Genomic DNA, 72,089 nt, shown 5'->3' with positions numbered 1-72,089 from the left:
GGAAAACATTCAATATTTTCCTGCTTGTGGATCTTGTTGTTATTTGCAACACATCTATAGTACTGACATATTCCAGGTGACCATATGATTTCATGCACAATACTTCATTTTTATGTGATCAACAATTTAACCCAACAACTTCAGAAATTAGATTACAGTGGCAGAATATGTCAGAGACACCTTGATTCAGAGTTCAGATAGCTTCAGAAAGCTTCAAATGATGGTCAACTGTAGTCAAACCCCTGGATGCTCCCTTAAGGTTAGCATGGGAGCATCTTTAGCTTCTTGGATGCTCTCTGGGCCTTAGCACGCATGCGTCCAGGGAAGAGATCTCCTAGTTGTATGTCTGCATCCAGAGCATAAACCCTAATTTATGTACAAGCTTCAAATATAAGACTCCATTGCAGATCAATAATGTCAGATGCACATAAATAATATTTCAACAGTACATAATGCAAATAGTGATTTGAAGATAGATTCTCCCTCCGACTAGGGATCTACTTTATTCATTTTCATTCATGTCATTAACCTGTCTCTCCTAGAGTCATGCAACAACAGATCTTTTAGATCATAAACATTTATCTATCATGGCTAAATACATCATGACAACAATATTTTATCAAATGTCAGCAAATAGATGCAACATCATATCTCAGAGAGTATGAATTCAATAACTCTTTCTATCAAGTCACTTCATCAAGTTAGGGCAACCATAGTTACCCATCTCATCAAGGCATGTCCATAGTTAGTAAGAGATCTAGATATCAATCTTACACTTATACTTCTAACATCAAGGTTACCATGCTCTTCATTATCAATAAGAACAAGTAAGGTCATTTGTCAAAACAACGAGAGTGGCAATCTCTCTTTCCATATGCTTTCATCATGCTTAGGGAAAATTTTAAGGATGAAAACTTATCTTGAAGTTTAAAAACATTGGCGAATATCACTAGTCCCTAGTATGCAAACTATAAAATGTTTATTGATGTATTTGTAAAAATTTTCAAATTTATAATGATTTTATATGTACTCTCTATATAATGTTGGCGATTTTTAAGCTAAAATAATTTTATATTGTATAATTTGGGCGAATCATTTTCATAAAAAAATGGAAATTGGTGAATCTTTTTTTTGGAAAAATCATGGAAAATTATCCCACCTGTGAATATTAGCCCTTAAAATTTTCCATGATCATGCTTATAGCAAGCATTACCAGCAGACTCATGTGTAGGAGTCAATGAGCTATCCTTCTATGTGAAATCCATCATGACAAATGCATGAAAAGAATCAAGAGTATCATCTACTAGAGCCAAGGTGCTAGCCTTCTTTATAAGATCAAGATATCCAACAGATAGATGTTATCCAAACATCAAGTATATCAATGTATCAACACTAGATAGCCTCTTAGAAGATCAAAATGTTCAACACTAGGTGCATCATTTCATCATAAGAAACATAGATCCAAGTTGCTTTCATATGCATGTATGGGACATCAAAGAAAGAGACATTCTCCTATTACCTTAGGTCTTACCAAGCCATCCAATGTTATAGTTGAAATACAACATATCATGCACACCTGTGGTATTCAAATACCTGTGCACCTTTCATAGGTAGATTGAAGTGCTTGTCACCTTTTCATCAAGTACCTCTTTACCTCTTTCCAGATCTAGCTTTTCTTTCCTGAATCTCAAATGATCCTCAAGAGGGATCCACTTATCACATCTCATCAAATAGGTTAGAAACATCCATATACTCAAATACATATGCAGGAAGTATAAGTAGTAAACATAATCATCATATCCATAAATGTAAGACGCATCATAAGTCAAGAAATAGTTATCTTCAATGAGAGGTGATCTTCTCCCTCTTGAACCAATATTCAAGAGCCATAAATGTCAATGGTCCATATACCAATGCTTCCTTCAGTTGTCCAAATAGGTCTGCTAGGGATTATCTCATCTAGGGCTTCATCAAATATTTGTCAAGTGCTCGAGCATCTTCACATTGACAAGCTGGGTTTTATATCTCATATTGTTTCCATAAACCAGAGTTTTCTCTCCAACCCTATCATCATAAAATCCATCAAACCCTAATAATCAAGTTTCCTAGGGTTTCCTTCAAACCCTAGAATTATTTTAGGTCTCCACCATCCTCTTCTTGCTTCCATCAAATATGTCATCATCAAGGTGATATCCATGGCTTTTATTCAGCCCAGCTTTGTTACCATGTTATTTTTTCATAGGGCTACATTGTTCTTTGATTTGATAATTGCATTTGTTCATAAACACATTAAGTTCACCCCATATAATCATTATATTATTCAAATCTACACCGTTATGCATCAGCATATGCAATTATATAGAAAGAACATCATCATCATCATCATCATCAATGTAGTGGAACATAAAGGGACAATAGAAGAAAAACATGCACACACATAGAGACACCAGGATTGATCTGAGACAAGGAAAAAACCCATTATGGGGAAAACCCTTGCAAATATTCTTCTTCTTAGATCATCATCAAATGATTCAACAAAAGAGATTACAGTGATCCATAACTTTATCTATGCAACAAAACAACTATGATATCCATGAAACAATTCTAATCATGCTTATAATCAAAACCCTCATTTTGATGGTTGTAATGTGTTGTCACTGACTATGGTTAACTTCTAGATACTGATGTCTCTTTGTTGAACACTATTGAACATTGTTGTCACTGAGAAAATTCTTCGGAATACAGAAATATCATCCATGAGTCCTGGACGTAGATAGGAGGAGTAGTGCAAGCATATATAGCAAATTTGGATGCTCTTTGCAGTACTGGATGACTGCGTCCGTAATAGACCTGGATGCCCCTAGGTGAACTTGATGTGGGTATCCGGGATCAAACATACCCAGATCTGCCTCAACCCTTGGACGCTCACATAAGACTATTGTGTGAGCATTTATGGTGGCCTACACACTCTCAAGACCACTATGTGCAAGCACCCGGGGACTAATACAACTCAATCTATCTTTGAAACCCTGGACGCTCCCATATCTTATTGTGCCAGCATCTAAGGCTCCCTGGACACTGTTAGGACCAGTGTATGCCAATGTCCAGGGACTAAAATACCCAGTTATTTCCAATATCTAGGGACTAAAATACCTAGTTTTGTGCCAGCATCCAAGATCCAGAAAACCCTAGATCAATGTGAGCTTCACCCCTGAGATTTCAGACCCTTTTGCAAACTTTCCTTTGATAGACCTGTGCAAACCAATACAATAAGAGAAGAGAATATTGCTTGATAAATGTGTCAAAATTAGCTTGAGGTATCTTATATTTATAGGCTTTCCTGAGGGTCCACATGGGGTTGAGACTGACCTCAGCAGTTACACATGTGGTTAAGGCAGACCCATTCTGTAATACATGTATGGATAAAATAATTCAAAACTCAACTTCCTCTTGACCAAATTGGGTGATCTTTAGGTTGATTTTGGTCCTCTCGAAAAGAGGAATATATTTCAATCATTATCTTTGTCATATGAGATTTCCAAATTGGAATTTGACAGCAATTGCAAAAATTAACACACCCTAGTAGCAAATTGGATATTGTCAGAATGATATTACCAAGAACAATAGAAAATGGAGTTGTCTTTAGTGCGACTTTTTGGACTTTCCGATGCTAGAATCCGGTGGAAAAAATTGAGGTGAAATCTTGATATGTGTTATTTAAACTAGTTTTTTTATTGTATATATGGATTCAGCACCCTGGAAAACCCTTAGGGCACTTCGATTGCACAGGATTACCCATCAAGCTTGTGATTTCAATAAATTCTTGTTGGATTTTAGAGAAATTTGACCAGAAAAACCCACTGTAAAAGCTTCCAAAAAGTCGCACTAAAGACAACTCCATAGAAAATCATTGGCTAATTTACTAAATGGATGTCAAATGAATATTTTTAAATGGGATCTTGAAGGAAAAATTTATGTCGATTATCCTCTAAGATATGAATTCAACGGTCAAAAGTTAAAAGTATACAAGTTAAAAAGGGCTTTGTGTGGTTTAAAACAACCCCCCAAAGGATGGTACAACAAAAACGATTCTTATTTTCTCAACATTGAATTCAAATGCAACATTAATGAACCATCTTTCTATACATAAACAATTTTGCAAGGTAGTATTTTGATTGTTTGCATTTATATTGATGATATGATTTACATAGAAAATTTGTGGCTTGAAGCTTTTCGAATAGCTTTGGAGAAGGAATTTGAGACGACCAATATTAGTCAAATGAAAAAGTTTCTTGGAATAGAATTTGAACAGTTTGAAAAGGGAATTCCCACCTATCAAAGAAAGTATGCAAGAGACATTGGACAAGGTTTAGGTTGAGTGAATGCAAGCCAACAAACACACTAGTTGTCCCAGGAACCAAACTAAGCAAAGATGACAATAGTCCAACAGTTTTCAATTCCACTCTATACAAGCAACTAGTAAGCAACCTAATGATTCTCATAGAAATAAGGCATGGCATAATGTATTTAGTTAGACTTATATCCATTTTTATGGATTCACCAAAAGAAACCCATTGGAAAGCAAGAATAAGGATTTTAAGGTATATTGTAGGAAGAATACAATATGGAATTGTGTACACAAATTCCAAAGATAACCATCTTGTTGGTTACATATATAGGGATTTTTCATAAAGTATTGATGACAAAAAAGTACCTTTGGGTATGCATTTCACCTAGGTACAAGACTAATTTCATGGGGATCCAAGAAGTAGCCCATGATTTCTGTTTCATTCACAGAAGCAGAGTATGTAATAGCAACAAGAGTAGCATGCCAAGCAAAGTTATCATCCTTTGCAATAGATACTCACCACCACCAAGTTAGCCTGCACAACTTGCTTCGAATAACTAGCTTCATCAAGGTATGCTACAACTAACAAAGATCTTTTTGGTTTACATGCTATCTAGTTAATATGTTTTCTGCTCTGATATAGATTTCATGGCTTTGATGACAATCTTTTGTAGTGAAAGCACTTTCTATGTCAAACATATCAACCTTACTTTGATGAACTCATGATTGAGCCCCAATTATTGCGTGTCATCCAAGCACATGTATTGTATATATTTTCTTGGTTAATATAAGATTTAGAGCTTTAAAAAAAATTACTTTAAATTATTAATTATAAAAATAATTAATATATGACTTAAACATAATTAATATATGCGTTAAACATATATACATTTAGAAAAACATGTAACAAAAAAATATACTAAAACAATTATAAGAATTCAATGATGTTTATGAATATGATTTTTTTTAATTAACTTGAAAAGTGAAAAAAAAAATACAACCTTCTTTCTTAATTTTCTTTATAGACTATTATTAAAAATATTTTATAAAAAAAATAAATCTCTACCATTTACCCAATAGTTATTATTGATAATAAAATTTAAAATATAAAAACCATATTCTAAAATAAATATACTTATCAGCAATTGCAATTTATATTAAAGAAGAATAAAACCAAATTTTAAATAATAATAAAAAAATTATATTCATTACAAGCTGTAACATAATCAACACTGTGTTTTAATTTTGTTAAATGAATGAAAATTAAAGAAGTTGTCTACCGAAATTATTTTTCACTAGAATCACGTATTTTTTTCTTCAAAAAATCCAACCATATGAGTGTTTAAATGGTTTTTTGATAATGGAAATGGATTTATCACCATTAAAAACCCCTAGGGAACCCAAATTCCTGAAGCTTGATAGTTGTAAGCCATATTTCCCAAAATTTCTACAGGATTTTTTATCAAAATCTTGCCTAAATATCTACTATTGTCCAAACAAAATTGAACTCATTAGACTACTCTAAAATAAAATAATATTCAAAAAAACAAAAATTAAAAATAATAACATCCAATTGGCTCACTATCTTTTTCATCTTTGCTCAATGCAATGTGCCTTCCATGCACGGGATTGTGAAAATACTAGGATCTTGTCTAAGATGCTTACTAGGTCGATATTATAAGAATTTGTCTGCACCACTCTTGTAAAAATTGTTGATCTAAAGATTATCTAAGGTTGTCATTGATGTCAACCGAAGCAGCACCAGGGGCTACCCTGATCTTGCAAGGAAATTTTGACTTGAAAACTTATTCTATTTTGAGTCGAAGATCTTCTAGATTGATTCTACTGGTCGAGATGTTTCCGTTGATATATGGCATGCCAAGTAATTCTTCACGGTTTGAGAGATATTCATGTTTGAAGTTAGTAACCCCAGTTAGTGGGCTAAAACCCTATGGGGTTGTGGCATGGCACTCATAATTGGTTTTGGTCATTGAATAGTCACTAATTAATAATTTTTTAAGATCCTAAAATCCCTCCAACATTCTCTATAGAAGCCCCCCTCAACTCTACAAAAAGAAATCTCATATATCCTCCAAATGTAGTTATCGTGGCATTTTCGCTATAGTTTCATTTCTGTGAAGTCTTAGATTCTGAAATTAAAACCCATTTGATTCACAATCCTGATGCACATCGTGACCAAATTTCAGATCTTGGTTCCCTATATTTTCAAAGATATGATATGTGGAAGTTAGGGTTTTTGCAGGCTGTCGAATTTCATCTCAAAGAAGTGACCTTGGTAAAATCGTCATAAATCTCTCTTCGTGAAGAGGATTGGAATTATGTAAAACGTGGCGGATAGTGCACAGACTATAGTTTTCTTTGTATCAGTTTCATATTTGAAGGATGAAATAGTGACAAGTGGCACGTTGTACAAGTTTGCTCTACTAAACTAGTCCATAATTAGGTCATTGTGAGAGATTGGGCATAACTTTGTCTTGAAGAGTCCAAATCCGGTCAGACCTGTGGCATGGGAAAGAAGACTTAGAGGGCTTCTACAGGACCAAATATCACATGTTATGGATCTAAAATCGCATAGATAAATCAGATTAAATATCCTGCTCCTAGAAGGCAAGAAAAACTAGATCAAGTGTTGTCAAGGGGTGCAAAGGACCAAACTTTCTAGGGCAGCAAAGAGCAAGGTGAGAAAAATGATGTAGCAGAGGTAAGCTACAAGTAAGTATCTTCTGTATATGCATGTTCATCTCTTAATTTCATTAGGTTCTTTGTATTCTAATTTGTTGCTTTTTTTTAGCACTGACATATGCTCTGCAGGATGAGGTAAGTTTTGCTATTATCATGTCATGGGTATTTCCTTGAAGACTTTTTGCAGGTATAATATATTCATCAAGAGAAGACTCAATGCATAATCTAATGTTCTGAAGAGTGAGAAAGGTTAGCATGACAAGAGTAGCAATCAATTTGCAGAACAACAACAAGAATTTCACCATATGAAGTCTTCAAATGGTAAGCACTGCATACAATCATTGTAAAAGTATCATTGTATGGAGTCATTGTAGAAGCATCATTGTAAAATTTGTACAAGTGTTCATCTACCAAGAGTTGAAGAGGCAGTGTTGGAAGGTCTAGGATCATCATTAGGTAGTTGTGTCATAGTTGGGGTTATGGTCTAGTGTGTCCTCTTCTTCTACATCATTCTATATCATTGTAAAGTGGACCATTTTCCCTGGTATGGGAGTCCATTCTTATTTTATTCTTCTATAGGGTGGTAGGGTGGTGCTAGGCTGGTGCATGAATTCACCAACAGGTTCAAGCCTGTGAAAACTTTAGGGTGGTAGGGTGGTGCTAGGGTGAGTTGTAGCTCATTGGGTGTTGGGGTATCCGTTCAGTTGACTACTGAAGAATCTCGAGTGTTGGAGCATCCATCCAGTGGGAGCTGGATAAGAATGCTTTTCTAAAATTCTAGGAAGTTGTTGCTTTCATTTCAGTTGGGGCTGAAGATTAAAGAATTTATTAGAAAAGCGTTCGGTGGTTTTTGACCCAGAGGGGGTTTTCCACCTAAACTCTTTGTGCCTCCTGGGTTCTTTTATTTACTGTTATTACTGCATAAGTTCTAATAATAATTGAAGATTAACTAATGCTCTGAAAATATATAAAAGTGTTAATTGCTAAGGAATATTGATTCACCCACCCCCCCCCCCCTCTCAGTATTTTCCATCAATTGGTATTGAAGCTTGGTTCCTTCAATAGCAGTTTAGCAACTAGAAGGAGATCATGGAGCATACCAAGAATGGTGTACCTCTATTCAATGAAAATAATTATGCACACTGTAAAGGAACAATGGAGGTCTATCTCTTGGCACAAGGTTACAAAGTATGGGACACTGTTCAAAATGGATTTACACCAACCGCGGATGAACAAGGTAAGAACAATTTGGTAAATGATGCAAAAGCAAAGAATATTATTATCAGTGGACTTATCGAATCTGATTAGCGTAAGGTGTTGGGTTGTAAAACCACCAAAATGTATGGGACAAGCTTGAGAATATATATGCAGGTGACTCAAATGTCAAAGAAGCAAAGCTTCAAATATACAAAGAAAATTTGAGCAACTCAGAATGAAAGAAGATGACAACATTGTTGCATACTTCCAACATGTTGACGAAATAACCAACACTCTAGAAGGATTGGGAGAGCCTGTTGACGAGAAGACTATTATACGAAAGATTCTTAGAACATTACTAGGAAGATTCAACCCAAAGGTATCAGTCTTAGAATACAGTGAAAATCTGGACAAACTCAGCAAAGAGGAATTACATGGAGTTCTCATTATGAAATGAGACTTGATGAAGAAGAGGGTACTTCGCATCTAGAAACTGCGTTCGTTGCATCTAATAGAACCAATAAGGACAAACAACCTTCAAAGGCAAAGACCTACACCTGCACCTGCAAGTGTGAAGAAAAGGAATATGATGAAGAAGGTTTTTCAGATGGAGAATATGCTTACTTTATGAGAAAACAAAAAATTGGTAAGGGAAAAATTCAAAGGTAAACTTCCATTGATATGTTTCGGTTGTGGTGAGGTTGGTCATTTCACGGAAAAATGTCAGAACAGAAGTGATGGAAACTCAAAAGGAAAGAAAGGCTTTAAGAAATTCAATAGGCAAGGCAAGAAGAAAGGATTCAAAAGGAACTTTCTCTCTAAAGAATATAGCTCATCATCCGATGAAGACAGTGACAATGAAGAAGAAGCCAATGAGAGAGTATTGTTTATGGCCAAGCACAATAAACAAGAAGTATCAAACAACGAAGAAGAAGGGTTGACCATAGAATAATTTTCTAAGGAGGCAATCAAGCTTATAAAAGAGCTCAAGGCTAAGAAGATCATTTCCAATACTCTTGAAGAACAAGTTCAAGGTCTCAAAATTGAAGTTGAAGAACACAAATATATTGAAGAGTCACTTCAAAAGAAGTTGGAATAAAGCAACCGAGAAAGGGAAGCATTAGAAGCTAAAGTAGTCTTGCTGCGTAAGGAAGTGAAGAAGGGAAAAACTATCCAAAAATATGCCAACAGCTCAAAGGCATTGGAAGAACTCATCAACAATCAATGATATTACAATGACATAACTGGCCTCGATTACAAAGAAGAAGAAGTAGGACCTTCTACAATAAAATACAATGGAACTATGAGATCTGATAGGCATGTGGACTTCATTGAACAAGATTCGCAAGAACAGCCTTGGAAGACAATTCCCCGACAAAGATTTCCATCCAGGTACCAACTTATTTTTCATGGCTATTGTTATTCATGTGGAAAATTTGGTCATAACGCTGTAGAATGTTGCACGTACCCTAAGAACCAATACAATTCCAGGAGATTTGTCAAATATGAACCTCCCAGGGCTCAATGAAACATCAATAGATTTGAACATTTAATAAGTAATATTGAATGTTACAAATGTCGAAACTTTGGACACATAGCCAGAGACTGCAGACTTGAAAATCCTCCAGAAGAATCTTCGAAGCCACAGAACGAACGAACATGGAAGAAGAAGAACACTGATAATTGTGCTCTCGCTCTCAAGGCTCAAAACAACAAAGATGTGTGGTATGTTGATAGTGGTTGCTCAATGCATATGACTGGAGATAGAAAGAAATTTGTATCTCTGAAAGAGAAGAAGGATGGAACCGTGTCCTTTGGAAATGATGGATCTTCAAATGTTATAGGATCAAGTACCATCAGTCTCAGAAGCGAAGATCCTTTAGCCAAAAATGTTCTATTGGTTGAAAACATGAATCACAATCTGCTCAGTGTTGGACAAATGTGTGATCAAGGACACACAATGATATTCAACTCCACAGCAAGTCGAGCTCCAAACGAAATATATGTTTTGGATGAAGTAACTAAAGCATGTCTACTAGCTAAAGAAGATGAAAACTGGTTATGGCACTAACGAATGGGTCACATAAAATTTGACAATCTTGTCAGGATAAGAAAAAAGGAAGCAGTACGAGAAATGCCAAAAATCTCAAACCTTCCAACACACTATGTGAGGCTTGTCGGCATGGCAAGTAGAAAAAAATGCAGATTTAAAACAAAAGAACACTTTTCATCACATCCATTGGAATTGATACATACTGATCTATGTGGTCCTATGGGAACAAAAGGCTTAGATGGAGAATTGTATTTCATGTTAATGATAGATGACTATACCAGGATGACAACGTCAGTTTCCTAAAGAAAAAATCTGAAGCATTTGAGTGCTTTAAGATCTACAAGGATTTGGTCAAAAATGAATCTGATTTAAAAATAAAGTGACTAAGATCAGATAATGGCGAAGAATTCACTTCCAAATTATTTCAGCAATACTGTGACGAAAATGGAATAAAAAGACAATTTTCAACAGCACAAACACCTCAACAAAATGGAGTTGATGAAAGAAAGAACAGAGCCGTACAGGAAATGGGTAGAACAATGTTGAAGGACTCAAAATTAGATAAAAAATTCTAGGTTCAAGCAATTGATATGACATTCTTCATTATCAACAGAAGTCTTCTCAGAAATAATTGCAATAAGACCCCATATGAATTATGGAAAGGAAAATTGGCTAATGTAAAATATTTCAGAATCTTCGGAAGAAAATGTTATATCAAAAGAGACGATCAAAAGTTGGGTAAGTTTGAATCGCGTGTTGATGAAGGTATCTTTGTTGGTTACTCACACAAAAGAAAGGCCCATAAATGCTATAATCTAATATGAAAATAGATAGTGGAGAGCATAAATGTTACATTTGACGAAGATAGTGTTCTAACAAATAATAATGAGGATCTAGAATCTTTGAAACTTGAGACAAAGCTTGAAAAAGGTACGGAGAAAATTCTAGAACAAGAAGCAATTGTCAACCAGGAAGAAGTAAATAATGATCAGCAAGATATACAGGAACAACAACAAGAAGCTCCTCCACAGAGAACAAAATAATGGATTCAAATGAACCATCCATCAAATCAAATCATTGGTGACATAAATGAAGTAATTGGAACAAGAAAAAGTCGACAACTTCATTCATCACAACAAGCTCACATTGTTTTTCTAGCAACCTTTGAGCCTAGTAGTTTTGAGGAAGCCAGCCAAAATGAACATTGGGTAGAAGCTATGAATGAAGAATTGGATAAAATCGAGAAGAATAACACCCGGGAATTAGTTTCGTGACCAAAAGATAAAAATGTCATTGGGACTAAATGGGTGTTCAGGAACAAATTGAATGAAGATGGACAGGTTACCAGAAACAAAGCAAGATTGGTTTGCAAAGGTTATGCACAAGTGGAAGGAATTGATTTCGACGAAACATTTGCACCAGTTGCCAGAATGGAAGCTATTCAGATGTTTCTTGCCTATGCATGTTCAAGAAAAATAAAAGTTTACCAAATGGATGTTAATTCAACTTTTCTGAATGGAGAATTAGAAGAAGAAGTTTACATCGAACAACCTGAAGGTTTTATACTATCAGAAAAAGAAGACTATGTTTGCAAGTTAAAGAAGGCTCTATATGGTCTCAAGCAAGCTCCTAGAGCATGGTATGCTCGTCTTGACGGATATCTATGTCAACAAGGGTTCAAGAAAGGTACTGTTGATAGCAATATTTACGTACAAATAGATAAGGATAATTTAACAATTATTGAGGTATATGTGGATGATATAATCTTTGGTAGAAATGATGATAGACTAAGTAAGAACCTTGCTACAAAGATGCAAAGTGAGTTTGAGATGTCTTTATTTGGTGAGTTTACATACTTCTTAGGGCTTCAAATATCTCAACAAGAGAAAGGAATATTTATATGTCAAGCCAAGTACATCAAGGAAATGCTCAAGAAATTCAAAATGGAAGATTGAAAACCTGTCCTTACTCCAATGGTAACAGGTTGCAAGTTGAGCATAGACAACTCATCTAAGGATGTGGATAAGAGGTTGTATATATCTATGATTGGTAGTCTTCTATATGTAATAGCCTCCTAACCAGATGTTATGCAAGCAGTTGGACAAGTAACAAGATTCCAAGCAGCACCAAAAGAATCACATATTATTGTCGTCAAAAGAATTCTTTGATATCTAAAGGGCACAACAGAATATGGCTTGTGGTATCCCAAGGGAAACAATATCATTATTCAAGCCTTTACAGATGCAGATTGGGCATGAAGCATTGATGATCGTAAGAGTACTAGTGGAGCAGCATTCTATCTAGGTGGTTATCTCGTATCATGGTTGAGCAAAAAGCAAACCTCAATCTCGTTATCTACAGCGGAAGCAGAATACATTGCAGCGACGGCTTGTTGAACTCAAGTCCTTTGGATGAAACAAACTTTGTAAGATCTTCAAGTACAATTCAGTGAGCCTATTCCCATCTTCTGTGATAACACTAGTGCCATTAGCATCTCCAAGAATCTTGTCATGCATTCAAAAACAAAACACATTGTGATAAAATATCATTTTGTTAGAGAACAAGTCACTGAAAAGAATATCAAACTTCAATATGTTGGTACAAAAGAACAAATCGTTGATATCTTCAATAAACCTTTACCTCATGAAGCATTTGAATATCTTTGCCAGAAGCTTGGGATTCTCCCAAGTTCTCATTAGATTTTCCTTATTCAGAAAATAAAGCGGGAGTGGAAGTGTGTACAAGTATGCAGGATGGTTGTGTGTCAGAGGGAGTTACCCTTTGCCATTAATGTCAAAGGGGGAGAGAAGGCAGTAGGAAGAGGTGCCCTAATCACAGGGGGAGTAATTGTGTTGCCATCAATGCCAAAGGGGGTGATTGTCAATCTAAAGATGATCTAAGGTTGTCATTGATGTTAACCCAAGCATCACTAGGGGCTACCTTGATCTTGCAAGGGATTTTTGACTTGACAACTTACTCTATTTTGAGTCAAGGATCTTCTAGATTGATTCTACTCGTCGAGATGTTTCCGTTGATATATGGAGCGCCAAGTAATTCTTCACGGTTTGAGAGATATTCATGTTTGAAGTTAGTAACCCGAGTTAGTGGGCTAAAACCCTATGGGTTGTGACATGGCACTCATAATTGGTTTTGGTCATTGAATAGTCATTAATTAATACTTTTTTAAGCTCCTAAAATCCCTCCAACATTCTCTATAGAAGCCCCTCTCAACTCTATAAAAAGAAATCTCATATATCCTCCAAATGTAGTGATCGTGGCATTTTCACTATAACCTCATTTATGTGAAGTCTTAGATTCTGAAATTAAAACCCATTTGATTCGCAATCCTAACGAGCATTGTGACCGAATTTCAGATCTTGGTCCACTATATTTTCAGAGATATGACTTGTGGAAGTTAGGATTTTTGCAGGCTGCTGAATTTCATCTCAAAGAGTTGACCTTGGGAAAATCGTCATAACTCTCTCTGAGGAGGATTGGAATTATGTAAAATGTGGCAGATAGTGCATGGACTGTAGTTTTATGTGTATCAATTTGAAAGCCAAAGGAGGAAACAGTGACACATGGCATGTCGTACAAGTTCGCTCTACTGAACTAGTCCATAATTAGGTCATTGTGAGAGATTGGGCATAACTTTGTCTTGAAGAGTCCAAATCGGGTCAGACCTGTGGCATTGGAAAGAAGACTCAGAGGGCTTCTACAAGACCGAAGATCACATGTTGGGGATCTGAAATCGCAGAGATACATCAGATTAAATATCGTGCTCCTAGAAGGCAAGAAAAACTAGATCAAGTGTTGTCAAGGGGTGCAAAGGACCAGACTTTCTAGGGCAGCAAAGAGCAAGGTGCAACAAAATGATGCAGCAGAGGTAAGCTACAGGTAAGTATCTTCTATATATGCATGTTCATCTCTTAATTGCATTAGGTTCTTTGTATTCTAATTTGTTGTTTTTGTTTAGCACTAACATATGCTCTGTAGGATGAGGTAAGTTTTGCTATTATCATGTCATGGGTATTTCCTTGAAGACTTTTTGCAGGTATTATATATTCATCAAGAGAAGACTCAATGCATAATCTAATGTTCTGAAGAGTGAGAAAGGGTAGCATGACAAGAGAAACAATCAAGGTGCAGAACAGCAGCAAGAAGTTCACCATATGAAGTCTTTAAGTGGGAAGCAATCATTGTAAAAGTATTATCTGTACAGAGTCATTGTAAAAGTATCATTTGTATAAAGTCATTGTAAAAGCATCATTGTAAAATTTGTAGAAGTGTCTATCTGCCAAGAGTTGAAGAGGAAGTGTTGGGAGGTCTAGGATCATCATTAGGTGGTTGTGTCATAGTTGGGGTTATGGTCTAGTGTGTCCTCTTCTTCTACATCATTCTATATCATTGTAAAATGGACCATTTTCCGTGGTACGGGAGTCCATTCTTCTTTTATTCTTCTATAGGGTGGTAGGCTGGTGCTAGGTTGTTGCATGAAGTCACCAACAGGTTCAAGCTTGTGAAAACTTCAGGGTGGTAGGGTGGTGCTAAGGTGAGTTGTAGCTCATTGGGTGTTGGGCATCCGTTCAGTTGACTACTGAAGAATCTCGAGCATTGGAGCGTCCATCCAGTGGTTGGAGAAGAGTGCTTTTCTAGAATTCTAGGAAGTTGTTGCTTACATTTCATTTGAGGCTGAAGATTAAAGAATTTATTAGAAAAACGTTCGGTGGTTTTTGAACCGGAGGGGGTTTTCCACCTAAAATCTTTGTGCCTCTTAGGTTCTTTTATTCAATGTTATTACTGCATTAACGTTAATAATAATTGAAGATTAACTAATGCTCTAAAAAGATTTAAAAGTGCTAATTGCTAAGGAATATTGATTCACCTCCCCGGTCTCATTCCAACAAAAACAATTCTATATTATTCATAAAAAAAAAAATATATCTTGTCACAAGAAGGTCCAATAGACCTAAAGAAGCTTATTTTTTACACTCCTAGGCAGTGGAATCGGAAAAAAAACATTTCATTTTGAAATGCTTTCCTATACATTTTAGCATCAATTTCTTGGCATTGTCTTTTCAGTGCACTGTTAGAAGATTGGATTACCTCATCATCAATTTGGAAAAAAAATTGAATTACAAAAAACAAAAAACTCGAGTTGTAATACAACTATTTTTAATCTCATAAAAGTTAAAATATCATTCATTCTCAAATTTGATTGTGAGAGACAAGGAAAATTTAAGTCACTCCTCGTTATAGAAACGTAATAAAAACCAAATCAAGTGGATTCAACTCAACTAACCGAATTTGATTATGATGGAGGCCAGGAAAATTGAACTCACTCTTCGTTATAGAAACGTAAAAGAAACCCAAAACTTAACAAGAACCAACTAAACTACCACTACCCATAAGAACTATCCATAAAACTAGTATTGTGGGAACGTAATAATACAAAACTTTTTATATAATATATTAAAAACGTGGGATAAAGAGCATTCGCACATTCGTGCGAACTCAGAGAAATTCATTCATAAAAATCACCGTAGTCACGACTCACAGGAAAAAATTTCAACAATCTCATAATGTAAGAGGACTTTGAATCTACCCGGCTGCCCTTCATCATAAATAATAAGTGATTCGCCACTGAATATCGAAGGAGAATACCGAAAACAATGTAATTATGCAATAAGAGGAAGCAGCGGCAAGTACTGTAATTACTCTACAAAAGTTCGGTGAATTGAGACGGAAGCGGCTGCCTGTCACTCAATGAAGGCCGAGGCATTCACTTTGATAAAAATAAAAGCCAAACGTTGAGTGTGTCCCCCACCCATTTGGGCTGAAGAACGGCGCTGTATTACGTAAAGGGCAAGGCTCTCTCTCGTACTCACAATTTATGGCACATATTATTATTATTATTCCACCACCAGCTCCTACGCATGCGTAAACTTTGATGGAACAATTTAGCTGAAAATCAAATCAAGATTGACAATCAGAGTACTTCCAACTTTCCAAGAGTACTCATTTCCAAGAAACACTTGCAACAGGCGAGACTCTGGCCGACATGAAGTAGAGGAATATGAAATGTACTACCAAATCTACGAATTTAGCAGCAGAAACTACATCAATGGCGTCTCAGGTTGACGTACAAATGGCAGCTTACAACCGTGCTAATTGCCGAATTAGGCTTCCACCTACCATGCAGCATTTGCTCTTTTTTGGCTCTGCGGATTTCTGTCTGAACAAAATCCTGGGACTAGTTTCCGTTCGTAGGGGGTAGACCCTATGTAGACTCACTGCAACTGCAGTTTTTAAAATGTTGAGATTCCCGTGGATTCGGACAGATATTGTACTGAGAATCTTGAAAATGTTACGCTCCCCACCAACTTTCCCACAGGCCTCTGTCACTCTAGAGAATTAGCAGAAAATGTTACGCTCCCCACCAACTTTCCCACAGGCCTGTCACTCTAAAGAATTAGCGGAAAATGTGCATGATGTTTAGCAAAATAAACATGATTAAACATATATATATAATTAATATGTTTATAGTGGTTCGTTGCATGATGTTTAGCAAAATAAACGTGAATAAAAAATAAAAAATAAAATTAATAGGTTTATAGTGGTTCGTTTGGGGAGCAAACATTTTGCACCGCGCTCTAGAGTATGAGATTATAGTGACGATCAATTTTGTTTGGTAATTTTTTTTTGGTTAGTCAAGATGTTTTCATTAGAATATTAAGAAGATCTTGAATACAAAATTTATTTCAATGGTTTTTTTTTTTCATTTTTATTGGACTTGTCGAGATTGTCGAGATTGAGATCTAAAAGAAAACATCGACAAATTAAGACATTCTTTATTTCTAATAGGTTTATTAACCTTCACATAGACAAAATAGAAGAGAACCCTCAATAGGAGTCATCATATTAAGGAGATGGGTGGGGAGGAACAATAGGAGGAGTAGCAGAGTAGCCCAAGTGTTTATCCATGTGAAAATCAATATGCTCCACCTTCGCTTTGAAGCTGCGGAGGTGGTCATTGGTGCATTGACGCTGGTGTCGAAGACTGTCTATTTGTTCTAGAATTTCGTTATGACTATACTGGATGTCCTTGATGTAGGCTACAAGCTCGCTACAATTCTCATATCTATGCTCCCTCAAAATGTCCATGTTCACTTGGACGTTGTGAAACTGGGTTGCAATGGACTCGAGGGTGGCTGGAGTAATCACATGGCCTGGGGAATGAGCTAGAGAGACAGCAGTCGCCTCCTCTGTTTCTCGACTATCAGATGTGTCCGTGGGCGACTCATTACCTAAGTTCCTCCGCTCAGCATGGTAGTGATTGCCTCTCCCCAGCGAGGGCGTCCTCTTTGACGCGACATGATGTCGAGCTGATGCTGCCATAAAAAGGGAGAGGCTAGAAAACAGGAACCACAAGAACCATGTATGACCCAATAATCAAACCTGCAGAAAAACCACCGTCGAGATATATAACACCATGCAATACAACCAAACACAAGAATCTTGGTGGATGACATGAGATTGCAGTCCCAGGGCGTGCCTAAGCATGGGGCTTTCCTCCACACCCAAAATTGGCCGATAAAAACACCCCAACCCCTGGACACAAAAAATTCCCACCACTGGTGTAAGGACCTGCAGTCCTTGTGTGCACTCCGGCGTGAAGTGCGATGACAAATGGAGGAAGTGCGAGCTCGGGCCTACAACGCGGAGGTGTTATGTCATAATACAAGTGCGTAGAGGAGGAGCGAGGAGTTTATATATGCGTGGGAGCTTGGTTGAACACCCACGGGGCCGACCTACAAAAGTAGCAAGGCCGACTCATGTTTAGAGTGTATTTGCGATGGAGTGAGGGTGTGGGCAGGTCGGCTAGGCAGCTAAGACCTTGCCTTGCCACTTATATATATTGGTGATGCGTGGAGGTCATTTCCACCATCGCTCAATCACAACGACTTCGCTCATCATGTGAAGAAGTGCGCAGATTTAAGGTGTGGATGCAGCAAAGAAGGAAGGCGCAGTTTGGTGATGCGCTCATTCTTGGGCAAGGCCACACGGAGGTAAACGCACATCTTGGCTTTGGGTGAAGGGCGTGGGTAGAGGTCGCCCGCCGATTGGAGAAGGGCGTGCATGGGTGTGGCGCCCGGGTTGTGCGAAGGAGCGCCCAACGGTGAAACGAAGGCGTGGGCGCCTGGTTTGTGCAACGACTTGGCACGGGTTCTTGGGTGACTCGGGTGAGCCCGCTCGTCGTGCAAGTGTGCACGGTGTGACTTTTGGTGAAGTGTTGAGATTGTGAACGGAGGTGCGACTCGTGCAGAGGCACCCGTGTGTGGCGACTTGGTTACGATGAGGTGCACCCAAGTTGGGCAAACAACACGATCGTGCGACGAGGTGAATGAAGGGTTGGTGAGTCGTGCAGCGACCGTGCGGAGGCGCCGACGAGCTAGGCAACCGAGTTTGCCGAAGATTGTAAATTTGGCTAAGTATGAAACTTGGGGTTTCCAAGTATACTTGTAAAGCTTTGTAATATTGAAAGACTGTATAATATATTATCGGGCAGACTCATTGTTTAGAGAGTTGCCCCTCCCTTTATACTGCGCAATTGTGTTCTTCATGTATAATTGCTGATGATAATGAATGTGTATGGGTGTTCATTGGTATAAAGGAAACATTAATAATACTTGGTTGCGAAACACAAACTAAGTAGGATAAGTGGTTAGGCGTAGTCCACGAACATAAGTATTGGTGAAAAGAAAGTGTTCGGTGGTGCCGCACCTCGCCTAGAGCGGTTGAAAGACTACCGCCGGCTTGGGGGCATGACAACTGGTCTCACAACATGCTCGTAGACTCGCCTTCGTGATTTTCGAGGGGCGCAGTGTGACTATGGACTGCCCCTTCTCTTTGAGTGTCGAAAGCAGTAGCACCCCAACAAGCCCGCAACCCAAGACGAGCCCAATTGCATAGTTGGGCACTCCAACACTTGAAACGAAAATTGCAGGGGTAAAAACTAGCTTACCTCAAGGACTAGGCACCTCCTTCGTCACCGGCACTAACTCTTTATCCCTCGAGCAGAGGTTCCAGGTAGGAAGACAAAGAAATTCAACATTATCGCTCATGCTAGATTGTCGCCTCAATGTTGCGCCACCCCGGGCTATCCCATACAAATGTCCTTCTGTGCACCCACTACCTTGACCTCGGCAAGGCGTTCGAATATTGAGTACCACTACCCTCTGGACCCTCCCAATTCATCGCCCAAATCTGTGCCCGGGGTATTTTTCAACAATGCATTCGAGCAGGGTGTCCGCATATACACCCATCAAAAATTTGCTTAACAATTCTAATTATAAATACTACATAAAATTATTAAATATTTATACATATAAATGATCGTAAATTTTCAAAAAATTAAATTATTTAATATGTATATTTCTTAATGTTTTAAATTTTCAATAACGCTCAATTTATTTATGGATTTAAATATACATTTTATATAATCAAATTCTAACTCAAAAAACTATATTTTAGATTAATATACAAATCCTTCCCAAAAATATAAACATATTAATACTTCCGTCGTTAAACATTTGAAAGAAGTCAAAATTTCTTAATCAATAGCTTTAACCATAATAACAAATGTTTTATTACTTTCCTTTTATCTAATTAATAAAACTTATATATATTATCGATGAGTGTAAATATTTTTATATATTGTAAATTTTTAATAAAATTAAAATTATGTGTTAACCATATTAACAAAAGTTTTATTGCTTTCCTTTTATTTAATTAATAAAACTTATATAATCATTCATATATATATATATTCTATTTTTAGCGTAAATATTTTTATATATGGTAAATTTTTTATAAAATTAAAATTGTGTGTTATTTTTTTTTGTAAGCTAGTGCGGTACTCTATTTTCCATTACTAAAACCAGAAGAAAATTACAAAATTGGACAGGTCTCCACCCGCCCTTAAGGGAAACCGGGCTTCGTTACCATCTGAAATGTTTCAAAGCCATCCAAAAACAGTATGTCACCAACCTATCTATCCACGCTAAATATACATCTATCCTTACTAACAGTTTAAAGTTTTCTTTCTGAGACAGTATCATCGAAATATGTATAACAAAAAACAGTAAAACAGCTACATAGATAAAAACCTCGACGCCTCAACTGCAAACTTTTACTGCTTCGGTGCATCCTTTGGTTCTTTCTCTAACTTGATTCCCAATCCCCCCGCTTGGAGCAGCTGCACGATATCATCCATTTTTTTGTCTTGCATCATTAGAGTCACTTGAATGTTTTTCAGCTCCTTTTTCATAGTTGGAATACCTTGAAGCAATTCAGCCATCTCTAAAGCTACTTGTTCCATAGCCTTAGCTAATAAACGCTTCATACCCCAGTAGACATGTAAAGACTGTTTATATAATGACATTCTACCTCGCGTATGTCCAGGGTCAGGGAGATATTGTTCCCAATCCTCCATCTCTGGCTCTGAGTACCCCTGCAAAGCTTCTTCCTCCATCTGCTTAAATTTTATTAATTTTATGCTTTATTTGAATTGTATTTTTAATATATAGATTTAGTGTTATATAAATAATCATTCAAATTTGCATTACTTTTTAATAAAATTTGGAAAAAAAATAATTCAAGAAAATTTCAATAAACCATAATACTTTTAAACTAGTTTATTATTTTACTTATAATTAATAAATATTTTACTATGGGTTTAAATCCATTTTAATTTTACATTTGTATAATTTTCATACTACTTTATTTATTTTACTTGTAATTAATAAATATTTTAGTATGGGTTTAAATCCATTTTAATTTAACATTTGTGTTCATATTTTCAGAGATGCAATTTTTTTTAAATAATCATCAAATATTTATAAGCTTAAATGTTTTCTTAGTGCAAAATTAATGAAAGGTTTTTTTAAGCGACATGGTCTTTGGATGCTAAATACGTTGATCCAATCATTATATATATGTTTTAAATGAATTTAATTGGTTAGAATTTACTAAGTATCATTTATAATTTACAATAATATGATATGATGCATATAATTAATAAATAGCATATATTAAGTAATAACCAATTTCCATCTATTTTATTTTTTTTTGTGTTTATACTTGCAATTTTTTTAATCTTTTGCTTTCACCCTACAACAAAAGAAAATGATTTTAAAGATTATTCAATCTTTTAACTTAGAGATATTGCATTGAATGTCATACCTTGTCTATATTTATTTCAAATATTACTCTATTTTTTCTCCAATGTCATATGTTTATTATAGAATTGTTTATTATAAACAATAAGTTTTAATGGATTCTATATATCCAACTCACTTAATAATTTGCACTATCTAAATATTGAAATCAATGAAATGGATCTGTTTAGTTGGTTTAGTTTATGATTTTTTAATTTTATTAAGACTAAAATCAATGAACATTATTGTTTTGTATTATGTAACCATTGAAATCAATGTAATTATTTGATTGCTTTAAATTATTTTTCTCTTTATCATTATTAAAATCAATGCACCCTACCATTATTAAAATTAATGAAATTACATGATTACTTTAAATAATTATTAAGAGTGTCATTATTAAAATAAATACACCTTATTGTTTTGAGTTATATTGTTGTTGAAATCATTGCAATTACTTGCTTTAAATATGTTTTTATTGTAGGAATTTACACGAAAGGTTCCTTAGATGGAACACCAAAGGACACCGCTCACAAACAGATCACAAATCAGTACACCAGTATTCTTGACATGGTTAAAACTCTTAAAGAGGGAAACGGTCCACGACCTGAGCCAACACAGCCACTTCAGTGAATTTATTAATGTAAAAGAAAGAAAATATACATAAGCTTCTCTCATGAACAATCACCTAACAAATGACCTTCCATGCTCTTCAAATAGAGATCATGGACCAATTGGGTGTTAAGCCACGGACCAAGTGCCGTTAATACCGAGGAGAGAATGAACCATTGGATCACTTCATGTCTAGAACATATCGTGACAGTCAGATTGTAAGTTACAAAAAGTACATGCTAAAGAAACACATTTTACCTAACTATACACTAGACCAAGATGTACTTAAATATCTCCTACGTGTCAGAATATCCTAACCTTCACTATATTGTCACTAAAATCAATACTATTTACTTTTGTTATATCATTGTTGAATCAATGTGACAGCTTCATAAATATCTATTATATGAGTGCTAAATCAATGCAACTACATGTTTTGTGTTATTTCTTTGTTTCATAATTGAATTTAATGCACATTAACTTGAATGCAACCTTAATCACATATTGGAAACTAAAGAAATGTATTAATGTTGTCTCTCATTTTTGGTGTCTGGGATAATGATAATTTTAGACATTGGCACTATTGTCTAGGATTTACTATGAGTATCCATACTGCTTGAGCTTTATCATTTCACTACTATCTATATCCTTAAGCTACATGTCTCTACATGAAATTCCATTTCTCTTTAGTATTTTCCATCATATGGGAGGAACTTTATATAACTTTCATAGTTCTTAAATGGAGATTGTTATATGTATATTATAATGTAGAATATGGTGGAGTGTCTTGTAATATCTATATAATATTTTGTAACACGAATTGGATCATCAAATAATTTCTCATCTATTATGATACTATTTGGGTCAAAAAATTAGAGGAATCAAAGTAGAGGGTCATTTTAGTGAGGTCTGAATTTGTGAAATTTTGGTTGGAAAACATATAAAATATTTTGGGTCATTTTAAAGCATCAAAGGCCACCTTTTATGGTTCAACCCATTTATAGGACCAATATATGATATTCTACACATCGAGAGCTTCCCAACTATAAATATAATATGTAAATGTTATGTCTCCTACATAGTTGACCACCAAGGTATGAGTGGATGTCCATCAACCCCCACTACTCAAGAATGTGAGGATAGACACACATATATATTTTTTAGAATAGTTTAAAAGGTCCAAAAGGTTATTAAAATATACTATCGAGGAAGTCAAAAACCTGACCCCTAGATGGATATCAGACCATGTTAAATACCAAGATGCTAGGAGGATAAAAGGTTCCATTCTTTAGCATTGTGTCTTGTTCCGTAATTGAGAAAAACATATGAGAGTGGTATTTTGAGAGCACAACTGAGAAGGATAATGATTTTGTAGCATCCTTTTAGGCCATAGTGTCAAGAGGTAACTCCACAATGAGTGTTCATTCCTTTGCATGTTCACCTTCATAATTGAAGCAACGAAGCAAAGAGAAAAGGGAATAGACCTCACCAAGAAAACTTTAAGGATGTGATAATTATCATAGAGTTTATAAAGGGAGGTGAATATTCTATTCAATGCCCATTTTAAGGTAACTGAGTCATTTAATCCTCTCAAGGAAAATTATACCAACTCTACGAATACTTCCTTATGAAAAATATTATTAGGTGAAATTTTATAATTAAATTATTTCACTCGATGATGAATATTTATGATCAATCTATCTTGTATTGAATAACTACAAATACCATGTTAAAATCATAAGATTAAAATAAATCCATTATTTCTCTCCATTAAAATTATAAAGTTTTATACCAATGTTATTAGGTGAAATTTTATAATTAGACTATTTCACTCGATGATGAATATTTATGACCAATGTATCTCGTATTTAATAAGTACAAATACCATGTTAAAATCATAATATTAATATAATTCTATTATTTCTCTCCATTAAAATTATAAAATTTTATATCCATTTATTTTTCAAGAAAGATATTTATTTATGAACTTAAAAATGTAAGTCCGTCTATATTACCTATCTTTTTAAATTTTTTTGTTGATTAACTCGTGGGATTTGATCATTGGATCTTATGGTTACACATTACTTCATAATACGACCATCACTAAGTGAACTGCCAAGATGGCTTATATTACCTAATGAAAAAAATAAAGGAAATTTATAATTAAATTATTTACGTTTTATGAATATTTATGAGCAATTTTTCTTGTATTGGGTAAATACAAATTACAATGTAAAATCATACAATTAATAAAATATATGATTTCTCTCCATTAAAATTATAAAAATTTAATGGAAACCATTCTATACTTATACACTTGTGGAAGCACTTTTGAGATAAAACAAAAAATTATATTTTTATAATTATTTGTAAGCACCAACCTACTATTACAAATATTTTTAGAAACCAACCTATTGGAGACACCAATCCCCACCATTACAAATATTCATAGGCACCAACCTACTAGATACAATAATCCCAACTGCTACAAATGTTCAGAGGCACCAACCTACTTCAATGAAACTAATTTCTACTTCTTCCTTCACCGGGGCTACTAGCTACTTATGCCTTTACCAAGTCTGCTTGTTGCTTTTCTTTAACCAAGTTAACTTCTCCCAAAATTACAAAAGGCTTATCTCTAAAATTGTAGTGAACCAATGTGTCTAAAACTTTTACTTGAAGTACTACTATATTTATATAGAGATATTTGAAATTTTCACAATCTAAAACATCCTAAAAAATTGTTATAGTGAAAATGCCAAACTAAATGTATGTTTGAAAATGATTTCCAGCCTATTAAAAATAATGAACACGATGATGTATAACTTTGCCCAGATCCTTTGGCGGCTACCCACAAGCGATGCATCTTCATCCAGCTACCACTCTGGAGGCACCACTCCTTTTAAGGTACAAGATAACTTTGACATTCCCATATTTGAAGTTCAGATATATACAAACGTCGTAGATAGATGGTTAAATCCGTTGGAAGGATATTTTTTAGTTCAAGACTTTTCCAATCAGGAAAATATTATTTTTGCGCTCCTTAAAGCCACCCCACATGTCAAGGACTAATGGGAAACCTACTATGAACAAAAGGATGAGAGGTAATCCTCACTGTTTTCAATTGCAACCACTTGGAATTCTTTCTAAGACTCCATCAAGGAACAATATTACCCTGTCGGGAGCTATGAAGATAAATACATAAGTGGACCAGGCTGCGGCAGAGAAGGGACCAAGATGTGCCAGAGTTCACAAATGTTTTCCATACTCTTCTCATGAAGCTGGGTATCAAGGATTCTGAGTAGCATTTGGTACTCAAGTACTGTGGTTTCCTACATAAGTACATTCAGGACGATGTGGAGTTCCTATACATCTCCTCGTTTGGTGCCACCTATTGATATGTTGTAAAGATTGAGCACAAATTTAGATAGAAGAAGCGAGACTTTGAATTTGCGAATTTGAAGCAACGGAAAGACACCCCCAAACCATAGAACAAAGGAAAATGCCAAGGTGAGGTGACCCAAGATAACCTGCCAAAGCCACAAGAAAAGAACAACGAAGACAAAGAAGGATACAAGAAAATGGTGTGAGTTCCATAAGGGCCCCACTCACAGCACATGTGAGTGCCAAGAAAAGTAGTCACTAGTGGTCGAGTTGAAGGTTTCTCAATCAGATGCATGTTTTGACTCTAAGTCAGAAACTGACAAGGGGAATGACAAAGGGAATAAAATTATCGATGCAGAGCCTAGTGCCACTGTTGCCACCACCAAGATCCATAGGGATGAGCCCGAAGATCAAGAGGAGGGGGAGAAACTCTTCCACTCACACATGTGGGTGAAGGGTTATCTATTGTAGTTCATTGTTGACAGCGGGAGCCAAAAGAACCTCATTTCAATAGAGGTCATGAAGCAGTTGGGCCTATCGACCACACCACACCTACAACTGTACACCATCAGGTAGCTTCACAAAGGGTGACATCTTTGCGTTAGCCAATAATGTCGCCTTCCCTACAGCATCAAACCCGTCACATATGAGGTACTGTGTGATGTTGCTCCTCTTGAAATTTGTGATGTATTATTAGGTAAACCATACTTGTGGAAGCGACATGTTGTGTATGAGTCTAGGCCTTTCACTATTATTATTAATTTGGGAAATAAGTTGTACAAGATATCAGAGGTAGCACCGCCTACCACCATTTCTTTAATCACTGTGAAGAATGCAGTAAGATCTTTTCCCAAACCAGGAAATTTGTTTTCCTTATGATTCACACTAGGGGAAAGAAAAATTGTGGCCACGGCCTCCAGACAGGGCTCCTTCACATGAAAGCAGCAGATGGACAAGGTTATGGAGGAGTATAGGGACATCCTCACATGACCGACAAGGGTATATCTACATTGTCAGGTCAAGCACCCCATCGATCTAACCCTGGGCGCGCCGCTACCTAATGTACCAATCTATCGACGCTCTGTTTTGGAGAACGATGAAATAAGAGGTAGTCAGGAGCTGTTGCAGAAATGGAACATCAGGCCAAGTTCATCGCCTTATGGAAGCCCGATCATGTTGGTACAGAAGAAGGATGGGACCTGTAGACTCTGTATTGACTATCGGGTTCTGAACAAGATCATTGTCTGGAATAGGTATCCAATCCCACAGATTGATGACCTTCTGGACCAGATCAAGGTGGCCAAATATTTCGAGAAGATTGAATTGAAGTCTGGTTATCACCAGGTACTGATTGAACCCTCTAATGTGTGGAATATTCCTTTAAATCCAAGGAGTTCCTTTTTGAAAGGTTGGTCATGCCTTTCGGTTTGACGAAAGCCCCCGCATCCTTCATGAGGCTAATGGACGACATATTGTGACCCTTCACTAAATCATTCGTGGTAGTGTATCTGGATGAAATCCTAATCTTCATCCAGAGTTTGGAAGAGCACCCCCACCATATGCCATTGGTCCTCCAAACCCTACGACAACATAATTTGTGTGCCAATTTGGAGAGATGCACTTTTGGTATGACCCATGTTCAATATCTTGGGTACATTATTGATGAGTGGGGTGTGCATGTGGACCTAACCAAGATACAAGTCATTCAGGATTGGCCAGCCCCAACCACTCTAACAGCGCTCCGTAGCTTTCTGGGTCTTTCCAAATTGTACCGCAGGTTCATGTTGGGGTTCTCTCATATCACTTGGCCTTTGAGTCAAGTCACCAAGGGAGGAGTGAAAGAAAAGCTATTTTGGTCTGAATTGCAACAGAAGGTGTTTTTCGAGCTGAAGCATCGCCTATGCTCTACACCAGTGCTCACATTACTAGACCTACAACAACCATTTGAGATCGAGACATATTCCTTTGACTACGTAGAAATTTTGAATAATTTAACACATATTCACAGAGATTATCCTGATCATACAATTATAAGCGGAACATGTATAATACATAATCTCCTCTACGTTGATCATCAATTTACAGAAGCAGAAACATTCATAGGCACACATAGAAGCATCAATCAAACTCATAAACACAATATGTATCCCGGGGAAAGCATCTCGCTAAAAACCCCACACTATCTGTATATTATATTGATTGAATCATGTAACATTACAAAGTACAATGCTTATCACAAGCAATCCAGTACCAGCTCCACCTGTTACACACAATACAGCTCAGATCTGATCTCCAAATCTATTCCACTGCTTGCCTGCCTCCACTGCTCAATACCTGCTCAAGAACTGATGAGAATGGCTCACCAAACTCGTATTTCACCTCAAAATAGTCACTCAAACTTTGTTGGACGTGAGAAAAGGCTACAATACTGGGCAAATACGTGAGCAAACTCATTGGCATACTCAATCCCTTGATTGTGCAAGATCTGGTGCACAACTATAGTCACAACTGATAGCAATCTGATTCTCTACCACCTGTCCCTGTTGAACTAAACATGCACTGACATGCAACTGAGTTAACTGATGTATTCATTAGTTGTATTATGAGTTAATAACTTATGAATTAATTAATAACTAATTCACCCAACTTATCTCTAGTCTATCTGCCAGTTAGACTAAATACAACCAGTTTAACAAAGCTAAACTGAACACAACTCCATCAACTCCACCAAACTCAACTGATTGAGTTCTAACTGAAGTCATGCATGCAACAACTCAACTGACTAATAAGAAAAGCGTATTTCCTTCTGACAGCTGCATGTTCCACCTTTGTAGCTCAAACTGAAGTGCTCCAAGAGAATAAGATTAAGTTTATAGTCCAAATATTATTGTGAGATAATAATATTTGACTTTTCTATTTTTGACAGCCAGTCTAAAAATAGACTTTGATCACTCACACTTTCATCAAAAATAGAAGTCCATCTATTTTTTCCCAACTTGATCAATCATCCATAAACAACAACCTGCAATCCATAGACATGATCCATATGTCTAAAAATAGACTTGCACCAAAAATAGCCTGCGGGCCCACTTAGTGAAGGCGACTCTTTTCACTAAGCTCCATCATCTTGTTGCAATCTCAACACTCCCTCTCGACAAGATATGGATTATCAGCAACCCCTATCCTGCCTCGGTGGTACTCGAATTTGCTCCTGGTGAGAGCCTTCGTCAGAATATCAGCATCCTGATCCTCCATTGGAATGTACGAAAGTAACATGATCCTCCGCTGCACACAATCTCTGATATGATGGTACCTGATGTCAATATGTTTAGATCTATCATGAAATACAGGATTAGCCGAGAGTTTAATGCAACTCTGGTTATCACAGTAAATCACAGTAGGATCCAAATGAGAACCAAACAAACCAACTAGGATCTTCCTCATCCATATAGCCTCGCATGCAGCCAAACTTGCTGCCATATACTCGGCCTCCGCTGAACTGAGTGCCACGGATCTCTGTTTCTTGCTGTACCAAGAAACTGTTGTTGATCCAATACTGAAGACCCCTCCTGATGTGCTCTTTCTGTCTGTTGGGCTCCCTACCCAATTTGCATCTGTGAAGCCACATAGCTTCACCTCGTCCTCCTGTCTGTACCACAAGCCATATCCCGATGTGCCTCTCAAGTAGCGCAATACATGCTTGCCCGCCTTCCAGAAGAGCTTGGTAGGCTTAACCATAGCTTGTGAAAGCTGGTTAACTACATAGCATATATCAGGTTGTGTATTGACCAAATACATCAACGACCCCACCAACTGTCGAGAAACAGTGGCATCCACTTCTTCTCCCGAAGTGGCATCCTCCTTCCTCCAACCTCCAGGAAGAGGAGTATCAACAGGATTGCAGCCATGCATGTTGAACTTCTCCAGTATCTCCCGAGCATACTTGCCCTGAGAAACAAACAGTCCACCACTGCGCTGCCATATTTCCAATCCCAGGAAATAGTGAAGGAGGCCCAAATCCTTCATCTCAAACTCTGTAGCAAGATCCTTCTTGCATGACAGTATCAACAGCTCATCACCTGTTAGAATCAAATCATCAACATACAGTACAATGATAAGCAACTTACCCTCCACCACAATCTGGTATAGGTTCGGATCCGCCTCGCTCTTGGAGAATCCAAGTCCTGTGAAATAGTTGTCTATGCGTGTGTACCAAGCATGTGGTGCTTGCTTCAACCCATATAGCGCTCTCTTGAGCCTGCACACATGCGACTCGTTGCTGAAGACTTCAAAGCCTTCGGGTTGCTCAATGTACACCTCCTCCTCAATGACTCCGTTGAGGAACACAGTCTTCACATCCATCTGATGAATGTGCCATCCCATCTACGCTGAGAGAGCAAGAATCGTCCGTATGGAAGAATACCTTGCGACAGGTGCAAAGGTCTCCTCATAATCGATCCCCTCAATCTGTGAAAAGCCTCGGGCAACAAATCTTGCCTTGTACTTCTCCACACTCCCGTCAGCTGCCTGCTTAACTTTGTAGATCCATCTCGAACCCACCACTGATTTCCCTTCCGGTCTAGGAACAATCTCCCATGCACTGTTTCTGACAATAGAATCATACTCTTCCACCATGGCGTCTACCCATGCGGGATCCTCCACAGCTTCCTCGAAAGAGGATGGCTCAGTCACAACACACTTGCTCATAAGAGCCATGTATCCAGTGTACCGATCAGGTGACTATCTCTGCCTGCGTTGGGCTGTAGGTGGTCCTACAACTTTCTCTGCATCTTGAGCCAGTCGCTCAGCTTCTATCAAGCGCTTTCGCCCTCTGATGGTTGGCGCTGCATGAGTGGTCTCTTCCACTCCATGAACCTCGTCCTGTGGCTGATCCACGTCCTGAAGCTCATCCTTAGGACTAATAGCTCCTCATCTGCATGCAAGTGTAGCTCCCTCTCAAGCGAACACTTCATGGCTTTCTCCTCCTGAAATTTTACATCCCGTCGCACAATAGTTTTACCACTGTCTGGCAAATACACACAATAGTTGTGGGGCGTATCAGTGTACCCCACAAATATCCCAACCTCTGCGGTCGGCTCCAAATTCTTCCTGGCATCCTTCGTCACATGCATGTAAACGTTAGCACCAAAAATCCTCAAATGAGAAAGATCAGGCTTCTTACCAGAATAAGTCTCCTCAGGTGTACACATGCCAAGTATCCTATGAGGACAATGGTTCTGCACATAAACTGCTGTATTGCATGCTTCCGCCCACAAGTGAAGGGGTAGGCCCTGATCATGCAACATTGCCCGTGCAGCACCCACAATCGTTCTGTTCTTCCACTCAGCTACCCCGTTCTGCTGTGGGTTATGGGGAGCTATGAGCTCTCTACGAATCCCTTCTATCTTGCAAAAATCCTTGAACTCGTCCGAGATGTATTCACCACCATTATCGCTCCTAAGAGCCTTCACCTTCTTCCCTGACTCCTTCTCGACCAGTGCTTTGAATTCATAGAACTTTGAATATGTCTCGCTCTTCTTCTGCATGAAGAAGATCCAGCACTTACGAGAGAAATCATCAACAAAAATCACATAATACCTGTGTTTTGCTATCGAAGCAACTGAGAAAGGTCCACACTCGTCTGTGTGAATTCTCTCAAGGACCGTCGTGGCACGACTATCCTTCTCGTGAAAGGTGGCTTTCACAAACTTCCCCAAAGTACACCCCTTGCACTGATCTGATTGTGCAAGTGTGCCTTTAGGAAGCCCTGTAGTGATCTGCTGCAGTATCTTCAAGGCTCCATGGTGAAGGTGACCCAATCTCCTGTGCCACAACTCGCCATCATCCCGGCTCACCAATCCTTCTGCCTTGCCTGCCATTGCTGCGCATCCATCTACATGCAACTGATAAAGGTTCCTCACTCGAACCCCTATCTTCTGGGTCTCACCAGTTGTCTTGCTGTGCAGGAAGGCCTTTCCCTCGCTGAAAACAACATCATACCCCTTGTCTTCTAACATTGCCACTGAGATGAGATTCTTCTTCAATCCTGGAACATGCATGACTTCCTTCAATACAAAGGGTTTACCAGACTCCCTCTCAAAGGAAATGGTACCGATACCGGTCGCACTGTATCTACCATCATCGCCCATCTCGATGTGCACTCCAAGATCTTTGTCCTCCAGATCAGAGAACAAATCTCTATCTCCCGTCATGTGAAAAGATGCACCACTATCCAAGAACCACACTGATCCCATCACACTTGAAACCAAGCATGCGATCAATGAAAAATCAAGCTCAAACTGAGAAGCTAAGGCCTCTCCCCCTGCAGATCTAGCAGCTTGCTTGTTCTTCTTCTTCTGCGGACAATTTGTGGCATAGTGTCCATGCTGGTGACAGTGAAAACACTTCACCTTGGACATATCCTGCTTCTTGCCTTTCGCACCAGACTGAGAAGCTTTCTTGCTCTTCCCTTTCTTTGCTTTGGCAGCCAAAGCACAATTCTCTTCATCAGATACCTTTGATGAAGATCCATTCTCACCTTTATTGTTTCTGAGTTTATCCTTGAGCGCCAGGTCGCTCTTGCTTTGGAATAACATTTGCAATCTGTTGAAAGACATTTCAACAACACTGCTGCAAATTCGAATTCCACCAGCTACCAACTCAACCGCTTTCGATCTAAGATTCGTGAGAACAAAATATTTCTCGTACAGAGATTGACTGTATGGGCATTCACCAGATATCTCACCTTCCAAAGGAAGGATGAATCCAGAGGCTACCTGGCCCGATTACAGACTCTGCTTGAAGAAATAGAATGTAAACACTTCCTGAATAGTAGATCTGATGATCAATCCTTGCTTGATATCCTGTAAAAATCTCTTCTACAAATCAAGCAGCTCTGATACCATGTAGAAATTTTGAATAATTTAACACATATTCACAGAGATTATCCTGATCATACAATTATAAGTGGAACATGTATAATACATAATCTCCTCTACGTTGATCATCAATTTACAGAAGCAGAAACATTCACAGGCACACATAGAAGCATCAATCAAACTCATAAACACAGTATGTATCCCGGGGAAAGCATCTCGCTAAAAACCCCACACTATCTGTATATTATATTGATTGAATCATGTAACATTACATAGTACAATGCTTATCACAAGCAATCCAGTACCAGCTCCACCTGTTACACACAATACAGCTCAGATCTTATCTCCAAATCTATTCCACTGCTTGCCTGCCTCCACTGCTCAATACCTGCTCAAGAACTGATGAGAATGGCTCACCAAACTCGTATTTCACCTCAAAATAGTCACTCACACTTTGTTGGACGTGAGAAAAGGCTACAATACTGGGCAAATACGTGAGCAAACTCATTGGCATACTCAATCCCTTGATTTTCCAAGATCTGGTGCACAACTATAGTCACAACCGATAGCAATCTGATTCTCTACCACCTGTCCCTGTTGAACTGAACATGCACTGACATGCAACTGAGTTAACTGATGTATTCATTAGTTGTATTATGAGTTAATAACTTGTGAATTAATTAATAACTAATTCACCCAACTCATCTCTAGTCTATTTTCCAGTTAGATTAAATACAACCAGTTTAACAAAGCTAAACTGAACACAACACCATCAACTCCACAATCAACTCCACCAAACTCAACTGATTGAGTTCTAACTGAAGTCATGCATGCAACAACTCAACTAACTCATAAGAAAAGCGTATTTCCTTCTGACAGCTGCATGTGCCACCTCTGTAGATCAAACTGAAGTGCTCCAAGAGAATAAGATTAAGTTTATAGTCCAAATATTATTGTGAGATAATAATATTTGACTTTTCTATTTTTGACAGCCAATCTAAAAATAGACTTTGATCACTCACACTGTGATCACTCACACTTTCATCAAAAATAGAAGTCCATCTATTTTTTCCCAACTTGATCAATCATCCATAAACAACAACCTGCAATCCATAGACATGATCCATATGTCTAAAAATAGACTTGCGCCAAAAATAGCCTGCGGGCCCACTTAGTGAAGGCGACTCTTTTCACTAAGCTCCATCATCTTGTTGCAATCTCAACAGACTATGCTATTGGTGAAATTCATACTCAACTGGGGCATCTCGTGGCATACCATAGTGATACACTTTCAGATGTAGTCTAAAAGTATCCCACCTATGAAAAAGAGATGTATTCTATTGTGCAGGCCTGCCGATAATGCAAGCATTACATTATGGGAAAGGAAATGGTCATCCACATAGACCACCGACCCTTGCAGTTCATATAGGCACAAGGGAAGTTGAAAAACGATCGTCATTAGAAATGGTCCACATACCTTCAACAATTCCATTTAAAAATTAAGTGCAAGAAGGGAAGCACCAATAATGTTGCAAAATGTCTCAGCCAATAATCGGTCATGGTGCTAACCACTTTTCTCGACACTTGTTGCATACTAATTCGTACTGTAATTACTTATCTCAGATGGATACTTCAACATTTTTCACCTATGGGTCCTCCTATAAAGAGGCCCATAGTTCTAGTGTTTCTATGAACATTTGGCTACAGTCCTTAACTATACCGTCAAGCGTTTCCCTAACTGTTCTGAAGGCAGCCTCGCGTTGCTCTCAGATCTCAGGCGGTGTGGTGGGTTGTAGCTTCAATTGAAGCTCAGTAATTTTCATCTACAGATCAAAATGAACCTTATCCACATGTGCCTTCGATTCTATGAATGCATATGCCGGTTGCTTCAATTTGTCTTCTAAAGTGACCTCGGACTGAATTTGGAGCTCAGGAAGCTCACTGCATACTCTAGAAATGGCTTGCTCAAGCTGCTTCTTTCGCGCAACTACCTCATCACGATCTTTGAGAGATTTGGGCTTTTCATCACACATTTGTTGACTTTTGATCTTCGCACCTTTGATTACCATGAGAGCTCGTTGCTCTCGTACATTAAGCTCATTTTCTACACCCTAGTGTAGCTCATGCAATGTGTGCAGAGAGAGTGCCACGAGGTTAATACTCATGTTCTTAGGCGGCTGCGTGTTCTCTCTATCTGCAACATTATTCAAGTGTAAATATCTAGTGAGCTCCAGTATTGAAGCAACAATGTTGCAACTCCTGGGGCTTCCTTCTTTACTTTTATCAACCCGGTAGTTTGTAACAAACTTGGAAGCGACGACGCTGTATGCATAAGTACTAGCTCTTACTGCAGGTTGTCACTTGATCAACTGGCACAAGTTCGCTAAGAGCTTAAGCCAACTTCTATGAATTCTCAGAAGAAGCTTTTAACTGTGATGAAAGAAAGCTAACTCGAAAGAGGCTATTCTACTTGCAGAAAGAGAATGAAAACTGAAATGAAACGCAAACCCTAGCAAACCCTAGTTTACCCACTAACCCTACTTTTGCAAGAAAAGAGATGGAAACTACTGAAATGGGTGCCATTGACTACTGAAAAGGTAAATTGCATTTATTCAAGCTACTTCTAAAAATAAATGAGAAGAAATCATATTTTTGTACTTTTGAGCATTTTTATGTGGAATTATTATGCTTGTGTTTTGACTGGTTGTGGCCGTGCAGAGGTTTGTTGGCAAAGGAAAATGGAGTTGGATTTTTTTGATGGTGAGGAAGGTGTGGAGGGGTCCTAAGAAGCCCCTAGTACCCTTCTGAAGACTTCCATGGTGATCAGACTTCAAAAAATCACTCACAGGAAATTCTATAGGAGGCTGTAGGGGATCTATAGGAGGTTCTACAGAAGGATCTACAGGAGGAGGCCGAAAGTGGTTTTTGGAGGTTTGAAGGTGGAAAAATGATGGGAGAGGGGAAACAAATGCTGGATGAAGTTGTTGATAGGTCTAGAACTTGTCAAGGAAGATCAGGAACGAAAGAGATGGTTGGATTTGTTCAAAGGGCAAGGAAGCAACTTTGTGAAAAACTGCAGAAATTAGGGCAGATTGGCGAAATGTGGCAAATGAGTGGGAAATCTTGGAGAAGTGAGTTGGTGCTAGTTGTTTGATGGAGGGATAGTGGGCTGAAACTTTCTACAAGAGATTTGCACGCTTACTTCTCAAAACTGACCAAAGCAAGAACCGAAAAACAAAGTTTTGTCTATTTTAACCTAATTTCTAACCTAAAACCAAAGGAATGATGAACAGTACCTTATGAACAGGAAATCATGTGAGAAAACCATGGTAAATAAACATAAAATGATATAAGCATGTGAATCCAAACTAATATCAGCTTCTCCAACTCGAAATATCACACTAGAAATTGCATTGGGAAAGCAAAAATAGTGCTTTTGGTGGCAGCAGTAGTGCCTTGATCTCAAATCATGGTCCCAAGGAGGGAGAAAAGAGATCAAGACCTGATGTTGACCTTTTTGGATCTTTTTCTGTCACTGCAACAAACTACTCAAGCAACTTGAAGCAAAAACAACTATTCTAATCATCAAAAGTGACCTAATTTAACAAAGCGAGTTTAACCTGAACAACAAAAATGATCTCATGAATGCAAGCAAAAGCATATAAATACACAAAGAAGGTGCTGGGAAACTTGGGTTGGGACCTAACCCAAGACCTTTAGCCCTCTAGAAAAGATCAGTGCTAGTTCAAAACTTGGTTCATCTTCATTTATCAAAAAATAGCAGTTACATCACAAAATTGTCTTCAAAAGGAGATCGAAAATGAGCTGAGTACAAAGTTGCACAAAAGTGCGAAAGTATAATATGAAATGGCTAACCTACTGAGGCTTGAAGCCTTTTTATTTATACAAGTTAGGACTCCCAACAGTCCTCCTAAACTTAAGGAACTCGACTGTCTAGAACTGAAGATAACAGTAGCCCTACTTGACTTGCTCGGCTGCCCCTTGGAATCATCAATGTGGGCCTTTGTACTCCGAGTTGCTGATGGAGAATTCGAGGAAGGGGTCATTAATGAAAAAGACACCCCTCCTACAAGTCCTCATCCCTGTTTCCTCGAGTTTGACTCCCATCTTGCTCATAAATTCCTGGTCCTTGTCCAAAATTGTCTAAAAAATCTGCAATAAACACTCATTAGACCACATGGCAAAGTGACTATCCCCGCTCACTCTATTGAAATAAATATATTCAAAAACATGCACAAAACTATTGAGAATGGTGGATTAAATGAAAATAATAGGCAGAATGAGCCCATATAGTTACCCATTTTTGGGGCTCATCATCACCCCCCTGCTGAATGGGTTGCTCATCCTCTGAGCAACTAATCTAGTTCTTCATCTTTAATAGCTCTAACAGATTCCCTGACATCCCAAGCCTATGATGTGATGTCTTCCTCTCTATCATGGAAACCTGCTTTCCTATCCATTACCTCCCATTGTTTCTGTTCTTCCTCCTCCTTAACTCCTTCCAAAAGTCCTAGCAGCAGTGGAGGACTGAATTTAAGACCAATCCAGTTGGCTTTCAAGTTTTTCATTGATTGTTTATATAGGGGCACTCTCCTCATAGCTTCCCTCATTCTGATTGGGGAGTGATACTCCCTGATCTTTAGGTTATGTGATAATGTATTCCACCTTCTCATGCAAGCATGAAGGCAGTCATCACCAAACAATCTCTCCATATCTTCAAAATGAGAAATAGCCTGTGTTTACCTATCAACATTGTCAGGGGCAACTTGAGGATTAGCTGCAAGGTGCTGGTGGGTATAGATGAGATCCAATGGTTTTGCTGGTTCTGCGCTTATCATCAGGGGCTCGCTTAGATCCTTTTCCATGATTTTCTGAAATTCCATTGCCCTCTTTTCTTCATGGTTCAACCAAGAAGCCATAGCCATGAGTTGTAGGTCTCCCAATGCAGCATTTGGATCCCATAAATTCATGTCAGGAAGTGCCATGTTGTGAAGGTAAAATTCTACTAGCTTGGCTTTATCCTCAGTTGAACTATTATCACATAAATGCATAAATTGGCCATAATCTTGAAATGGTGTTATGCCCCTTTGGGCCAATGTGTTAATATGGAATTGGAGCCACTGATCTTTGAGATACAGTGCATATGATCTAGCTGGCTATCTGCACTGTAAGGCCTCCATTGCCCAGCTGGCCATGCAGGCCATCTGGGCTTCCTTTTCCTACAGCTGTCTTTTCAAAATCAACACTTCAGTTGTTGCCTGAGATTCTTTTTCTTGCTGCTATTTCATCAGTGTCTCACTATATGTCTGTAGTTCTTCTTCTTGCTGTTGTTTCTCTGCTGCTTCACTATCTGCTTGGGGTCCCTCTTTTTGTTGTTGTCCTTCCAAAATTGGCAGCTTATCTCCTCCTTGAGGTCCCCTTTCCTGTAGCTACTTTTTCAACAGTTCATTTTCTTCCTGTAGTTGAGCTCTTCTAATGCTCTCTGTGTGCCTTACCATGCCCAATTCTCTGCTCATCTCTCTCAACCTGTTTTCCATGTGCCCTATATCTTCGACCCCTTTAGATTTGGCAATCTGCATCCAGGTGTGGGTCCTGACTCGTTCCTTTTCTAGTTCAAAGAAAAGAGGCACTGCGAATTTTTGTGGGATGATCTTCCCACCTTCTAGAAGATTGTAATAGGAGCCTAAATTAGGTTGAGGGCTTGGCTCAGGTATTTCTTTGGCCTTACCTTCCTCTTGGGACTGCTCTTCTGCCTTCTTTTCCAATTTTTCAGTTTCTTTGAGTTTGGCCAGTGTCTCCTATAGAGAGGTTTGTGCCTCCTGTAGGACTGCTTTAGAGTCCATCAATTTGATTCTTTCCTTCTAGGTGGAGGTCTTAGGACTCCCTGTCTCGTAGGTGATAGAGATTTTGGAGAGTGATAGGTGAATCCTCAATGATAATGGGTTCCTTTGATGGTGGTTGTGGCTTGCCTACCTTAATTCTGGTGCTCCTCCAGCCTTTGAAATACATATATTTCTGTCTTTTTCTTTCCCCTTTTGCTTAGCTGGAGTGCTCAATGCAGCAAGGACAGTGGCTGCTTCCCTTGCTAGTGTCTCAGGAGACACTTCTTCATGCTATTCTTTCCCTTCATCCTCTGCAGTTTTTCCTGTGTCTGTTGTTTTTGTTTCTGTTGTCTCTGGTGGTGTCTTCTCCTTTTCTTGCTGAGTCTCTACCTTCCCTGTGGCAGTATTTTTCTGAGCCTTCTTGGGCTTGTTCTTCTTAGCTTTTGTCCTCTTCCTCTTCTCTGTTTTTGATGCTGTTTTCTTTTCTGCCTTAGGTTCAACTGTGGTTTGGTCCGGTTTCTCTTCTTCTTTCTGTTTTTCCTCTTTCTCTTCTTCTATTTGAATATTTTGTGCTTCCTCATGAATTTCCTTTCCAAGTTCCTCTGTCTGCTCCTCCTCTTCACTGCTAGATGGGCTAAGATCATCAGTAAGAGTTTTGATGTCATCTTCTCTAGACATGTTCCTGAAAATTTCCCAGGCTATAGGGATGGTGTATGTGTGTAGGGCATCCTCTACCAACAATTTGATGAGCCCATGATGGGCCAGTTGGTCTGGAACCCCTGCATTCAACTTGGTGCCACACTCTATCAAAGACTGGAGGAGAAAATATGGCAGACTGAGTTTTCTAGCTGTAGGTAGGTCCATTCCATATCTTAATTCATGCAATAATCTGAAGTGATAACCATAAACTATACTAAATCTACCTTCACAAGAGATATACTTCATGATCTGGTAGCTGACCTCACCCCATGGATGAGGTAAACTTGTCCTTCTGACCCCATTCTTATCTTCTACAGGATGTTCATCAGGCTGAAAAAAATGTCTTTTTAGCAACCTGTCCTAGTGGTTTTTCCTCTTTGCCCCAAGGGAGCCCAAGTGGAAGATCTGTGACTCTGCTGATGAATTCTGGTGTAAGCTTTATGGTCAAACAAACTGACTGTAGCATGGGTTTTTGAATGTGGTCTTAAGGACATTAAAAATTCCTCGGTCACCTCCTCATCATATCCATGAATTCTCTTGAAGAAAGATATCCAGTTTGCCCTAGTGAAAAGGGCCACCACTTCTAGGTGCTCATGCAATTTTTTGGAGTTCAAAGGCTCCTTTCTCATAAAACCTCCTGGCATGGTGTTTAGTGACCTCTGAAAATGCTTAGGTGAGGAAAAAGGCAACAACTTTCAAAACTGGAAATAGAGGAATAGCTGAGTTTTTTTTTTCTGAAACCAAAGAGGGGATTTCTCGTGTTCTTCTTTTTTCACAACATCAATTTGCAATTTTTCCCTCCCTTCAAACTATTTTCTCCCTGAATTTACTTCTCGGCTTTTGGGGGAACTTCAATATTTTGACAAAACAGAGAATATATAAAACAATGCTTTTTCCTCATAGAGTAAACAGACTTGCAAATTCGTTTTTTCACAGGCTTGGTTTCTATGGTTGCATCCCTTTGCTTCTAATCCACCACCTTGTATATATATATCACATGCAGAGTGGGTTTCTAAGCCTACCTCTTTTCGAGCTCGAATTTGGCAAAAATTCTGAATTTTTCCTCTGCAGAGCTGCTCTTTGGCCTTCCTGTAGAAAACCTCCTGTAGACGGTGTTCCTGCTCCTGTAGACTGTGTTTACCTTTCCTGTAAAACCCGATAAGCAGGAGGGTTTTGAAAAACTGGCAGAAAATGACTGGTTTGCTGTTCTGAAGGTGGTAGGTGAGTGCTGCAATCGAAAACTCGTCGACTCAAATGAAACGAAAGGTGGTGGAGGCTTAGACCGCCCTGTACTTAAGTTGATGGCGTGATATGTGGTGATGAGGTGAAGTGGCCGGATGGGTACGTTATCCCCAGCTGGACCTTTGGTCCTACGCTAGTGTCATTATGGTTTTTCATGTCGCCTGACTGCCATCACCTCCATTATTCCCGTTATACGCCACCACCACTACCAGTTCTGAGTTTTTCCTTCCCGAGTTTACGGGCCACACGTGTTGACTGCGTATCTGAATTGTGGTTTGAATGGGACGAAGCCTGTTTGAACTCATTGAGGGTGATTTGAACTGAACGAGGGTGGCAAGTTAGCTAGCCACCGATTGCATTTAATCATGACCATCCCAATAGTGCATGCAATTCCTAAATAATATTCATTCAACAAAGGAACAAATTTAGCCACTTACCTATTCGTCGTTGCTATGCTCTGCATGCTTGGACTCTGGCACTTCATTTTCTCATTGCTGTTGTTGTTGGTGCCTTGCATGCTCGGACTTTGGTACTTCAGTTTCTCATTGTTGTTGCTGCTGGTGATTTTTTGATCAGGTTCTGCCCCTTGCATGTTGCATACATCTTGGTTGCACCGACCCTGTCTCTTGAGCTTGTTTTTTAAAGGGATCAACTGCTACAGGAATCCTACAGGATTTCCTATAGCTGCTTCTCCCTCTGAAATTTCAGGCTGATACCTGAGTAGGGGCTGAAGAGATAGTTGAAGAAGGTTCTGAATGAAAGGAATAACAGCTGGAAGGCATCAGGTAAGAACAAGTGAAGAATGCTGTTGTTTTATTCATTATTTAAAAAAAAAAAAACAAAAGAAACATAATTCTGTGTTTTTTTGTGTGTGCAGGGAAGGAAAAGCAAGTGGAAATGTGGGTGTGCAGGGATGGAATGGAGAATCAGGAGGGTGAATGGTGGTAGGGAGGTCCACAGGCCTTCTGAACAAATTTCTAGCCTTCAGATTCTTTTCTAAACTTTATTTTGAGCTCTCTGTGATTTCTACAGGAGCCTCTTGTAGAATGCATAGAGTTTCCTGTAGGGTGCGAAATTTTCAGAACAAATGAGACCAAGGCCTGGAAAAAGATAATGGTGATGGAGGAATAAACTATCAAGGGTGTATGCAGCCTGGCCATGTCCTTTTCTTCTTGTGTGACCCTCCTGCAATCTGCAATTCATTCAAAAGAAGTTAGGTTGTTTTCTATTTTTTTTTGTTGTTTCTTTTTTTCTTTTTTTGAGATAGCTGGGGCACCTCTAGGAGGTTTTCACCCTCACTGCCTGCCCTGGGTGCCTCCAAGAGGTTTTCACCTAGGGATCTTTTATGATTTTTCTGTTTTTTCTTTTTACTCTTTTTTTTTTAAACTCAAGGTGTGGGTGGAGTGGAGGCAGAGACCCGCAGGCAGATCTAGTCTAGACAGAAAATTAGCAACAACATTTTCCTTACCCAGCTTATTAACAATCGTCAAATCAAATTGCTGCAATAAAAGTAACCATCTAATGATACGAGCATTTACATCCGGTTTATTCATCAAATACCTAATTGCAGCATGATCAGTGTGTACAAATGTTTGATAGCCGGTGATGTAGTGTCTGAACTTATTTAGGGAATGGACTACAACTAGGAGCTCCTTTTTGGTTACAGTGTAGTTTAGTTCTGCCTTGGACAAATTTTTACTTACAAAGTATATAGCATAAGGCAGCTTCTCATCAACTTGCCCTAAGGCTGCTCCTATCGCTTTGTTCGAGGCATCTGTGTGAATGTGGAAAGGTAGGGCCTAGTTTGGACCTCTCAAAATTGGGGCAGTTACCAGTTTACCTTTCAAGGCATCCAGAGCCTCTTGACAGTTGTCAGTCCATATGAACTCAACATTTTTCCCCAAAATACCAAACAATGGAGAGACTAGCTTACTAAAATCCTTAATGAATCATCGATAATACCCTGCTAAGCCTAGAAAACTCCAAACATCTCTTACGTTTTAAGGAGGTGGGACCCTTTGGATGATAGCAATATTGTTGGGATCCACCTGTAATCCTTGCTGAGAAATTGTATGACCTAGCACGGTCCCTTCAGTCATCAGGAATTCACATTTTTCAGGACTGAGGGACAGGTTCATTTCAATAAACTTGGCTAAAACTTTTCCCAGGTTAGTCAAAACTTCCTGGAAGTTAGAACCATAAGGGGTAAAGCCATCCATATATATTTCCACTGAGTCATGAACCAATTCAGCAAATATGCTCAGTACTGCTCTCTGGAAAGTGGCGGGAGCATTTCACAACCCAAAAGGAAGGACCCGGTATGCAAAAGTACCCCAAGGACAAGTGAAAGTGGTCTTATCTTGGTCTTCCAGGCTGATTTGGATCTGGTTGTACCCGCTAAACCCATCTAGGAAGGAGAATAACTTCTTCCCTGCCAGGCCATCTAACACTTGATCTATGAAAGGCAAAGGGAAATGGTCCTTCTTGGTGGCCTTGTTTAGTTCCCGATAATCTACACAGATTCTCCACTTCCCATTTTTCTTTGGCACTAGCACCAAAGGAGAAACCCATTCACTGTCAGAGATGGGGTAGATGAATCCTACATCTAGCAAATTTTGCAGTTCTTCTTTGACAATGTCCTTAAGGGCTGGATTCATCCTCCTTTGAGGCTGCTTGACTAGTTTACAATCTTCTTTAATGTAAATGTGATGAGTACAAACTGAAGGGTGGACTCCCTTCATCTCCTTATCGCCCCAAGAAAAAGCATCCAAGTGGTTTTTCAATAAGCTACACAGTTCTTTCTCCTAAGAGGTGGATAGGGATGAGTTGATCTTCAAGGTTCTTTCTGGGCCAAATTCCACATTCTTGACTCAAAGAGGGGTTGGACCAGCCACATAGAGATCAACTAAAGGATTGGCTTAGGCTTCTTCCACCAGCTCTTCTAGTGGCAACACACTGGGGGGTGGATTTTGAATCAAGTTCTCAATAATATCATCCTCGGTTTGTGGAGCCCCCATGGTAGCTTCCACTGTGCACAATGGTGCGGAATAGACTTCATCCTCATCTTCCTCCTCCAACTAGAGAGGTAAATCATGTTCTAGCAAAGGTTGGGTAGGAGGATATAAGACTAGCTGTTTGGACATATGCCCGTTCTTGATTGTCATGTTCCTAGCTCGAAAACTAATGTAGGCATTTGTAGTAGCCGATCAAGGTCTTCCTAGGATGAGAGGAGACCCAACAAGCTTTGCCTTTGGCTGGAGAACCAGGAAATCAGCAGGGTACTCCTAGGAATCAATAGAGACCATTACATCTTCCACAATGCCCTCAGGGGTCACGGTGGAGCGGTCTTCTCACTGCAGTACTGTTGAGGTGTTTCTCAGGGAACCCTAAAGGTTGAGTTTGATCATAGTGTCCCTGGTCATCACATTAATGGTAGCCCTTAGATCAATCAAGGTATGGGGGATTACAGTGCCATTGATGTGGACATCGACTATAGGACTCCCAGGGTCTAGATATTTCAGACAGATTTCCTGCCCCAACATCAGGTCGGACAGTGGTCCTATGACATTGATAGTTGGGGCATCTCTCTTGCGCCTGCTTGGGTGCCTGAAGCACTTCTCCTTGATCATCTTGTTGTAGATAGGTACATCTTTTATGGCTTGGAGAAGTGGTATCTTTACACATAACTATTTTAGTTCTCCCAGAAGTTCAGTTTCTTCTGGGGTCGGTTGTGTGGTTCTAGTTAGTCTCTCAGGAAAGGGTGGAATGACTTTTGGTTCACTTTCCTGTTTTTCTTCCTCATCCTCCTTAGGAGGAGGTTGGTTATCTGGGAGAACCTTCCTAGATCATAGGTTAATCTCCTGAATCTCCACAACATAGGTTGGGCATGATGTTTCTCCAGTATATACCTGTTAGGCCTGTCTATTATTGGGGTTCGGGTTTGGTTGAGCAGGTATTTGGGGTTGTCTTGGAGGAGCAGGAGGTAATGGTTGTGGTTGAGCAGGTGGGGGAGGCAAAAGAGCGGGAGGAGATTTGTACTGGGGCCTCCACCCCTGATGAGGTGCATTCCACTGAGGTTGTGGTTGAGCATAAGAGTGAAATGAATGAGCAACTGGAGGATCCTGGCATTGAGGGGGATACGACCAAGGAGGGGGTGTGGACCAGGAAGGATGAGCAGGGGGACCCCAAGAAGGCATGGAAGTGGCTTTATTGGGGTTGTAATAATTCTAGGATGTCCCTTGCATTCCCTGCTGGTAAGGTCTAGGTCCATGAGGCCTCCTTTGGTTCATGAAATAGAGTGGTTCAGTGGCTCCTTTAGCCCCCTGATATGCAGCTTTAATTCCGGGCAAGGAAGGGCACTGATTCATAGGATGGTCTTCTTCACAGACTAAACACACTTCTATAGAGTTCAATGGGCATTCGTTCCTGGGATGCTTTCTAGTGCACTTGGGACAAAAGATGGCCAAAGCCCTCTCGGCTTCCTCTTGTTTCCTTTTGATATGCAAAGTATTCATTTGCATGGCAAGAGTTTGCCTCACCTTGCTCTTGAAATCTTCCAGCCGATTCTCAAGTTCGTTTCTAAGGGATGAACTAGATGAGGATGTATTGGCCAAAGGTTGACTTCCCCTACCTCTCTTTCTAGCTAACCTGGAATGGTTTCTAAACACAGTCTTTATGTCATCATATGGCAGTTGGTAGATGTCTCCCCCAACCAACAAATGGGGGGTATCTAGAAGGTCTTCAGGGACTCCTCTGAGTAGGACCAACTTCAGAGATTCGGGGTCAAGTGTGCACCTGGCCCTTTTATAACTGAGTTGAAACCTCTCTTCATAGTCTTCTAAAGATTCATCACTTCCCATGGTCATTCGGAAGATTTCTTCCTTAGTATCCTTTGACCTATAGTAATCCTGGTATTTGTTGTTAAAGGCTTGTTGCATCTGAGCCCAAGTTGTGATACTATTTCCAGGTAACCCCATGAACCAGCGCAAGGCTGCATCCTTGAGGGTAGAAGGAAACAGTTTCAACTTCTGCTCATCTTCTACATAGTCATAGGTTCGACAGAGAACAACAAATTCAAACAAGAAGGTATCAGGATCTTCAGTAGTCAATCCATGGAAGTGAGGTAAGGCTGAAGGGCTTATGTTTTTCATTTTTTTGTCCCCATTGGTCTCTCGGATAGGAAAAGTACCTTTTATTCTTTTCCCATTTCCTCTAAATTTTTTGTTTTCAACCATGGTCTCAGGAGGAATGGTTTCTTGCTCTTCTTCTGTTATAGGATCTTCGTATATCTCTAGAGGTTCACCTATAGGTTCTTCTGGATCACTTCCACCAAAGAAGAGAGAAGGGAGATTTAGTGATGTGGTGGGGGTGTTGCGTAGGAATTTTCCTGAATTGTCTCTATTCCTATGAGGCATGAAAAGATCTCTTTTAGGTGATTTTTTTTTTGCTTGTACCTGCAAAACTGAAATGGATTGAACAACAAATTGTAACTAACTGAAATGAATCTTGCTGAAATGGAAATTGCAGAATTGAAATGAAAGTAGGAAATGACTAATCTACTTTGCTAGAATGGAAATTGCAGAATTGAAATGAAAGCAGGAAATGCCTAATCTACGTTTGCTGAAATGAAATTGCAGAATTGAAATTGCAAAATTGAAATGAAACAACTACTCTACTTTTGCTGAAATAAACTACTTAGCAGAATGTTGCAGTAGAAAATAGAAGAAAAGCAGTAATCACAAAATACTCTGATGCTTCCCCGGAAACGGTGCCAAAAAGAGTGGTGAGCTCCAGTATTGCAGCAAAAATTTTGCAACTCCTGGGGCTTCCTTCTTTACTTTTATGAACCCGGCAGTTCGTAACAAACTTGGAAGCGATGGTGCTGTATGCAAAAGTACTAGCTCTTATTGCAGGCTGTGACTTGATCAACTAGCACAAGTTCGCTAGGAGCTTAATCCAACTTCTATGAAATCTCAGAAGAAGCTTTTAACCGTGATGAAAGAAAGCTAACTCGAAAGAGGCTATTCTAATTGCAGAAAGAGAATGAAAACTGAAATGAAACACAAACCCTAGCAAACCCTAGTTTACCCACTAACCCTACTTTTGCAAGAAAAGAGATGGAAACTACTAAAATGGGTGCCATTGACTACTGAAAAGGTAAATTGCATTTATTCAAACTACTTCTAAAGAGAAATGAGAAGAAATCATCTTTTTCTTCTTTTGAGCATTTTTATGTGGAATTATTATGCTTGTGTTTTGACTGGTTGTGGTCGTGCAGAGTTTTGTTGGCAAAGAAAGATGGAGTTTGCTTTTGCCGACGATGAGAAAGGTGTGGATGGGTCCTAAGAAGCCCCTAGTACCATTTTGAAGACTTCCATTGTGATCAAACTTTGAAAAATCACTCATAGGAAATTCTATAGGAGGCCATAGGGGACCTACAGGAGGTTCTACAGGAGGATCCACAGGGGGAGGCCGAAAGTGGTTTTTGGAGGTTTGAAGGTGGAAACATGATGGGAGAGGGGAAAAAAGGCTGGATGAAGGTGTTGAGAGGTCTAGAACTTGTCAAGGAAGATCAAGAACGAAAGAGATGGTTGGAATTGTTCAAAGGGAAAGGAAGCAACTTTGTGAAAAACCGCAGAAATTAGGGCAGATTGGCGAAATGTGGTGAATGAGTGGGGAAATCTTGGAGAAGTGAGTTGGTGCTAGTTGTTTGATGGAGGGATAGTGGGCTAGAACATTTTACAAGAGAGCTTCACGCTTACTTCTCAAAACTGACCAAAGCAAGAACCAAAAAACAAAGTTTTGTCTATTTTAACCTAATTTCTGACCTAAAACCAGAGGAATGCTGAACAATATCTTATGAACAGGAAATCATGTGAGAAAACCATGGTAAATAAACATAAAATGATCTAAGCATGTGAATCCAAACTAATATCAGCTTCTCCAACTCGAAATATCACACTAGCAATTGCATTGGAAAAGAAAAAACAATGTTTTTGGTGGTAGTAGTAGTGCCTTGATCTTAAATCATGGTCCCAAGGAGGGAGAAAGGATATTAAGACCTGCTGTTGACCTTTTTGGATATTTTTCTTTCACTGTAGCAAACTACTCAAGCAACTTGAAGCAAAAACAACTATTCTAATCATCAAAAGCAACCTAATTTAACAAAGCGAGTTTAACTTAAACAATAGAAATTATCTCATGAATGCAAGCAAAAGCATATAAATACACAAAGGAGGTGCTGGGAAACTTGGGTTGGGCCCTAACCCAAGAGCTTCAACCCTCTAGAAAAGATCAGTGTTGGTTCAAAACTTGGTTCATCTTCATTTATCAAAAAATAACAGTTACATCACAAAACTGTCTTCAAAAGGAGCTCGAAAATGAGATGAGTACACAGCTGCAAAAAAGTGCGAAAATATACTATGAAATGGCTAACCTACTGAGGCTTGAAGCCTTCTTATTTATACAAGTAAGGACTCCCAACAGTCCTCCTAAACTTAAGGAACTCAGCTGTCTAGAATTGAATATAACAGCAGCCCTACTTGACTTGCTCGGCTGCCCTTTGGAATCATCAATGTGGGCCTTTGTACTCCAAGATGCTGATGGAGAATTCTAGGAAGGGGTCATTAATGAAGGAGACAATCCTCCTACAAGTCCTCATCCCTGTTTCCTCGAGTTTGGCTGCCATCTTGCTCATAAATTCCTGGTCCTTGTCCAAAATTGTCCAAAAAATCTGCAATAAACACTCATTAGACCACATGGGAAAGTTACTATCCCCACTCACTCTATTGACATAAATATATTCAAAAACATGCACAAAACTATTGAGAATGGTGGATTAAATGAAAATAATAGGCAGAATGAGCCCATATAATTACCCATTTCTGGGGCTCATCAATATCCATCAGGCAGGGGTACAATGTGGAGCTCTAAATTGAGTATCGAATGTACACTGCTTGATGTCATTGGTTCCACACTTGCTTAAGACCGACTCACTTGAACTGCACTCGCTTGAACCTAGATTTCCTGAACCTCCAATTCTTTGAGGCCCTCTTGGACCTTCGTCAATACATACTGGTACTACTCTTTGATGTGGCCCTAGAGATCTTTCATCGCAGACCTAACAGTATCCCCCATTTCATTAATGTCCCCCTCAATGAGGACCATGGTCTCCAAGATGGTAGACTTATCAGATTTGTGCTTCTTACAGGTGCCTCCTACACTTGTCTTTTGTCATCGTTTGAGAATAAAGGGAAAATAGACATCCTCCATGCCTAGATAGGGGTCTTCGCCACCTTGATCAGGTTCCTCTATATGTTGTTCTTCCTCTTGCTCGCTCTCTGGTTCCTGTGCAATATTATTGTCTAGGTTGATGGTCAACTTCTTCTTTTCCTTCGCCGCATCTTTACTAGTCCTTGTTGCACCCTCTACAATGTTTGTCAGAAGGCGCCAATCAGTCGGCCATTGAAGTAATAGTCTGGAAATATCTTCCTCAGTGACCTGAAATGGAAACTCTGTCCATTTATTTATCAAATCACACCTCGCGCAGATGTACACATAGTGGAAATCGGCCTTGATTTCAGCGATGCACCGATATTCCTTGAATAGACTTGTTGATAACCTTGGCTTCTAGCTGATCACCATCTATAGATCCATTTCGAATAATACCGAGAAAATCATATTTTCTATCACATGGGAAGGGTCCTTTGTTGCCCAGAGCGAGGCAAATTTGGTAGCCTCACACAACTCCGGATCCGTAGTGGGGAACTGTGAATCATCCAGTGTCCTCCAAGCTATCAGCATGATCAACAATAAGATCCGCGCGTAGTGGAATGCTTTTCTATCCTCCTGCGCTTAGCAGAAATCATCTAGGAATTCTTGACAGAGGTATTTTTCCTTATTTAACTGAACCCCTTGCTGTACTACGCAACCAAGGATACCACTGGTGTTGGCACTTCATCTGCGCGACACTTCTTCATGATCTTTCCTACCAAAATCTGCGCAGCAAACCGCACAGCTTCGTTTGAGATTGAACTGATGGCATATCCCCTAGACTTCTTGACCAACCCGAAGTCACTTTTCATTTGATGTGCAGGCTTCTTCGCCTATGATTTCCCCACAAAAACATCTGCGTGGTTCACACCTTGATAGGGAAAAACTGTGATTCTCTGGATCAACATGTCATCAATTGGGATGGGATTTCCTAGCCATAGGCACCCATCATGGACCAACGCCAACAACTCACGCACACAAATAGTGTTGATGTTGCTTCGACTGAATTGTGAGACGTACAACATGTTCAGTAATCCTGCGCGCTCAATACTGGCTGCCCATTTCATTGGTTCAAGTCCGGTGAGGCCTGCATCATTAGAATACATCATCTTCATATACTTGTTGGGTTCCATCTGTGAAAATTTCTCATGGTTGCCCAAATCCCAATCTCCCATGCGAAGCTGGGTTACCCTTGCTAACAAGTCACCTTTGAGGTTGGCTTCCACGGTGGCATATACGGCAAAAACCAAGAAATTTGCTCTGCTTCTTCTACGCTGATATCCTCAAACCCCTCATTCAACTCTTCTTCATCAAAGTCTTGTGGTTCCATTGTTTTCTTGTTTTTATCCATTTTTTCCTTTTGTCGCTGCTCGATTGGAATTTTCCAGGGTGATTGCCTAACCGAGGTCTACTGCTATTTTGTCTCTCCTATCGCACAGGCAGTAGGCTTTGGCCTCGACAACTTGGGTGTTGTAGCATGGACTGGAAGTGTTGCAGTCATGATGTTCCCTACTCCTCTCTTCAAAAATTCTTTCTTAACTTCCTCCCAACTCATGTAACCAGACATGCAACAACACACTCGTCTCTTTAAGCACAAGATCACACATTGAATTATCAAGGAGAAAAGTGTCCCAATGTGGAGCGGGGTGAAATATTTATAACCTTTTTCAAATTCAAATTGTCCATTCACCCTCAGATCTTCCTCATAAATGCAAATTTGGCGGCATATTTTCTCGGATTTGCTCCTTAAATGCATTCCTTTTAACAACAAAATTGTTGTCCAATCAACTGTAGTTGTTTCAATGGTCACTTTCTGGGTAGGCTACATGGGACTCCTCCTTATGGCGCAGCTACCTCGTCGTAGCTTCCACCTGCGCCATCTTCCTAAACATCATGCAACCCTCCTTCTTCGATAGAATTTTTCCTCGACAGAGTAGTTTATAGTTCTGCGCTCTCTTTCAACTGCCAGAAGCACTAAGAATTTTCTAATGTCATGTAGTCATTGCACAAGGTTGGGATCGTCCCTATAAACTTTCAATCTACTCCCATTAACCCTGCCAGGAAACATTTCCCCATTCAGCTTTGTAAGTTGAACTGCACCACCATCTGAAATATCCTGAATCACACACGGTCCTAGCCAATGCATCTAAAACTTCTCTAGAAATTTGGTAAACTTGTTTTCATACATCAGGACCAAATCGTCATTCTTGAAAGTGCACTGCTTAATGTGAAGATTGTGCCACACCTTTTTTCTAGCTTTTTACACTTTTTGAAGAAATCCAGCCAAAAAGAGGTCTTCCTCTAACACAAGAAGTTGCGATAAGCATTCCTCCATTACGTCGTGATCTACCATCTTGGCTACTGCTGTGATCTTGAGGCTGGGCACTATATATTCCATCAAAATCATTGCTTTGTGTCCATAAACTAGTCGGAATGGTGTTTTCCCAGTTAATTTATTACAAGTTGTCTTATATGCCCATAGAACCACACATATGTGCATATCCCAATCATTTCTATTAACATTGTAAACCTTTAGTTAGGGCATTCTCCAATATCTTGTTGAAAGCCTCGATAGTTCCATTCACCTGGGGATGATACGACGTACTCTTTTGATGGTAAATCTGGAATTCTTTTGTTAAATACGCAATTGTCTCATTCAAGAAGTGTGAACTCCAGTCATTCATCAAAATCTTTGGGCATCGAAACCTTGAAAGAATAAATTCGAATATAAACTTTGCATTAGTGTTCGCACTACAATCCTTCACAGGCTTTGCCTCAGCCCACCTGGTTAAGTACTATGTCACAATCATAATATAACGTGCTCTCGTCTTCTTCCCTGGTGGCTGAATAGGTCTAACAAAGTCAATTTCCCATTTATCAAATGCTTGTAACGTGATTTGTGGATTTAACAGCTATTCATCCCTTCGTAATGCCCTTCTGATTCTTTGACACACATCGAACGCACTGCAATAATCCTTAGAATGTTTATGTACAGTAGGTCACCATAATCCTGCTCGCAAAATCTTATGCGTAGTTTCCTTACCTGCATAGTGTCCTCTAACAACGCCACCATGTGCTTTAGCTAGAATACGATGTCTTTTATATTCAGGTACAGAGCGTCATAGAACTTCATCCAATCCCATCTTATATAATTGTCTGGAAATAACGAAAAGATTTGTAGCCCTGACAACTAATTCCTTCTTTTTCTATGTCGTATAACCTTCAGGAGCTACATTGATAGATAAAAAATGAATAATGTCTGTAAAATGCTCATTCGCAACTCTGACAAAAAAGAGTTGTGCTTCAAAAAACCCTTCATCAATATTTGTGGGATCTTCATCATTCTCAATCTGAGAGAGATTATCTGGTCCATGATTAAATCTCACGGGCTTAACTATCTCTTCAAAATCATACTCCTCGAAAAGGAGCAACCATCTACATATCCCCCCCCCCCCCCCCCCCCCAATATAGTTGATTGACCAAGTACTTCAAAGCATAATGGTCTGCGTAAATTTTAAAGTTCGCTCCTAGCAGATAATGCCTGAATTTTTGTAGTGCATAAACCATGGCCAATCCTTCTCTCTTTATGGTTGAATAGTTCTTCTCTACCTTAGATAGTTTTCGACTAGTGAAGGAAATCGGGTCATCAATAAATCCTGCCCCTATTTTAGTTAAGACAACTCCCAATGCTATACAAGACGCATCCACATGCATATGAAATTCCTTCTTCCAATCCGGGAATACTAGGATTGGTGCCATGACCATCTTTTCCTTAAGGGTATCCAAGCTCTTCTAACATTCATTGTCCTAGCAAAACATAGCATCCTTCTTTAACAACTTATCCATGGGCGCAGTGATCTGCGCGTAGGCCTTAATAAACTTCATGTAGTACCTAGTGTTATAGACATTTTTGGGCACTACAACTCCAAGCATGAAATGTCCATAAACCAAGGGCTCCTAAGTCACTAAAAGTGTTGTTCTAACCCCTAAAGGAACAAGGTCAACAGATTACAGCTTCTCGCAAAAGTTCTCCATGAAAAACTGCTCAGAATTGGTCAAAACAGGATCATTTCAGCTGCTCCACAGGCCAAGTGCGTTGCATCTCACCTAAGTACACTATGAGGGTGCGTTGCATTTCAAAAAGCCCTTCTATGGGGTGTGATGGGCGAGAAATGACAAATGGCAGTGTCATTCCGCTAGGTGGAGAGGCAATGGAAGCTTCCAGAAACTTCTCCTGTGACACTTGCCTCTCTAAATTCGACCAAGGATGAGTAAGAGATCATCAATCTCCAAGTGGAAGCAAGAACTATCAGAGAGAAGACACTAATCAAATCATAAGCTGACTCATCTCCATTACAAATATCTATATATGGATCCCTCATCCCAGAGATCCAAAGGCTGGAATTTTGCATATTGTAAGGAATTGTTGTTGGTTTCTTGAGACAAACATCAGATTGTTGGGTGATCTAAGCTTTGTATGAGGTGAAGAGGGGCTTCCTTGCTGAGAGGTTGATGCTGGGTCAGAACAACTGGTTGTAACTCCTCTTGGCTCTTTCTTATTTATCAATAAAAGCTATTCAAGTTTTCCTCCATACTCTTGTGTCATTGATGTTTGCTGCATTTGTATGGTTAATTTACATCTGATCCTAGATTGTTTATGATTATAGATCCATGTATTTGTATAGTGCTATGCTACTGTGATCTTACAGGTACTTTGTGAAGCTGGGCGTGCAAGGGAACAAGTAGCGAAAGACTATCAAGGAAGAGAGGAATCAAATCAGGAGATTAGCGCAAGACAGAGGTTGGTCTTTTTGTTCCTCTCTATCTATAATTCATAAAGGAAAAACGAAAGTAGCTTTACTCTGTTTGTTTCTAAGGCAGCTATCACACCTTAGTGGGATAAGTAGTTCTAAGTAGACACTTTTCCCTGTAACAAAATGGCGACTCCACTGGGGACGAATTAGTTTGTTTGTTTATCTTCCTTGTTGTCTATTTCATAAACTTACAGGTAGCATTCGAACTGCATTTGCCATAGCAAATGCAAAGTAGATAAATGCTACTTCAGTCCATCCACGGGATTTGTTTATGATTTAAACAACTGATTCACAAACTCTCTGATTACCCTTGTGATAGCTCTTAGATCCTCCTTAGATCTACCCCTGATTGTTGCATTACTGATTACCTTTTGCTCGGCCAAAACCCATGAAATGAACTGCAAACTGTGACCCAGAACCCAAACAGAGTCTCGTTTCTGGCCCATCGCACGTACTGTTCAGAGAATCTGAACTTCAGCGCACTTCCCGAGTGGAGAAGGTGCGCTGTATTTCAAATTCCCTGTGTTACAGGTGCGCTGATCAGACTAGGCTTTGTGCCGTTTTGGTTTCTGTGATTCATTCTTTCCAGTTCTATTCCTGAATTTTGCTGCCTGTGATCAGTATATGTCTGTTTGAAACCCCTTTTCCTTGCTGTTATTCTGCCTCCTTTGTACAAAAGAATTGTAAATGTTTTTGTGTGTTTGTTGAGTCATTTTCAGTTCTCCTTTGCAAAAGTAGCGTAATCGTACTGTCGTCCTTTGATTTGAAACTGTCGCAAGTGTTGATTTCGATCATAGGAAATAGTTTGATAACTGTTGATGGTCGATTATCCTGTTACTATTGTTTTTGGTCTGATTTTGTAAATTTTCTAGTGTCGAAAACAAGTATTCATTTCAAAATCGTAAGGTGTTGTGATCGTCTCCATTTTTGATTTCGAAAAGAAACTTGTTGATATTTGTTGCTTGAAAAGAAATTCAGATTTGTGCATCAACTTTCTTTTTACCATTCATATACTAAGAAAGTCGAAAACAAATACATGCATGTGCATTTGCATATAGACAGTCTGATTGGTTTGATTTAGGAAAGTGCATTTAGAGTGTGCTCTTTGCTCTTTGTGAAAAGATTCTGTCTTTCTTTCCTTAGTAGCTAGGATTTTCATTGCATAAAGAAGATAAAAGATTGTTTATCATCTTAGATTTCATTTTAGGAATTACATCTACATCTCGCGGTGAACCTGAAAGGAAAACTTCATAAACAAGATCAACTAGAAAATAAATTTGATGAATCTAACAATGCTTTGGAACTTAACGCACAACATTTAGAAGTCTAGGCTAGAGACGTATTCCGACGTCGTAAATCGTGGTAACTGTTGTTCTCACTGATGGTTGGGTGATTCCTCCACTTTGAGACGATAAGTGCCAGTACGGACTTGTGCTCCCACGTACCATCGAGTATATTTTGGGAGACCCCAATAGGCTTAATCCTTTATCCATAGGAAGCCGTGTCTACCGCCCTATCGATCGCAATGCACTAAACACAGCATTCGGGAAGATTGACTGTCGTACCGTAAAAAGTATTCTGCAGTTTTGCGATTGGTTTAGTAATCCCTCTACCTAGATTTCCAGAGCAGTCCCTTTCGTTCCTTTTCAGAGTCTTTAATAGAAAAGGTCCATCTGAGCACTTGTCACTTCAAGCTCATTAAAAATCGAAGGAGAATAGAGTCATCTTTTGTTTTTTCTCGACTCTTAAAAATTGAAAAAACAAGTTGCGTCAAAGTGTCTAAAATTTATTTTAAATAGAATATTCATTACCCTTTCCTATGTTGATCTTGGGTTGAGAAAATGGAATCCACCAACCAAGGAATTCCCCTTGGAGGAAATCCTAGTCCCTTCTCCTCTTGGGGAGATGTTGGTGCACCCCATATGGCCACATTGTCGCTTCCAGGACTGACAATCGGCTTGCCTGTATGGCTCTTCTCAACCTCTGTCGTTCAGAACACCGCAATTCCTGAACAAGCGAATCAGCGACTAGACGAGTCCAGAGTTACCCACCAACCTTCTACTTCCTCTAATTCTTCCTCTCCTCCTTCCTCTTCGCTTGATGGGGCTGGTAAAACCAAAAGTCAACTATCTGAGAAGAAGAAGGAAAAGAAGAAGAAAGAGAAGAAGAAGAAGGAGCTAAAAGCAAATGGGGGCAAATGAGCATCGTCTAGCGAAAATCCACACACTGCACCGACCAGGCCTAAATCACCATGTGTCATTTGCAAAGGAGACCACTATCATAGAGATTGTCCTTGCATCCCTCGGATCTTAAGGGACTGGTCTCCTCGTTTGCACAACCCGGTGTCGTCAACCTCTGGTGATCATGTTGAAAACACACCGTCGAATAGTGAAAGTGAAGCCCCAGGACAAAAAGGAAAATATAGATTTCCTTGTAAACTGTGCGAAGGCGATCATGCCGTCCACCATTGTCCCTTCTTAGACGAGGCTAAAAGAGTTTTGGACGATCGTCCGATTTCACCGTTACGACTTCCTCTTGGATATAAAAAACTCTTGCCGAGTCCGTCACTAGTTGAAAATCCGGCTGGCTCGCTCAGGTGGTCGGCTGAAGCATCTATCATTGAAGATAAACCATCTGAACCCATACCAGACGAAAGTCAAAAGGTCGAGGCGCCAGTTGACCCGGTCTTGCTTTCAGAGGTTCCATATTCAGATGATACAGCCACCGAAGAGAACAAGGATGACACCGTCCAAATTCTTTTCATAAGCACAGACTCCAATGAACATGGGGGCAATTTACCCGTTCCTTTACCGCAGGAAGGAAGTTCATCAGAGTCATACCCGGCCGTCTATTCGGTCCCACCTCCAAGCAACCTAGTTGTCTCCTTTGATTGGAATCAACTAGGCAGATCCCGTTTACCAGCTAGTATACCATTCCGAATCATTGATCAAATATATAGAATGGTTATGGCTGGTACCATCATAGTTGAAGGGGCTTCTGTGAGTATCCTTTCCTCGACTGCTTGGAAAGCGCTTGGTTCGCCATCGCTTTTGCCTAAGATGAGAAATCTAACAGGCTTTGACAAAGGAACCAGTCGACCATTAGGTATCCTTCCCAATGTGCCCATAACATTGAAAAGGAAAACCGTTTAAATGAACGTAATGGTAGTTCAAGGACCCCTAGATTATAATCTACTCCTTGGACGAGACTATATTTATTGCATGGGAGCGATTGTCTCCTCACTCTTTAGAGTAATGTGTTTTCCGCACGAAGGAAGAGTGGTCAAGCTCGTAGACCAGCTTTCATTCCCTGGTTCACGCATAGCAAATAGTCATATACCATCCCTGAATGGTCTTTTCACGCAAGAAATGTCTCAATCTCCAGTTCGCCCGCCTGATGAGCGCGAGTGATTTGGGGGACATGACTGAAACCCAGGGGGCATGCACCCTGGTCTGCTTCGGCAGGAAAACTTCGGGTATAGGGTAGGTTTCCGCGAGAGAATATGACTAGTCTGTACTCCCGTCCGTGATTGGAAGAGGGGGTTATTCTGGAACAAGATTCTCTTGTCAAAGTTACGTGAGTGAAGTAGCCTCCTCCACTCACCTTTGTCTATTTTGGTAGACATCGCCGAAGAAGTGTTTTGTTTACGCTGTGAATAGAACAATCTTTGGTAACCTGTAAGAGGTAGACCTCTCTCGGTAAAACAAATGTTTTGGCGGAAAGAAGAAGGGGTAACCTTGAAATTCTGTTTTATACCTGGGGGCATGCAAACCTTTTGGCGTGCAAGCAAAGAGCAATCATTTATCTTCTTTTTGGATTGGTCGTTTCCTAACTTGCATAAAGAAAGGATGTGGGGCAAAACTCTAAAAATTGCCGTTTTAAATGGGACATTCTTATTATACGACTGGATTAATCGAGCAGTTTTAGCGCATAGTTCAAGCTCGTTAAAAAATAAACATAAGCCATGACCAAATGTTTCCCCCCCGCGTTTAAGCTCATTAAAAAATGAACTATTCCCCGGTAAATAACCATCGTGAATGTAGTACTTCAGCCGTTAAAGCCTTGGTCGTGTTTGCACTGCCACCTCCACTTTGCATTGGCCGATCATTCACCTCCATTTGATTGTTTACCCATTTTGAGGAACAGCTGCGAAGAGTGATCTCACTAGCCATCCTTGTAACACTGCCGTGATTGGAAAAATTCCAAACCTTACCTGGAATCAGTTGCTACCCATTTTATCACTCGTTCCTCAAAAGACGAGTCTCCTTTAAGCTCTTTTCAACTGACTCGTAAAATATGAAAAGATTGCTGAGCCATTGGCCTCTCCAGCTCGTTAAAGGGACCAGAAGTGCTATCCCTCCTCTAAATTTTAATCTTTTTGGACCTGAGGGATCATTACACAAAAAGATCAAGCGCTTGTTTTGTTCGGCTCGTTAAAAGTATCGAAAATTCATCCCTTCTGTATTTTTTTATACTTTTTCGGACTTAAGGGATTAGATGACGAAAAAGGAATTTTGGAGTTTCCTTTACGTTCCTTTTCAAACTCTCTAAAATTGAAAAGGATCGAGTTATCTTTGTCGTTAAACTCGTTAAAATTTTAATAGCGACAAACTTGTCTATAGACGAGAACGAGTTTCACTATCGCTAGGCTCGTTAAAACATAGCGATGGGTTTGCCCGAAGGGAAAATTATAGAACAAGCATATGTTATCCTCCTCAAGCTTGATAAAAATAAAGAGGTACTGGTCAGCAATGACTGGGGAAAAATTGGGAAGAAAACTTGAAGAAACTTTGTTGGTAGCAAGTCGCTCTTGAACATGACACTTCCACTCTGCATCCAAGTCGGGTTGGGTTGTTTCATTCACCGGTCACATCACCATGGTCCCATCATACCATCCACATTTGGGGTTAATGCTACCAATCCATCATGTCAGTGTCGCCGATATGTTCAAGAGAAGTCATTCAGAGAATTCACCTGTGTCTCACCCACTACAATACATTTATACTCAATTCTTTCATGATCGCCACCCTGAACCTTATATCACCAGATCATTTTCACCTCCATTAAAATCATTTGTTCCGTTCCATGTCATTGATGCGGGATTCATTAAGGCCCTCCTATGATGGATCACTTCTTGTTGACATCAGCTCATTATCCAAGAAGTCGATCTAGGAACACCCCATTCAGTACTTTGAAGCTTACATGCCTCAATGGCAAGTTTCTCACTTCCGGCGACAGGTTTACATCAATGACCTTCAACCGAAAGATTTTGCGTGGTGTTCGACGCCAAGTCCTTTATTCACACCACGTGAATTGTACTGCAGTACCTTGAGGGTCATTATCATTATCGGTGCTTCCTCTCGCGCTTGTTAACAGCTTATGTCATTGGCTGGTAATCAAGCGATGTCTTTCCATGTTCGACTTCAGAACATTTCTCACATGGATAGACTTGTACTTCGAGTGAAGATCGAACGAGATTGAAGGCCCCGGATCTAGTTTCATCCATCCGGGCTGCGATATACATTTAGGAAAATAAAAACATCAAATGTACATCATTGCTGCACAGATAATCATCCGATCAAAGGGATGATGGCTCTATCAGAATCATCTGTCTACACTCAGACGATTGTCTGTCCTATGTACATGAAAATGAATTTATAAAGCTGAGCATGGGAATGCCCGCCTTAGCTAGATCATGAAAATATTATGAATATAATGTATTGTATTGTATCTTATTACAGGTCTCCTCCCAGCTTGAAAGAACTTCGGATCCTCATAATAAAGCATTTCACCCGACATCAAAAGATTAACGAACTCATGCTTTAGGGGGCAACTGTTATAGACATTTTTGGGCACTACAACCCCAAGCATGAAATGTCCATAAACCAAGGGCTCCTAAGTCCCTAAAAGTGTTGTTCTAACCCCTAAAGGAACAAGGTCAACAGATTACAGCTTCTCCCAGAAGTTCTCCATGAAAAACTGCTCAGAATTGGTCAAAACAGGATCATTTCAGCTGCTCCACAGGCCAGGTGCGTTGCATCTCACCTAAGTACACTATGAGGGTGCGTTGCATTTCAAAAAGCCCTTCTATGGGGTGCGATGGGTGAGAAATGACAAATGGCAGTGTCATTCCGCGAGGTGGAGAGGCAATGGAAGCTTCCAGAAACTTCTCCTGTGACACTTGCCTCTCTGAATTCGACCAAGGATGAGTAAGAGATCATCAATCTCCAAGTGGAAGCAAGAACTATCGGAGAGAAGACACTAATCAAATCATAAGTTGACTCGTCTCCATTACAGATATCTATATATGGATCCCTCATCCCAGAGATCCAAAGGCTGGAATTTTGCATCTTGTAAGGAATTGTTGTTGGTTTCTTGAGACAAACATCAGATTTTTGGGTGATCTAAGCTTTGTATGAGGTGAAGAGGGGCTTCCTTGCTGAGAGGTTGATGCTGGGTCAGAACAACTGGTTGTAACTCCTCTTGGCTCTTTCTTATTTATCAATAAAAGCTATTCAAGTTTTCCTCCATACTCTTGTGTCATTGATGTTTGCTGCATTTGTATGGTCAATTTACATCTGATCCTAGATTGTTTATGATTATAGATCCATGTCTTTGTATAGTGCTATGCTACTGTGATCTTACAGGTACTTTGTGAAGCTGGGCGTGCAAGGGAACAAGTAGCGAAAGATTATCAAGGAAGAGAGGAATCAAATCAGGAGATTAGCGCAAGACAGAGGTTGTTCTTTTTGTTCCTCTCTATCTATAATTCATAAAGGAAAAATGAAAGTAGCTTTACTCTGTTTGCTTCTAAGGCAGCTGTCACACCTTAGTGGGATAAGCAGTTCTAAGTAGACACTTTTCCCTGTAACACCTAGTATGTCCCAAAGTCACGCGTAACTATTTTACATTCCTAGGGGGCTCCAAATTGATAATTACAACAATCTTAGCTGGTTCTACCATCAATCCTTGCTTACAGACAACATGTCCCAAAAGTATTCCATAAGGTACAAAAAAATGCATTTCTTTAGATTCAAGGAGATCTTATATTTTCAACATGTATCCAAAATCAAGCACAAACAAGAGACATGATTCTTGACTAGCCCAAACACTTTCCAATCATCGAAGTAGACTTCCAAAACTTTATGAATGAATTCCTTGAACGCTGCAACTACCACCCTTGAGAAAATCGCAGGAGAATTCTTCAGTCCAAAAGGCATGACTGTGACTGTATATTGGAAAGATCCCAATTTTTTAGTGAAGGTAGTCTTTCTTCTACCTTCCAGCGCAATATTAATTTGGTGGTATCCCGAGAATCCATATTTGAATAAATAAGCTTCTTATCCACTAACATTTTCAAGAACTTCATCTATAAACAACGTAGGGAACTGATCATGTACATATGCATCATTTAATTTCCGTAGATCTATGCAGATCCTAATATCACCCTTTGTTCTCTTCTCCTTGAACACCCTAGGACTGACCCATTATGATTCTTCTACGGGTTCAATTATTCCCACCACGAGCATCTTGTCAAGTTCCTCTCTTACCTTTTCCTTGCTTTAGGATTCAACCAATATGGGCACTTCTTAACCGGCTTGGGATCTGGTTTTAGATTGATCTTCATCATACCCAAAGCTCCTATTATCCCCTTCAAGTCAGAGAACTTAGCTAGGAATAAATCTTGATATTCGTGTAATAATTCAGCGACCTTATCCACTATGTCTTCATCCCAATAGTCGCCAATGTTTGCGAATTTCAATTCTACTTCTAAGCCAATATTTACCTGTTTTGTGCACACCGATTGTGAGTTATCAACGATCTCCGTATCAGGTCCAACAAGTTCGCATTGTCCCTCTAACTCAGGGATATTAATATTCCATGGATCCTCATCACCTTCTTCCATAGTAACATTGTAACATTCCAAAGCATGTTGTAGTTGCGTACTCCAGTCAAGTTGTATACAAGTGATAGGCTCTATGAGTGTTCAAAATATTGCTGCTTTAATCTCTTGAAGCACTTCATCAATGCATTCGAACCCATCTTCAAAACTGAATGTTAGCAAGAAACTCTCCTTCATTTCATCCTAATCAGCAGTCCTGTGTTGTAACCTTGTCTCTAAATACCAGCTCCTTGGGATAACATCCAGGGTATGAATAAAGATGTGCACCCACTATGGTTGAGGTACCTCACCCCATGCCTTAGCCATTGAGCCAGATGTTCACGCAGATCATCCTTCCTTGTGTATTTTTCAGTAAATCATGTGTTTGCGCAGTGAAATCTTAACCGCATCATTCTACAATATGCCTTTTAGTCAGCAAAGTTATCCTTGTATGTACCCCACCATCTTGCAGGTGTAGCCCTCAATGCTAGATCTAGGGTCTGGAACCGATGCTCCTCTGGTACATCCCTTTCAAAATGGTCAAGAAATATATTAACATCATCTAATCCATCATGATAAGGCAACTTACTTACCTCAGTAGATATATTGCATAGCGACTTTGTAACTCGATTACATCGCAACGTAGAGACCTCATGCAACTGATTCTACCATTTTTCTAACTCTTCATTCGAATCTGATTGTCAGGAACTGTCCTTCTCCCAGCTGATCCTTCTATCCGTAGTCAAACTGATCCAATCTTCATTTTTCACAATTAGCTTATGTATGTGCACAATGTATGTATCTTCATAATAATCATGGTTTGGTTCTGTGTATCGCGCACCTTATGCTAGATCCAACAAAACAATCACTCAAAGATCATTCTTTTCAAATACCATGCTTCACTTCTTTAAATTAATTATTGAGTTCATTTCAAAGGCCCAATCAATCCCGAGCAACGCTGGGTATGGATTACTGTCATCTACCATCTCAATAACTTCAAAATCTTCTACTGCTCTTGCACCTTCAATAACTACAGTTACCCCATGCAAGCGACCCATTGGAATTATCTTTCGTTGATTCTCCATGCGCAGCTGATTTGGTGACCATTGTAAATTAGACTTTTTCATACGCTACCAAGTTTTCTTTGGTAGTACGTTAGCATCAAAGCCAAAATCTAGGATGACCTGGTCTATTTCAAAATCACCAATCTGCGTTGTCAACCGCATCTCCCTATCGGTTCTCTTCTTGCTTCGGTTCACCTTATTGACTGCGCGATATTCTCGTAACGACTTATCCTTGCTGGTGTAGTTATATATCAGATCTTTCAGTGCTTCAACTACCTTCTGATCCCGTAATAACTTCATACAAGTCTGCAGAAACGATTTTAATAACGTGGGATTTGAATCCTGCGTCACAGTAGCTTCTTTACGTGTCTCCTTTTTTGGAACTAGCGATATCTATTTCTTAGACGTAGACACACTTGGATCCATAAAAAAATTTCTTTCCTCCATGAACGTCTTTTTTTTCTCTATGTAAATCAAGCCCAACATCTTCTCACCTGCTTTTCGAAACCATAAATCTAATACTGATCATTTTCCTTCGACCTTGTCTTCACCAGTGGCTATACCACTTCGCATGACTATGTTGATATTGGCAACGTCTCCGCACGACTCATAACTCATCATTGGAATATTCTGCATCGGCTTTTGGTTCTTCTTCTCCTGTATCTTCACTATTAAGACCGGACAATCTTCTATAACATGATCAAATTGTTGAAAGTATTAACAATAAGGGTGAGTCATATTTTGACAGTCGCACGCAAAGTGTCTTGGTTCTCCACAGTTGTAGTAAATGATCTGGCCCTAACCTCTTCCATCTCCTCTTCCTCCTCCTCTTCCCCATCATTGGAATCCTCCACGAGCTGTAGGTGAGCCTTGATCATTTCGCGCGCAGTTTTCAACTTGAATTCTATACAACGGAGTCCTATCCATCATTAGTTCATAGCTTCGACAATTTCTTTCATCATGACCAACTGATTTACAAACGTTACAAAAGAGTTTCTTTGGATACTATATAAAATTCTGTAATAAAGAATAATTATTTGTTAAATATTGTCCTGATACATGGTAGATGCAACACCAGGCACTTGCACATGTGCTTGATCCAGTGAAAGATTCTGGCTTCATCGGGTTGAGACCCCCCACAATTATATAATCCTGGAATACAGGGAAATGATCTTTACGATAACCTTTAACCTTGCACTACATGTACCAAACTTCAGAATGTGATTATGATTTAACCTCTTTTCCCTTCTTTAGATCCTGCAACTCCATATGTAGGCTCGCTAACTACGACTAGATCTATTGAACTCCTATATTCGTGTCTTGGATTGGCAAAGCTTCTAGGTTCATCGTGATTTCCAATGCTTCAGCTTGAGACCCAATCTTCTGCTAATATAATGAAAATCTCAAGTGAGGTAATAATGAAGCTATGTACAAGTTCCTATGTTGTTCATCTGAAACATGAAGATTTACTTGGCTCAGTAAGCACTTCAGTTGTTGATCTATATCCCACGCAGACTCGTTAGCGCTATGCTTGATCTCCTTTATTTCAGTCACACACTGAGCTTGTGACTTCAACTTCCTAAATTCTTCATTCAACACATTCTTTGTGTTAGCTAATGAAGCAGTCGGATAAGTCATACTATACCTGATGTACCATGTAAGCGCTCTATCTTGTAGCACTCTAACCAGTTGCGCTTTCTTCATGTCATCATCATTGACCTACTGCGCTTTCCACACATCTTTTGCAACAAACCAAAATTGATCAGAATCCTCTGATCCCTAGCCCCTAAATACAAGCATTTTCACTGTATTTTCCATACTAAATAGAGGAGGTGGAGGTGTATGAGGTAGAGGTAAAGGCGGAGGTGGAGTGGATGGATGGATGTGGAATTCCATAAATTACCTGATCTACTAACTGCGTTGCACCTATGGGCATACTAGGGCTACTTCTTTCTTCTTCACTTTCAGACTCTCCCAATAAAGGATTGTATTCACTTTCAACGAATTTGTCTAGATCTACTCTAAATTTCTTTCCACTTCGAATTGATCCAATATAACCTCTCTTAAACATTAAGGTAAAGGCATAATCCCTTTTTCACACAAAATCATTTTAAGGTAGATTTATAGCAATTTCAGGTACATACCTCTTGGACCTTTGAAGAATCGGTGTTTAACTTTGCCATAAGACACAGATGTATCGACTGCAAATTTAGTGATGAAACCACACAAGATATTATCAATCCAGTAATCAACAACCCTTGCAACCTTATAATCAAATCCCTTGAGATGTTTGACTAATTCTGGAGTCCACACAATAGGATTGTCATGCTTCCAAGTAGGTTCGTTCTGTGCTAATTTGGAAAGCCACTCGTGTAATTCGCAAGGGAATGTTGAAAACAAAGCTTCGTGCACTTCTATGTAGAGATATCTCTGTAACCATTTTTCTTTTGACAAGCACAGATTTTGATTCTCTTGAACTACAAACTCATGCAATTTATGATCTATCCTCTTGTCAATTTATTTCTTAGTTGGTATCCACTTATGCCACATCACACATCCCTCAGATAGATTTTGGTCCTGACAACAGAACCATTTATTGGCTTGAGGGGGCTTGGACACAAGTTCAAAGCTATTTGCACTAACCAACAAAACCCTACACTACTAGCCCTTTCGGCAACAACCCACTTAGCGCAGGTTGTAGTCTCACCCGAGGCGGTATTGGGGGATGCTGGAACTAGGTTTCTGCATCCATAAGGTTATTTGATGTGGGGGTTAGGCATTTCTTCAGTTTCAGGCCTGATCTAACCTTTGTGAACCCTTATCCTTAAAATCCCCAAACTTAAAGTAGTTTTCAATTAAATTGTGTTATGAGCTTCACCTAAGGGTCTAATCATGCATAAAATAACGTCTAACAATAGATCTAGATCTTCGCGCTGCAATTAAGACAATAATATAGATAAATTACATTCAATTGAGCATAAATACAGAAAACACATAATTATATAAATTGGACACATAATTTCTTCAAATACTCTTTATTATTTTAGATCTTCATTATATAGACTTTTCAGATCATGCACACACATTTGTAGGGGACTGTACACTCAACTGCAAATTTACCAAGGTCTTTGCACACATAGCAGCAGGAGCCTTCCCCTTCCCCCAAAATACAGAAAGATCTTACTTTATAGACTCAAAACAAATCCAATCTTACTCATTGATTTTCTTAGACTTGTTAAGACACCCCTTTATATAATTTTCCCTATTACAATACCATGGTCCACAAACCATGGTTGAAGCTCAAAAACATACAAAAACTAAGGGGATTTTACCTTCTTAAAGACCCTTGACTCCTAGTGACCTACGCTATTCGCACTCAACTCCTCAAAATGCAGATATTTTACAATATCTTATCAAAACTTGACCCAGGGGAACTCGTCCCAACACCAGGACAACCCATCAAAGCCACAAGAAAATAAAAACACCACGAAGATAAAGAAGGACACAAGGAATTTATGTGATTTCCACAATAGCCCCACTCACAACACAAGTGAGTGTCAATACAAGCAGTCACTAGTGGTTGAGCTGAAGGCTTCCAAATCAGATGCATGTTTTGACTCTGAGTCAAAAACAAACAAGGGGAATGACAAAGGGAAGTAGATTATCGTTATAGAGCCTAGTGCCACCACTGCCACCACCAATATCCAGAAGGATGAGCCGGAATATCCAGAGGATGGGGAGCAACTCTTCCACTCACAGATCTGGGTGAAGGGTTCTCCGTTGCAGTTCATTGTTGACAACGGGAGCCAAAAGAAATTCATTTTAGTAGAGGTCATGAAGCGATTGGGCCTACCGACCACACCATACCTGTAGTCGTACACCATCGGGTGACTTCACCAAGGGCTGTAGGTTTTAACCCCATAAAAAAATTACCTACATATGAATTCTAAAACACAAAAAATAAACAATGCAAGAGCACAACACATAAAACACATATACATAGAGATTTCCCCTGGATCCCAAAACCGGGACTACCAGCTTGATTTTTCATTATGTTCCTTTCAATGTTACAATACATATTTATACATGCTGAAGCATCCAATACCATGGACCGAAAACCATGGCGTCTAAAACCATGTGTGAAAAATCATGCACAAAACCATAGGTAGGTCCGCCCAACCTAATATAGGGTCCAAAAACAAAATTTTTTCGGGGCGCTGCCCCAGACCCCATAGAGTGGGGTTACCTGCACCCCTCAAACCCCCTATGACTCCCCCGCTACACAATCGGTGCAACGAAGGGGTGGCTCCACCCCCCTCCTAACCCCTCGGTTAACTTCATGGGCTAGTCATGAAAAGGATATAACAACCCAACGTTCTCCCACTTGTTGTTTTCTTTCCACAGGGGGGCACAAGAGAGCTTAGTCATTTATCTATCCCTCCAATGCCCATTGTTTCTATACACCAAGAGAACTTCTCAGAGCTCACAGGTTTTGACAATGCATTTGCAGTATTCTTCAAAGTGTCCACCTTTACCAGCAACACCTTTTTGTCTTCTATCATATCCCTCACAAAGTGATACTGAACATCAATGTGCTTTGTCTTTGAATGGTAAGTAGGGTTCTTTGCCAAGAAAATTGCACTTTGGCTGTCACAGTCTATCCTTATAGCTCCCTGTACTAACCCCATACTTGAACACAATCTCTGCAACCAAACTTCTTCCTTGCTTGCATGAGTGGCTGCCATGTATTCTGCCTATGTAGTTGATAGTGCCACTACAGATTGTTTCTTACTCATCCAACTAAATGCACCTCCAAATAGGTTAAACACATACCCACTTGTAGATCTTCTCTGATCTAGATCTCCAGCCCAATATGCATCAACAAATCCAGCGATATCCAAAACTCTGTCCAATCCTAGTCTTCCTTGGTAGCACAAACCATAATCACTAGTGCCACGCAAATACCTGAAAACCCGCTTCACTGAGGTCCAATGCTCCTTTCCTGGTTTTGACATAAACCTGCTCAATACTCCCACTACATGTGCAATGTCTCGTCTGGTACAGACCATCGCATACATCAGGCTACTAACTGCACTTGCATATGGAACATGGGACATATCCTCTTCCTCTTCTTGTGTCTTGGGACACTGTTCAACAGATAACTTTACACCTACAGGAATAGGAACCTTCAATCGGTTTACTATCCTGCATATTAAACCTCTGCAATATTGTCTTGACATACTTCCTTTGGTTTAACTAGAGCTTCCTCTTTTCCCGAACTATTTTAATTTCCATGCCCAAAATATAGTTTGCAGCACCAAGATCTTTCATGTTGAATTTGAAGGACAATTGGGTTTTCAAATCCTAGATAATTTCTTTGTCATTTCCAACCAGCAACATATCATCCACATACAAGACCAAATAAATAACATGGTCACCAATTAATTTAAAATACACACAGTGATATGCTTTGCTTCTGGTGAAGCCAAGTCCCCATATTAATGTATCAAATTTTTTATACCACATCCTTGGTGACTATTTTAACCCATACAAAGACTTCTTTAACTTGCATACCATTTCTTTCTTACCCTTCACCGCAAAACCTTCAGGTTGCTTCATGTAGATCTCCTCTTCTAAATCCCCGTGAAGAAATGATGTCTTCACATCCATCTATTCTACCTCTATGTCAAAAGCAGCAACAACAGATAAAAGTAATCAAATAGAAGCTACCTTGGCAACAGGAGAAAAAATATCACCAAAATCAATTCCCAGCACCTAGGAATAACCTTTTGCTACCAACCGAGCTTTGTATTTCTCCACCTTTCCTTTTGCATTTGTCTTCTTCTTGAACACCCATTTGCTGCCAATGGGTTTCCTTCCAGCTAGCAACTCCACCAGATCCCAAGACTTCTTTTTGTGCAAAGATGCCATTTCATCAAGCATGGCCTCCTTCCAGAGTTTTCCATCCTCTGAATCTACTACTTCCTTCACAGTTCTGGGATCATCATCAGTAATAAATAAAGAACAATTTGAACAGAAATTAGTTGGACTATACCTTTCTAGTTGCCTTCTTTCTCGAATTGATCTTCTCACAGCCGGATTTTGTGGCTCTTCATCTTCTGATTCCTCCTCTGCTGTAGAGTTTGATTCTTCCTCCTTTAGCTCAAGCTCTAACTTCTCGGGTTCCTTTGGTTGGACTTCATTTTTAATAACATCTTTCACCTCTCTGAACATCACATCTCGGCTGTACACAACCTTCCTTGTTACTTGGTTCCAAAGATTATAACCATTTAAACCATCCTTATACCCAATAAAGATGCACTTTTCATATTTACTATCCAACTTGGTTTGTTTCTCTTTTGTAACATGTACATATGCATCACATCCAAATACCCTCAGATGTGAAAGAGAAGGTTTCTTACCAGTCCATACCTCTTGTGGAGTCTTATCCTCCAATGTTGATGAACATGATCTATTGACCAGGTAACACGTTGTCTCCACCACCTCTACCCAGAATTCCTATCCTAACCCAGCACCACTGAACATGCTTCTTGCCCTTTCCATCAACGTCTTGTTCATTCTTTCTGCAACTCCATTTTGCTGAGGTGTATATGGAGTAGTCTTATGCCGTGCTATACCACACTTCTTACAGAATTCTTCAAATTCCTTACTGCAAAACTCTCCACCATTATCTGTCCTCAACACCTTTATCTTCTTCTCTGTTTGGTTTTCCACTAGAGCCTTAAATTCTTTAAACCTGTCAAAGACTTGAGATTTCTTCTTAAGGAAATATATCCATGTATTCCTTGAGAAGTCATATATAAATGATACATAGTACATAGACTTACCCAGTGATGGAACCTTCACAGGTCCAAACACATCACTGTGCACAAGTTCTAATATATGTTTCTCCCTCTTTCCACCAGAGGGGAAACTCACCCGATTCTGCTTCCCATATACACAATTTTCACAGAAATCAAAATACAGAGAGCTATTACTCATACCTTCTACCATACCTTTACCATGAAGTATTCGAAGGCCCTTCTCTCCAATATGTCCAAGCCTTTGATGCCACAACATGGTCTTCTCTCCAGTGACCATTAGATTTTCTACTCCACTTCCAGGAACCACAGATCTGTTGCACCTATCAACAACAGTGCTACCTTGCAGCGTGTACAAAGTTCCAATCCGAACCCCCCACATCAATAACAGTGCTCCTCGAACCATATTGCAGGTATCCTTCTCAAACACTGTTTTTACACCTGCATCATCTGACTTTCTTATAGAAATCAAATTTCTGGCCAATGCAGGAATATGTAGAACACCCGGAAGTGTTCTAACCCTTCCACCTTGCAACTTCGACTTTACGTTTTTGCGACCAACGATTCTAGCCTTCCTATCATCCCCTAAGAAGACATCACCACCATCGTATTTCTCGTACTCGCAGAACCACTCTCTATGGGGAGTGAAGTGAAAGGATGCACCTGAGTCAATCAACCATGCCTAATGATCTACATGTGTACTTGAAGAAGCCAAGTACACATCCCCACCTTCATCTGAGGTGGTTTTCACCACTGCAGAAGGAGCATCATCAGATCCCTTTCCTTTTTTAGGAGTTTTAGATTTATAGTCCCTTTTGTAATGCCCTTCCTTTCCACATGTCCAGCACACAACCGTTACATGTTTCCCTGGAGATTTAGATCTCCCACTCAATGACTTATTTTTGTTTCTGTTCTGGGACTGTCCTCGTACAGACAAGGCATCACCACTCTGGCTCTCCATATTTTTCCGTCTCATCTCCTCCGTCAGCAAGGATGAGACTATTTCATCAAACTGAAAGGTAGTTGCATTGCTACCTATTGCAATAACTAGACTGGTAGAGAACACAACAAACTAATGCACTTATTTTCATCTGAAATTTTGATATCAACAGACGATAACTGACTTACCACAGTATTAAATGCATTTAGATGCTCTTTCACTGAGTCTCCATATTTCATCCTTAGGTTATACAACTTTTTCCACGGGAACAATTTATTCACTAGAGACTTAGATTGGTACAAAGTCCCTAACTTGTCCCACAAAGCCTTCGTCGTAGCTTCCCCTATACATTCAACAATATTGAATCTGAGACACACAATCATATTGTTCTCTCTGCCTTCGATCCAACTTCTTTCATTCTTCATCGGACACTCCCATCAGTTTAGTACCCAGATCTACCGCAATCAACTAATCTTTATCCACAAACAGATCCTCCATCTTGAGTTTCCACAACTCAAAACTCTGACCATTAAATTTCTCGATCTCTATCTTCCACTGCTCGCCATCTTCTTTCACCACTAGAATCGATCTCGCAGATCTCCCACTAAACAAGGTCTACCACAGGCCCGAGCGAAACCCCTCAGCAACAAAGGCATCCCCTTGAAGCCAAAACAGCTTCGATACCAAATGTAGGTTTTAACCCCGTATAGAAATTACCTGCATACGAATTCTAAAACACAAAAAATAAACAATGCGAGAGCATAACATATAAAACACATATACATAGAGATTTCCCCTGGATCCCAAAACAGGGACTACCAACTTGATTTTTCATTATGTTCCTTTCAATGTTACAATACATATTTATACATGTCGAAGCATCCAATACCATGGATCGAAAAAAATCGCATCCCAAACCATGGACTAAAAACAATCGCGTCCAAAACCATGTGACTGCCCCCGCTAAGCAATTAGCGCAACAAAGGGGGGGCTCTACCCCCCTTCTAACCCCCCAGTTAACTACATGGGTCAGTCTTGGAAAGAATATAACAACCCAACAAGGGCTAGATCTCTGTGCCAGCCAACAGTGTCACCTTCCCTACAACATCAAGCCCTTCACAGATGAGGTACTGTGTGATGTTGATCCTCTTGAAGTTGTGATGTATTATTTTGCCAACCATACTTGTGGAAGCAACATGTTGTGTATGATTCTAGGCATTGCACTGTTATTATTACTTTGGAGAATAAGTTATGCAGGATACTGGAGGTAGCACTGCCTACCGCCATTTCTTTGATCACTGTGACACAATGCAATAAGATCATTTCCCAGGCTGGGAAATTTGCTTTCCTTATCATTTTCCCTAAGGGACAAGAAGAATATTGTGGCCACAACCTCCAGACAAGTCTCCTTAGCACAACAACAACAAATGGACAAGGTTGTGGATGACTACAGGGACATATTCACCTCACCCACAAGGGTATCTCTACACTGTCAGATCAAGCACCTCATCGATCTGACCCTGGGTGCGTAGCTACCTAATGGAACGATCTATCAACGCTCCGTTCTAGAGAATGATGAAATCAAGAAGTAGATTCAGGAGTTGTTACAGAAATGGAACATCATGCCAAGTTCATCACCCTATGGGTACCCGATCATGTTGGTACAGAAGAAGGATGAGACTTGGAGACTCTGTATTGACTATCGGGCACTAAACAAGACCACTATCTAGAATAGGTATCCAATCCCATGGATTGATGACCTTTTGGACCAAAAAAAGGGGGAAAATATTTCAATAAGATTGACTTTAAGTCCAGTAAGCACCAGGTATGGATTGAACCCTCCGATGTGTGGAAGATTGCCTTCAAATCCAAGGAGGGCTTTTTCGAATGGTTTGTCATGCGTTTTGGGTTGAAAACTACCCCCACAACCTTCAGGAGGCTGATGGAAGACATCTTGCAACCCTTCACTAAATCATTCATAGTTGTGTGTCTAGATGAAATTCTTATCTTCAGCGACCGTTGGGAAAAGAAACTCCACCATATTCGATAGGTCCTCCAAACCCTGCGGCAACACAAGTTGTGTGCAAATTTGGAGAAATCCACTTTTGGTATGACCCAG

Source organism: Pinus tabuliformis, chromosome 6, assembly GCF_031772625.1.
Source record: "Pinus tabuliformis cultivar Carrire ecotype Pingquan chromosome 6, CPIR1, whole genome shotgun sequence".
Lineage (NCBI taxonomy): Eukaryota > Viridiplantae > Streptophyta > Pinopsida > Pinales > Pinaceae > Pinus > Pinus tabuliformis.
The sequence above is the reverse complement of the archived record's forward strand: the minus strand, read 5'-3'. Positions refer to the sequence as shown.